The sequence below is a fragment of the Tachyglossus aculeatus genome, chromosome 13, assembly GCF_015852505.1.
Source record: "Tachyglossus aculeatus isolate mTacAcu1 chromosome 13, mTacAcu1.pri, whole genome shotgun sequence".
Classification (NCBI taxonomy): Eukaryota; Metazoa; Chordata; class Mammalia; order Monotremata; family Tachyglossidae; genus Tachyglossus; species Tachyglossus aculeatus.
In genome coordinates, this window is record NC_052078.1 from 2,318,525 (window position 1) to 2,389,740 (window position 71,216).

Consider the following 71,216-nt stretch of genomic DNA (forward strand, 5'->3'; position numbering starts at 1 on the left):
GCTCACAGTCTAGAAGGTCATTCAGTCCATCCCCCTGCTGCAGGATCACACTGCCTCCGGCCCGGCCCATAGAGGGTCACGGTCTGAGAAACGCTCCGCGACCTCCCGGGGTTAACGGGTGGGGTGAGCGTATCCGGGCCTGAGACTGCCCCCCGTCCTCTGTGCGGACCCCCCTAGGTGGACCCGTCCAGGCCCGTCCCGGTGGCGTTCACCATCCAGGAGACCGTGTGCCGCAAATCCGACAACCGTGTCCCCGACCGATGCGCCTTCAAGAAGGACGGGGTGAGGGTACCGGACCCTCTCCGCCCCGGTCCGGGAATCCGGGTCCGGGCCCAGTTCTGGGAAAAGGGTGGGAGTCCGGGCGTCTGGGGCCTGGGGGTTTCTACCCTCACTGTCTTCCTCTCTGTGCATCCCCTCAGCTGGTGAAATTCTGTACGGGATCTGTCTCCGTGGAAACGGGGATTCCCTCAGTTTCAATCACTTGCGATGGGGTAAGACTGCGCCCACATCTCTCGGGGCTTGGGGTCAATGCCCGGGCAGGGTGGCTTGGGAGCGAGCGTCTAGACTCCCAAAATCCACTGGGAGCAACGAGGCAGGATCCTGAGGGGGGGCTCCTTCCCTGGTGTTCCCGGGCCTGGTGCCAGGTGGGAGCGATGGGTATTCGGGGAAGCAGCGTGGCTCAGTGGAAAGAGGACGGGCTTTGGAGTCGGAGGTCAGGGGTTCAAATCCCGGCTCCGCCACTTGTCAGCTGGGTGACTTTGGGCAAGTCACTTCACTTCTCTGAGTCTCAGTAGCCTCATCTGTCAAATGGGGATGAAGGCTGTGAGCCCCCCGTGGGACCACCTGATCACCTTGTAACCTCCCCAGCTCTTAGAACCTCCCCACGCTCTCCCTGTTCTAGACTGTTAGCCCACTACTGGGTAGGGACCGTCTCTATATGTTGCCAAATTGTACTTCCCAAGCGCTTAATACAGTGCTCTGCACACAGTAATCACTCAATAAATACAATTGAATGAATGAATGAGTGCTTTGCGCATAGTAAGCCCTTAATAAATTCATTCAACCATATTTATTGAGCGCTTACTGTGTGCAGAGCACTGTACTAAGTGCTTGGGAAGTCCAAGTTGGCAACATATAGAGATTGTCCCTACCCAACAGTGGGCTCACAGTCTAGAAGTGGGAGACAGACAACAGAATAAAACATATTAACAAAATAAAATAAATAGAATAAATATGTACAAATAAAATAAATAAATAAATAGAGTAATAGATCCGTACAAACATATATACAGGTGCTGTGGGAGGGGAAGGAGGTAAGAGGGGGGATGGGGAGGGGGGGAGAGGGGGAGAGGAAGTAGGGGGCTCAGTCTGGGAAGGCCTTCTGGAGGAGGTGAGCTCTCAGTAGGGCTTTGAAGGGAGCCATCATCATTATTCACACAGCAACAAAAGTCACCAGTGGCAGGAAGGGATGGGGCCTCATAATAATAATAATGATGGCATTTGTTAAGCGCTTACTGTGTGCAAAGCATGGCCCAGGAGGATTCTGGGGTCTCTGTTTTGGGGACAGAAAAGGTCTGAAAATCCCCCAGCCATCCCCCAGAGGACGGGGTCAGTCTCGGGTGGGAGCGAAGGGACGATGGGACACAGGAGAGCTCTCTTCCTCCCTTCAAGGCCCTACTGAGAGCTCACCTCCTCCAGGAGGCCTTCCCAGACTGAGCCCTTTCCTTCCTCTCCCCCTCGTCCCCCTCTCCATCCCCCCCATCTCACCTCATCATCCTCATCAATCGTATTTATTGAGCGCTTACTATGTGCAGAGCACTGTACTAAGCGCTTGGGAAGTACAAATTGGCAACATATAGAGACAGTCCCTACCCAACAGTGGGCTCACAGTCTAAAAATCTCACCTCCTTCCCTTCCCCACAGCACCTGTATATATGTATATATGTTTGTATATATTTATTACTTTATTTATTTATTTATTTGTTTTACTTGTACATATCTATTCTATTTTATTTTGTTAGTATGTTTGGTTTTGTTCTCTGTCTCCCCCTTTTAGACTGTGAGCCCACTGCTGGGTAGGGACTGTCTCTATATGTTGCCAACTTGTACTTCCCAAGCGCTTAGTCCAGTGCTCTGCACACAGTAAGCGCTCAATAAATACGATGGAGGAGGAGGAGGAGGAGGAGAGGGGTGGGAAACGGAGGCCGATCCACCTCTCCCGGCTCCTCACCGGCTGATGGGAAAGGAAACGTGACTGGTTCCTGACTGGAGACCGGCCATATACAGGGAGCCCACGGGGTCAAGGGTCACAGAAACAGGAACCGAGTGGGGGCTGCACGTAGAATGGTCCGGGCTCACACACTGGCTTTCTTCTCTTCTAGGCCGTCCGGACTAAAAGACGATTCAGACGGGGGTGGCAAAGTCAAGGGTGGCGGAGCCGGGGACGACAACAATCAGGGTGGCGAGGAGGAGGATGGAACCGGGGACAGGGTCACGTGGGGTGGAGGGGGCGAGGGTGGCAGAGCTGGGGACGACAACGATCCGGGTGGCGAGGTGGAGGATGGAACCGGGGACAGGGTCATGTGGGGTGGCGGGGGCGAGGGTGGCAGAGCCGAGGGCGACGTCAATTAGGACAGCGAAAGCTAGGGAGGCACAGTCTAGGTTGGCGTAAGCCGGGAAGACCCAGATCAACAAGGCCCAGGTGGAGGAGTCCGTGGTCGCAACGGAAGACATGGAGTCGGCCCAGTCAAGGATGGCGTGGACCGCGGCAGAGGGTACCAGGGCGGCACGGGTCCCGGTGGCCTGGATTACGACAGAGAGTGCCAGGGCGGCGTGGGACGCGGTGGCCTGGATCTGGGCGGAGGGTGCCAGGGCGGCGCGGGTCCCGGTGGCCTGGATCACGTCTGAGGGTGCCAGGGAGGCGTGGGTCTCGGCGGCCTGGATTACGAAGGAGGGTGCCGGGGAGGCGTGGGTCACAGCGGCCTGGATTACGAAGGAGGGTGCCGGGGAGGCGTGGGTCACGGCAGCCTGGATCACGAAGGAGGGTGCCGGGGCGGCGCGGGTCCCGGCGGCCTGGACCTCGACGGAGGGTGCCAGGGCGGCGCGGGTCCCGGCGGCCTGGATCTCGACGGAGGGTGCCAGGGCGGCGCGGGTCCCGGCGGCCTGGATCTCGACGGAGGGTGCCAGGGCGGCGCGGGGCCCGGCGGCCTGGATCTCGACGGAGGGTGCCAGGGCGGCGCGGGTCCCGGCGGCCTGGATCTCGACGGAGGGTGCCGGGGCGGCGCGGGGCCCGGCGGCCTGGATCTCGACGGAGGGTACCAGGGAAGCGTGGACGACGGCCTGGTTCACGACGACGGGGACACAGAAATCGCCGACCGGGACGGCCCGGTTCACGACAGCGAGGACGCAGAGAGCGCGGACCCCGGCGGCCTGGTTCACGGCGACCAGGACAGAGACAGTGCGGACCCCGACGGCCCGGTTCACGAGAGCGAGGAGAAAAATGCGATCGAAGCCCCCAAGAAAGAGTTCCAGGGAAGAGAGGCCCATCCCGGAGAGGCCCAGGCCTGGCAGAGCAAGAACTGAATTGCCCAGGGCCGAAATGCCGTGCGCTAGAAAGGCCAGATGTTGGTGGCCAGGGGCCAGGAGGAGCGGGTCCTGGAGAAGCGAGCCAGAATTGCCCAGGACCGCAATGCCATGGGTTAGATAACCGGAGGCAGGAAACACCAGGAGCTGGCGGATCGGGTAACCCGGAGCAGGGTGGTCCGTGGCAAGGGGGATCATGGCAGGGAGGAGGGCAGACTTGCCCGGGACCGCAATGCCAGGGACTAGGAAAGCCAGGAGCAGGTGGCCCAGGGCCAGGAGAAGCGGGCCAGGGAGGAGTGGGGCAGCATTGCCAAGGACAACTCTGCTTTGGGTTAGGTAACATGGGGCAGGGAGGAGGAGGAGGAGGAGGACAGGGATGGCCGGATCAGGAAGGCCCAGACCAGAAGGAGCAGGGGGGAAATGGGGATCAGGGAGAGAAGGGGGAGAAAGAAGAGAAGGGGGAGCAGGGAGAGAAGGGGGAGCAAGGGGAAAATGAGGAGAAGGGGGAGAAAGAAGAGAAGGGGGAGCAGGGAGAGAAGGGGGAGCAGGGGGAAAATGAGGAGAAGGAGAAAGGAAAGAAGCGGGGGAAGGGAGAGAAAGGAGAGGAAGGGGAGAAAGGGGAAAAGGGAGAAAAGGGAGAGCAAGGGGGACAGGAGGAAAATGGAGAGGAGGGAGAACAGGGAGAAAAAGGAGAGACAGAAGAAGAAGAGAAAGGGGAAAAGGGAGAGGAGGGAGAGAAAGGGGGAAAGGGAGAGGAGGGAGAGAAAGGGGAAAAGGGAGAGGAGGGAGAGAAAGCAGAAAAGGGGGGAAAGGGAGGACAGGGGGAGCAGAGAGAGAAGGGAGAACAGGGAGAAAAGGGAGAGAAGGGAGAAGAGAGAAAACAGGGGGAGCAGGAAGAGAAGGGAGAAAAGGGAACAAAGGGGGAGCAGGGAAAGAAGGGAAAACAGGGGGAGCAGGGAGAGAAGGGAGAAAAGGGAAAACAGGGGGAGCGGGGAGAGAAGGAAGAACAGGGAGAGAAGGGAGAAAAGGAAGAACAGAGAGAGCAGGGGGAAAAGGGAGAGCAGGAGAAGGGAGAGAAGGGGCAGCAAAGGCAGAAGAAAAAGAAGGACAAGAAAGGCAATGGAGAGAAGGGTGAGAATATCGTAGGACAAAAAGAGAAGGATTTCAAGGAGAAGCCCCCACAGGAGACAGATAGGAAGGGCTTGAAGAGGAAGGTCAAGGATGCGGAAAGCCAGGGGTCGATAAAATCAGTGAAAGCATAAAGTTCTCAGTCCCTCCCCGATCCGCCATGCTCTCTGTGCCCTGGAAGGCCAGAGCCGCCCCCTGCCCCAAACCGAGCTGTAACCAAAAAGAGTCCCAGCATCTTCTGCGCCTCAGCTTCTGCCTCAGCCTCCCCAACTTGTTCTGTCGACTTGACACCTGTCCGCATGTTTTGTTTTGTCGTCCGTCTCCCCCTTCTAGACTGTGAGCCCATTGCCGGGATGGGACCGTCTCTAGATGCTGCCGACTTGTACTTCCCAAGCGCTTAGTCCAGTGCTCTGCACACAGTAAGCGCTCAATAAATACGATTGAATGAATGCATGAATGAACCCCTCACCCCGACGTCCCCTGGGCCAATAAATGTCTCGGACAAACTCCGTCGTGGTCGTCTCGCTCCCTCCCGGCCCACTCGGCTCTCCCGGCCCTGGCTTCCCTTTTCCCGGGGTAGGATGCGGGAGGAGCGGGAAGGAGAGACGGAAGGAAGCTGGCCGGCCCCAACCGGAGGCGGAGAGTGTGGATGGGATTCCTGGGCCGTGGGAGACCTCGAGGGAGGGGAAGTGGCGAGGACTTCACCTTCCAGCGTTAGCGGGATCTCCGGACCGGCCCAGGGGGTGAGGGGCTCACCCAAGGAGCGTGGGCATGGAGATGGGACTGGTTTCATCCCTGTAGCGGGGCCGCTGCTTCCAGGAAGCCCCCAGCTGAGGGGCAGGGGTCACCGGGGGTCACTCCTGTTGCTCCTCTCGTCGTCCGCTGCTACAGGAAAAGAACAAAAAGGGAAAGACGGTAGACTGTACATTCCTGGTGGGCTGAGAACGTGTCTACCAACTCTACTGATGATGATGATGGTATTTGTTGAGCGCTTACTATGCAGGGACTGCCTCTATATGTTGCCAGTTTGTACTTCCCAAGCGCTTAGTACAGTGCTCTGCACACAGTAAGTGCTCAATAAATACGATTGATAATGATGATGATGATGATGATAATAACGACGGCATTTGTTAAGCACTTACTAGGTGCAAAGCACTGTTCTAAGCGCTGGGGGGGGTACAAGGTGATCAGGCTGTCCCACGTGGGGCTCACAGTCTTAAGCACTGTTAAGCGCTTTTCATTCATTCATTCATTCAATCGTATTGATTGAGCGCTTAGTGAGTGCAGAGCAGTGGACTAAGCGCTTGGGAAGTCCAAGTTGGCAAGATATAGAGACGGTCCCTACCCAACAGCAGGCTCACAGTCTAGAAGGGGGAGACAGACAACAAAAGAAAACATATTAACAAAATAAAATAAATAGAATAGTAACTGTTCTAAGCACTGGGGTAGATTCATTCATTCATTCAATCGTATTTATTGAGTGCTTACTGTGTGCAGAGGACTGGACTAAGTGCTTGGGAAGTACAAGTTGGCAAGATATAGAGACGGTCCCTACCCAACAGCAGGCTCACAGGCTAGAAGGGGGAGACAGACAACAAAAGAAAACATATTAACAAAATAAAATAAATAGAATAGTAACTGTTCTAAGCACCGGGGTAGATTCATTCATTAAATCGTATTTATTGAGCGCTTACTATGTGCAGAGCAGTCGACTAAGAGCTTGGGAAGTACAAGTTGGCAAGATATAGAGACAGTCCCTACCCAACAGCGGGCTCACAGTCTAGAAGGGGGAGACAGACAACAAAACAAAACATATTAACAAAATAAAATGAATAGAATAGTAACTGTTCTAAGCACCAGGGTAGATTCATTCATTCATTCATTCAATCGTATTTATTGAGCGCTTACTGTGTGCAGAGCACTGTACTAAGCGCTTGGGAAGTCCAAGTTGGCAACATATAGAGACAGTCCCTACCCAACAGCGGGCTCGCAGTCTAGAAGGGGGAGACAGACAACAAAACAAAACATAACCAAAATAAAATAAATAGAATAGTAAGCGCTTAATAAATGCCATCATCATTATTATTGTTATTAAAGAAGTGGCCCCGGACGGTGGTCCGTGTGCTCGCAGGTGTGGCCGGGTGGGGAGGGGGTCTCTGGGGGGGACTCAGGGGCCGGGACCGTTGCAGGGGGTCCCAAGGTCACTGCCGCAAGCAGCCCCCGTGGTGGGGTTTAGAGGGAGTGAAGACTCCCTGCATATATATATATATATATATATATATATATACATATATATATATATACTCACCTGTATATATGTATATATGTTTGTACATATTTATTACTCTATTTATTTATTTATTTATTTTATTTGTACATATCTATTCTATTTATTTTATTTTGTTAGTATGTTTGGTTTTGTTCTCTGTCTCCCCCTTTTAGACTGTGAGCCCACTGTTGGGTAGGGACCGTCTCTCTATGTTGCCAATTTGTACTTCCCAAGCGCTTAGTACAGTGCTCTGCACACAGTAAGCGCTCAATAAATACGATTGATGAGGAGGAGGAGGACACCGTCCGTGAAATGCCGCAGGAAACCCGAGAAATCGTGAACCCCAAGGCGGTGGGGAAATGAGGGGTGCGGTCAATCCACGATGGTCCGGTGGCAACCTCAAATTCATTCATTCATTCAATCGTATTTGTTGAGCGCTTACTGTGTGCAGAGCACTGGACTAAGCGCTTGGGAAGTAGAGAAGCAGCGTGGCTCAGTGGAAAGAGCCCGGGCTTTGGAGTCAGAGGTCATGGGGTCAAATCTCGGCTCCACCACTTGTTCCCTCATCTGGAAAATGGGGATGAAGACTGTGAGCCCCCCGTGGGACAACCTGATCACCTTGTAACCTCCCCAGCGCTTACAACAGTGCTGTGCACATAGTAAGCGCTTTAATAAATGCCACCATTATTATTATAATTCATTCATTCATTCAATCGTATTTATTGAGCGCTTACTGTGTGCAGAGCACTGGACTAGGCGCTTGGGAAGTAGAGAAGCAGCGTGGCTCGGTGGAAAGAGCCCGGGCTTTGGAGTCAGAGGTCATGGGGTCAAATCTCGGCTCCACCACTTGTTCCCTCATCTGGAAAATGGGGATGAAGACTGGGAGCCCCCCCGTGGGACAACCTCATCACCCTGTAACCTCCCCAGCGCTTAGAACAGTGTTTTGCACATAGTAAGCGCTTAACAAATGCCATTATTATTATTATTCATTCATTCATTCAGTCGTATTTATTGAGCGCTTACTGTGTGCAGAGCACTGGACTAAGTCCAAGTTGGCAACATCTAGAGATGGGCCCTACCCAACAGTGGGCTTACAGTCTAGAAGGGGGAGACAGAGAACAAAACAAAGCATATTAACAAAATAAAATAAATACAATAAATATGTACAAATAAAATAGAGTAATAAATACATACAAACATATATACATATATACAGGCGCTCAATAAAATGCCATCATTATTATTATTATTATATGTGCCAGGCACTGTCCTAAGTGCTGGGGTGGATACTATTCTATTTATTTTGTTAATGATGTGCATTTAGCTTTAATTCTATTTATTCTGACGACTTGACACCCGTCCACATGTTTGGTTTTGTTGTCCGTCTCCCCCTTCTAGACCATGAGCCCGTTGTTGGGTAGGGAACGGCTCTAGATGTCGCCGACTTGTACTTCCCAAGCGCTTAGTCCAGTGCTCGGCACACAGTAAGCACTCAATAAATCCTATTGAGAGCTCACCTCCTCCAGGAGGCCTTCCCAGACTGAGTCCCTTCCTTCCTCTCCCCCTCGTCCCCCTCTCCATCCCCTCCTTCTTACCTCCTTCCCTTCCCCACAGCACCTGTATATATGTATATATGTTTGTACATATTTATTACTCTATTTATTTATTTATTTTACTTGTACATATCTATTCTATTTATTTTATTTTGTTAGTATGTTTGGTTTTGTTCTCTGTCTTCCCCTTATAGACTGTGAGCCCACTGTTGGGTAGGGACTGTCTCTATATGTTGCCAATTTGTACTTCCCAAGCGCTTAGTACAGTGCTCTGCACATAGTAAGCGCTCAATAAATACGATTGATGATGATGATGATGATGATGATACAGTCACTTTTAGACTGCAAGCCCACTATTGGGTAGGGACTGTCTCTATATGTTGCCAACTTGTACTTCCCAAGCGCTTAGTACAGTGCTCTGCACACAGTAAGCGCTCAATAAATGCGATTGATGATGATGATGATGAATACGAGCATATAGGTTTGCACCCGATCCCTGTCCCATGAGGGGCTCAGAATCTCAATCCCCATTTTACAGATGGCATTGACGCCCATCTACCTGTTTTGTTTTGTCGTCTGTCTCCCCCTTCAAGACTGCGAGCCCGTTGTCGGACAGGGATTGTCTCTCTCCGTCGCCGAATTGTACTTTCCAAGCGCTTAGTACAGTTCTCTGCACACAGTAAGTGCTCAATAAATACGACTGAATAAATGAATGAAGGAGGTCATTGAGGCACAGAGAAGTGAGGTGACTTCCCAAGGTCACACAGCAGGCGAGTGGGATGGAGAGAGGAAAGGGAGTTAGGGGGTGGGGGCATCATCATCATCATCATCAATCGTATTTATTGAGCGCTTACTATGTGCAGAGCACTGTACTAGGCGCTTGGGAAGTACAAATTGGCAACATATAGAGACAGTCCCTACCCAACAGTGGGCTCACAGTCTAAAAGGGGGAGACAGGGAACAAAACCAAACATACTAACAAAATAAAATAAATAGAACAGATATGCACAAATAAAATAAATAAATAAATAAATAGAGTAAAAAAAAAATATGTACAAAAGGCATCTACCATTGGGGCAAGCAGGTTCTGTGCAGGGGGCCTGCGGCCTAGGGGGTCGTTGCCGCAAGCGGCCGGGGGGAGTGAGGACAGCGACGGTGAGATGTTGGGAGCGAAATCCGGCCGCGGAGAAATGGAGAAACTTTGGGCGGTGGGGAAATGAGGGTTTCGGCCACAGCTGCTGGGGTGACCATGGATTTCTCCCACCTGAACCCACGACTGACCAGTGGCAAACATTTGCTAATATGTTTTGTTTTGTTGTCCGTCTCCCCCTTCTAGACTGTGAGCCCGCTGTTGGGAAGGGACCGGCTCTAGATGTTGCCAACTTGGACTTCCCAAGCGCTTAGTACAGTGCTCTGCACACAGTAAGCGCTCAATAAATACAATTGACGACGATGATGGGAGCGAAATCCAGCCGCGGAGAAATAGAGAAACCCTGGGCGGTGGGGAAATGAGGGTTTCGGCCACAGCTGCTGGGGTGACCATGGATTTCTCCCACCTGAACCCACGACTGACCAGTGGTAAACATTTGCTAATATGGTTTGTTTTGTTGTCCGTCTCCCCCTTCTAGACTGTGAGCCCGCTGTTGGGTAGGGACTGTCTCTAGATGTTGCCAACCTGGACTTCCCAAGTGCTTAGTACAGTGCCCTGCCCACTGTTGGGTAGGGACTGTCTCTAGATGTTGCCAACTTGGACTTCCCAAGCGCTTAGTACAGTGGTCTGCACACTGTTGGGTAGGGACTGTCTCTAGATGTTGCCAACTTGGACTTCCCAAGCGCTTAGTACAGTGCCCTGCCCACTGTTGGGTAGGGACTGTCTCTAGATGTTGCCAACTTGGACTTCCCAAGCGCTTAGTACAGTGCTCTGCCCGCTGTTGGGTAGGGACTGTCTCTATATGTTGCCAACTTGGACTTCCCAAGCGCTTAGTACAGTGCTCTGCCCGCTGTTGGGTAGGGACTGTCTCTAGATGTTGCCAACTTGGACTTTCCAAGCGCTTAGTACAGTGCTCTGCACACAGTAAGTGCTCAATAAATACGATTGATTGATTGATTGATTGATTGATTGAATAAATATGACTGGATGAATGAATGAATGAATCTCCTTCACGAAGGGGAAGGACAAGGGCCTCCCCCCTTTTCCCTCTCCTCCTCCCCATCAATCAATCAATCAATCATATTTACTGAGCGCTTACTGTGTGCCGAGCACTGGACTAAGCACTTGGGAAGTACAAGTTGGCAACACATAGAAACAGTCCCTACCCAACAGTGGGCTCACAGTCTAAAAGGGTAAAGCACTGTTCTAAGCGCTGGAGAGGTTACAAGGTAATCAGGTTGTCCCATGTGGGGCTCACAGTCTTCACCCCCATTTTACAGATGAGAGAACTGAGGCCCAGAGAAGTGAAGTGACTTGCCCAAAGTCACCCAGCTGACAATTGGCGGAGCCGGAATTTGAACCCATGATCTCTGACTCCAAAGCCCGGGCTCTTTCCACTGAGCCACATCCCCCCAGCCCTCCCTCCTTCCCCTCCCCACAGCCCGTCTATATGTTTGTACACATTTATCACTCCATTTATTTTACTTTTACATATTTACTATTCTATTTATTTTGTTAACGATGTGCATCTAGCTTTACTTCTATTTATTCTGACGACTTGACACCTGTCCACAGATGTTTGGTTTTGTTGTCTGTTTCCCCCTTCTAGACTGTGAGCCCGTTGTTGGGTAGGGACTGTCACTAGATGCTGCCGACTTGTACTTCCCAAGCGCTTAGTACAGTGCTCTGCACACAGTAAGCGCTCAATAAATACGATAGGATAAATGAATAAATGGAACGTGGTACCTGATTTTCCCGGTGACATGGATGGAGGCCTGGATAAGTAGAATAGATATGTACAAGTAAAATAAATAAATAAATAAATAAATAAATAGAGTAATAAAGATGTAATATGTATATGTAATATGTGTAAGTAATAAATAGAGCACTGGACCAAGCGCTCGGAAAGTACAATTCGGGCGATGGATAGAGACGGTCCCTACCCAACAGTGGGCTCACAGTCTAAAAGGGGGAGACAGAGAACAAAACCAAACATACTAACAAAATAAAATAAATAGAATAGATATGTACAAGTAAAATAAATAGAGTAATAAATAGGTAATATGTATATGTAATATGTATATGTAATAAATGGAGCACTGGACCAAGCGCTTGGAAAGTACAATTCGGGCGATGGATAGAGACGGTCCCTACCCAACAGTGGGCTCACAGTCTGAAAGGGGGAGACAGAGAACAAAACCAAACATACTAACAAAATAAAATAAATAGAATAGACATGTACAAGTAAAATAAATAAATAGAGTAATAAATATGTAATATGTATATGTATATGTAATATGTATAAGTAATAGAGCACTGGACCAAGCGCTCGGAAAGTACAATTCGGGCGATGGATAGAGACGGTCCCTACCCAACCGTGGGCTCACAGTCTAAAAGGGGGAGACAGAGAACAAAACCAAACATACTAACAAAATAAAATCAATAGAATAGATATGTACAAGTAAAATAAATAGAGTAATAAATATGTAATATGTATATGTATATGTAATATGTATAAGTAATAAATAGAGCACTGGACCAAGCGCTCGGAAAGTACAATTCGGGCGATGGATAGAGACAATCCCTACCCATCAATGGGCTCACAGTCGAGAAGGGGGGAGACAGACAACAAAATAAAACAATCCCCACGTCCCAGGCACTTTAAGTGCTTAATACAGAGCTCTGGAGTATAAAGCCCGGGTTGGGGAACAAGGAAACTGTACCAACATGGGGCCGAAAGCCTGGGCCAAGCTCAGGGGGCAGGGCTGGAGAGATCCCCAGACTGAGCCCCTTCCTTCCTCTCCCCCTCGTCCCCCTCTCCATCCCCCCCATCTTACCTCCTTCCCTTCCCCACAGCACCTGTATATATGTATATATGTTTGTACATATTTATTACTCTATTTATTTATTTATTTTACTTGTACATATCTATTCTATTTATTTTATTTTGTTAGTATGTTTGGTTTTGTTCTCTGTCTCCCCCTTTTAGACTGTGAGCCCACTGTTGGGTAGGGACCGTCTCTATATGTTGCCAATTTGTACTTCCCAAGCGCTTAGTCCAGTGCTCTGCACACAGTAAGCGCTCAATAAATAGGATTGATGATGATGATGATGATTTATTTTACTTGTACATATCTATTCTATTTATTTCATTTTGTTAGTATGTTTGGTTTCGTCTCCCCCTTTTAGACTGTGAGCCCACTGTTGGGTAGGGACTGTCTCTATATGTTGCCAATTTGTACTTCCCAAGTGCTTAGTCCAGTGCTCTGCACATAGTAAGCGCTCAATAAATACGATTGATGATGATGATGATGATTTATTTTACTTGTACATATCTATTCTATTTATTTTATTTTGTTAGTACGTTTGGTTTCGTCTCCCCCTTTTAGACTGTGAGCCCACTGTTGGGTAGGGACCGTCTCTATATGTTGCCAATTTGTACTTCCCAAGCGCTTAGTACAGTGCTCTGCACACAGTAAGCGCTCAATAAATACGATTGATGATGATGATGATGATTTATTTTACTTGTACATATCTATTCTATTTATTTTATTTTGTTAGTATGTTTGGTTTCGTCTCCCCCTTTTAGGCTGCGAGCCCACTGTTGGGTAGGGACTGTCTCTATATGTTGCCAATTTGTACTTCCCAAGCGCTTAGTCCAGTGCTCTGCACACAGTAAGCGCTCAATAAATACGATTGATGATGATGATCCCACTGCCGTGCCCCCCGTTCTGTCCCAGCCCCTTATTGCCCCAGCTTTGCCAGACATTTCAGCAACTTCACCGCCCGCCCAAGGCTGGCTCAATCAGAGGCGCCCACGGGCAATGTTGGTCAGTTTGTCGGAAGTTAAGATGCCCCAGAGCCCCCCTACCCACCCCCACCCTTATTGTATATAAGGGTGGGCCTGGGACGGACCGGTCAGCCGCACTCAGGACTGGGGCAGACGGAAAGATGAGGATGACCACTGGCGTCTGGAGAGTCCTGCTGTTGGTCAGCGTGGCCGCGGCCCTCACCCCGGCGCGGGGCCTGAGCCACCGAGAGGCCGTAAACCTCGCCCTCGACGCCTACAACAGAGGCCCGGACGTCACCCGCGCCTTCCGTGTGTTCGGCTCCGTCCCTCGGCCCAGGGCGGTGAGTATTGGGGCCCATCCCGCCGTGCGGGAGGCCTCTGGTCGAGGACCGAGCCCACTGTTGGGTAGGGACTGTCTCTATATGTTGCCGATTTGTACTTCCCAAGCACTTAGTACGGTGCTCTGCACATAGTAAGCGCTCAATAAATACGATTGATGATGACCGACTCGGTCCTGGGGCCACCGGCGGCCTTTCCTGTGGGACGGGGAGGTCCAGAGGGGGCCGGAGGGAGAGGATTGGGGGTCACTGTCTCGCACCCCGTCTGTCCTCCAGGATCCATCTCCCACCACTATCCCTCTGAACTTCACCGTGAAGGAGACGGTTTGCTTCAAGAGGGAGGGACTCAATCCGGACAAGTGTGCCTTCAAAGACCATGGGGTGAGAGGGGAAACTGAGGGAAAAGGGTGGGCAAGGGGTGGAGGATCTCCCCCCTCAATCAGGACCACACAAGCCGGATGGGCTCCTCCTGCTTCGGCTTCCAAGCCTTCCTGAAGGCCCATCTCCTCCAGGAGGCCTTCCCACACTAAGCCCCCACTTTTCCTCATCTCCCACTCCCTTCCGCGTCGCCTTGACTTATTCCCTTTGCTCTGACCCCCCTCCCTGCCCCACAGCCCTTATGTGTCTGTCAATTTTATTTATATTGTTGCCTACTGTTTCCTTGGACTTCCCAAGCGCTTAGTCCAGTGCTCTGCACACAGTAAGCGCTCAATAAATACGATTGATTGATTGATTGATTGATCCCCTCACCCCACCTCCCCTCAGCTGGTGAGGGACTGTACCGGCTCCGTCTCCACGGCCCAGGAGCCCCCGGCCGTCACCATCTCCTGCGAGGGGGTGAGTGTCCCCCAAACCTGTTCGGGAACGGGCAGGGCCGGGGGGAAGACACGACCCAGGCGGGACGTGGGCCGGGATGAGGGCACGGGCCGGGATTGGGGGCTGGATCCCACCCCCTGGGAATCCAGGCTGGGGCAGCCACCCCGGAGCCGAGGAGATGCTCAGTTTTCACTGTTATTTCTTTTTTTCCCTCCAGCCCATCCGCACCAAGAGATTCCTGTTTTCAATTATTAGGGCCGGTATTAAATTAGGGCGCTCTATTGTGCACTTGATCAAGAGAAATAGGCGTCAGGAGCATTAGCACTGGAAGAAAAGGAGGATAGGCTGGTCCCCCCAATCCAGAGCCCCGGACCGCCAACCTCCCCCAACCTCTCCGCGGGTGACGAGAAGATCGCCAGGCCCAACAGAGCAAGGCCGCTACGTGTCAGTGCTTCACTTTCCTTTTTTCCCCTTGCTTCTCTGCGTAATAAACGTCCTCCACAAAGGCTGCTCCTTGTGTCTATCGTCACAGCGTGCTCCTCCAAGCGCTCAGCACAGTGCTTTGCGCACAGCAGATGCTCAATAAATACGGTTGAATGAACGAATGTCTCCCAGTCTATCTCCAATTTAGGCGCTGTCGCCGGCTCCTTCACTGTACCTCGTTCTCACCGTCGACCCCCGGCCCACGTCCTCCCCCTTGCCCGGAATGCCCTCCCTCTGCACATTCATTCGATCAATCGTATTTATTGAGCGCTTACTGTGTGCAGAGCTCTGTACTAAGTGCCCATCCGCCAAGCTAGCTCTCTTCCTCCCTTCGAAGCCCTACTGAGAGCTCACCTCCTCCAGGAGGCCTTCCCACCTCTCCATCCCACTCATCTTACCTCCTTCCCTTCCCCACTGCACCTGTATATATGCATATATGTTTGTACATATTTATTTATTTTACTTGTACATATCTATTCTATTTATTTTATTTTGTTAGTATGTTTGGCTTTGTTCTCTGTCTCCCCCTTTTAGGCTGTGAGCCCGCTGTTGGGTAGCGACTGTCTCTAGATGTTGCCAACTTGTACTTCCCAAGCGCTTAGTACAGTGCTCTGCACACAGTAAGCGCTCAATAAATACGATTGATGATGATGATTCAATCAATAGTATTTATTGAGCACTTACTGTGTGCAGAGCACTGTACTAAGCGCCCATCCGCCAAGCTAGCTCTCTTCCTCCCTTCAAAGCCCTACTGAGAGCTCACCTCCTCCAGGAGGCCTTCCCACCTGTCCATCCCCCCCATCTTACCTCCTTCCCTTCCCCACTGCACCTGTATATATGCATATATGTTTGTACATATTTATTACACTATTTATTTATTTATTTTACTTGTACATATCTATTCTATTTATTTTATTTTGTTAGTATGTTTGGCTTTGTTCTCTGTCTCCCCCTTTTAGGCTGTGAGCCCGCTGTTGGGTAGCGACTGTCTCTAGATGTTGCCAACTTGTACTTCCCAAGCGCTTAGTACAGTGCTCTGCACACAGTAAGCGCTCAATAAATACGATTGATGATGATGATTCAATCAATAGTATTTATTGAGCACTTACTGTGTGCAGAGCACTGTACTAAGCGCCCATCCGCCAAGCTAGCTCTCTTCCTCCCTTCAAAGCCCTACTGAGAGCTCACCTCCTCCAGGAGGCCTTCCCACCTGTCCATCCCCCCCCATCTTACCTCCTTCCCTTCCCCACTGCACCTGTATATATGCATATATGTTTGTACATATTTATTACACTATTTATTTATTTATTTTACTTGTACATATCTATTCTATTTATTTTATTTTGTTAGTATGTTTGGCTTTGTTCTCTGTCTCCCCCTTTTAGGCTGTGAGCCCGCTGTTGGGTAGCGACTGTCTCTAGATGTTGCCAACTTGTACTTCCCAAGCGCTTAGTACAGTGCTCTGCACACAGTAAGCGCTCAATAAATACGATTGATGATGATGATTCAATCAATAGTATTTATTGAGCACTTACTGTGTGCAGAGCACTGTACTAAGCGCCCATCTGCCAAGCTAGCTCTCTTCCTCCCTTCGAAGCCCTACTGAGAGCTCACCTCCTCCAGGAGGCCTTCCCACCTCTCCATCCCCCCCATCTTACCTCCTTCCCTTCCCCACTGCACCTGTATATATGCATATGTTTGTACATATTTATTACACTATTTATTTATTTATTTTACTTGTACATATCTATTCTATTTATTTTATTTTGTTAGTATGTTTGGCTTTGTTCTCTGTCTCCCCCTTTTAGGCTGTGAGCCCACTGTTGGGTAGGGACTGTCTCTATATGTTGCCGACTTGTACTTCCCAAGCGCTTAGTACAGTGCTCTGCACACAGTAAGCGCTCAATAAATACGATTGATTGATTCTCTGGGCCTCAGTTACCTCATCTGGAAAATGGGGATTCAGACTGTGAGCCCCACGTGGGACAATCTGATCATCTTGTAATCTCTCCAGCGCTTAGAACAGTGCTTTGCACATAGTAAGTGCTTAATAAATGCCATTATTGTTCTGGGTTCTAATCCCGGCTCCGTCATTTGTCAGCTGTGTGGCTTTGGGTAAGACATTTAATTTCTCTTTTCTCTGTGCCTCAGTTCCTTCATCTGTAAAGTGGGGATTCAGACTGTGAGCCCCACATGGGACAATCTGATCCCACGTGGGACAAAGAACAGTGCTTTGCACATAGTAAGCCCTTAATAAATGCCATTATTATTATTATTATTATGGGTTCTAATCCAGGCTCCACCACTTGTCAGCTGTGTGGCTTTGGGTAAATCATTTAATTCCTCTTTTCTCTGTGCCTCAGTTCCTTCATCTGTAAAATGGGGATTCAGACTGTGAGCCCCACGTGGGACAATCTGATCATCTTGTAATCTCTCCAGCGCTTAGAACAGTGCTTGGCACATAGTAAGCGCTTAATAAATGCCATTATTATTATTATTATGGGTTCTAATCCCGGCTCTGCCACTTGTCAACTGTGTGGCTTTGGGTAAGTCATTTAATTTCTCTTTTCTCTGTGCCTCAGTTCCTTCACCTGTAAAATGGGGATTAAGACTATGAGCCCCACGTGGGACAATCTGATCATCTTGTAACCTCTCCAGTGCTTAGAACAGTGCTTGGCACATAGTAAGTGCTTAACAAATGCCATTATTATTATTATTATGAATTCTAATCCCGGCTCCACCACTAGTCAGCTGTGTGGCTTTGGGTAAGTCATTTAATTTCTCTTTTCTCTGTGCCTCAGTTCCTTCATCTGTAAAGTGGGGATTCAGACTGGGAGCCCCAAGTGGGACAATCTGATCACCTTGTAACATCTCCAGGGCTTAGAACAGTGCTTGGCACCTAGTAAGCGCTTAATAAATGCCATTATTATGTGGTCTGGAGGGAGTGGGTGGGAGTCAAAGCCATAAGCAGCCCCAACGTGGGGTCAGGGGGAGTGAGGACGGCGACAGTGAGATGTTGGGAGCGAAACGCCGGGGAAATGGAGAAAACCAGGGCGGAGGGGAAATAAAGGGTGCAGCCACAGCTGCCAGGGGGGACATGGATCTCGTCCACTTGAACCCATGACTGACTAGCAGCAAGCATCTCCTTCCTGAAGGGGAAGGACGAGGGCCTCCTGGAAAACCCTACAGACCCCAAGAATCCAGAGCCTCTCTGTGAGCCCACTGTTGGGTAGGGACTGTCTCTATATGTTGCCAACTTGTACTTCCCAAGCGCTTAGTACAGTGTTCTGCACACAGTAAGCGCTCAATAAATACGATTGATTGATTGATTGCTCCCCTTCCAACTGTCCACCAACCATCCAAGTGGTCCCATCCCAGGCACTTTGGCTGCTCCGTGGGATCCTGGGATGAGAGGGCGTGATGTCCCCAAAACCAACCGTCGTGCTGGCTGGAAAGGGGCCCCCCCTTGTCCATCCTCTCACTCAGGAGCCCCCATTCTGAGGCTTCCCCTCTGCCCCCACTCAAAGGAGGAAGGGGCCCCCGTGCGAATGCACACAGACAGAAGTTCTTCACGCTCGCCAGGATGACCGCAGGTCCATTTAGGGTGGGCCCACTAGCGGGTCCGGCCAAACCCTGGATGTGGGCGAGTTCAGAGCTCTGCCACAAAGTCCCGGGCCAATCCCCACGTCTTGGGTGCTTAGTACAGTGCTCTGGAGTATAAAGCCCAGGTGGGGGAACGAGGAAACCGTCCCAACCTGAGGACAGAGGCCTGAGCCAAGCTCAGGGGGCAGGGCTGGAGGGACCCCATATTGCCCCAGCTTGGCCAGTTGGGCAACATCACTGCCAGCCCAATGCTGGCTCAATCTGAGGTGCCCGCGGCCAGTGGGGTTTGTCGGAAGTAAAGATGCCCCAGAGGCCCCCGCCATGGGCACCGCTGTATATAAGGGAGGCTCCGGGAGGGATTGGGCAGCAGTATTTGGGGCTGGAGCAGAGAGAGCAGGATGATGGCTGGCGTCTGCAGAGTCCTGCTGCTGGTCAGCGTGGCTGTGGCCCTCACCCCAGCGCGGGGCCCGAGCCACAGAGAGGCCGTGAGCCTCGCCCTCGACACCTACAACAGAAGCTCGGACATCAACCGGGCCTTCCGGTCTTCGGCTCTGTCTCTTGGCACAGAGCAGTGAGTAACTGAGCCCTCTCCGTCCACTCCGGGGCCCATCTCGCCGTGCGGGAGGCCTCTGGTCAAGGACTGACTCAGTCCAGGGCCACCAACGGCCTTTCCTGTGGGATGGGGGGGAAGGTCCAAAGGGGACGTAGGGAGCAAGGTGGGGGTCACTGTCTTGCATCCACCCGCATCCCCCTGAACTTCACCGAGAAGACTGTATGCTTCATGAGGGAGAAACTCGATTTGGAGTAGCGCACCTTCGGAGACCATGGGGTGAGAGAGGGAACTGGGGGAAAAGGGTGGACGAGGGGTGGCCTTAACCAGTCTCAGGGGTGAGGGGCAGAGTAACTCCCCCTCGACCCTCTGAGCATCCGTTGTGGAGCCCAGGACCACAGGGGTGGCCACGATCTCCTGCCTTCTCGGGACTCAAGAGCTGTGATTCTCCTCTTCCCGCGGTCTCCCGCAGGGAAACAGGCAGGGCGCGGAAAGTAGGCCGGGGTGGGTGGAGGAAGAGGGAGTGGGGGGAATGGGAACTTGGTGGTTCCCGTCTACCTTGCTGAGAACTGGTCCCCGAAGGACCCCCCAGTCCAGGAGATGCATCACGGCCCAGTCCCTGGTTGTCCCTGATGGGATGGAGTTTCCGTGGCAACAGATCCGGGCGGAAGCAGGAGGGCCCGTCCGGCTGGGCCTCTCCGGGCTTGATCCATGCTTTGCACATAGTAAATGCTTAATAAATGCCATTATAATTATTATTATCCCCTCACCCCGCAGCTGGTGAGAGACTGTACCGGCTCCATCTCCACGGCCCAGGGGCCCCCACCCATCCCCATCTCCCATGAAGGGGTAAGTGTCCCTGCACCCGTTTGGAAACGGGCAGCGCCGGGCAGGGGAGGGCAAGACATGCCCCAGCCAGGGCATGGACGGGGCCCCCCTCCCGCAGAATCCAGAGCCCCCAAAGCCTAGAAGACCCTCAATTTTCTCTGCTATTTTTTCCCCCAGCCCATCCGCACCAAGAGATTACTATTTTCAATTATTAAAGCCGCTTTTACAATAGGAAAAATCATTGCTCCCACTGGGAAAGTGATGGAGGATGAGAGAAAGCGGAATAAACAGAAGAGAAAGAGGGGTAAGGGCCAGGGGCCGCGAGAGCGGCAGACACCCCTGTACCCCTGACCGCCAACCTACCCCCCGGGTGACGAGAAGATCACCAGGCCCAGTAGAGCAAGTCCGCCACATATCAACACTTTGCTTCGCTTTGCTTTTTCCCACTGCTTCGCTGGCCAATAAACGTCTTTCCACACAGGCCGCTCGCTGCGGGCAGGGATCAGGTCTGTTTATCGTTACACTGTGCTCTCCCTACGGCTTAGTACAGCGCTTCACACCCAGTAAGCGCTCCATAAATCAATCAGTCGTATTTATTGAGCGCTTGCTATGTGCAGAGCACTGTACTAAGCACTCGGGAAGTACAAATTGGCAACATCTAGAGACAGTCCCTACCCAACAGTGGGCTCACAGTCTAAAAGGGGGAGACAGAGAACAAAAGCAAACATAGTAACAAAATAAAATAAATAGGATAGATATGTACAAGTAAAATAAATAGAGTAATAAATATGTACAAATATATATACATATATTCAGGTGCTGTGGGGAAGGGAAGGAGGTAAGATGGGGGGATGGAGAGGGAGACGAGGGGGAGAGGAAGGCTGGCGCGGGTACAGTACAGTGACTTGCCCAGGCGGAGGATCCCTTGAAGCTGCCCGTGGTTTATTAGAGGTCTTCAGCGCCCCGAGTTGTTGCCAGAAAGGAAGATTTGAGGGCTCTGGGAGGGGCCAGACTCCCCCTCTTAGACTGTGAGCCCACTGTTGGGTAGGGACTGTCTCTAGATGTTACCAACTTGTACTTCCCAAGCGCTTAGTACAGTGCTCTGCACACAGTAAGCGCTCAATAAATACGATTGATGATGATAAATACGACGGAGTGAACCGACGCTTCTCGCTCACCTTCGCCCGCTCCCTCTGAATGAAGGGGGAGAGGATGTCACCCGAACGGCCCAAGTCGAGGAAAGCTCCCCTTTATTCCACAGGCCCAGGCTGGCTTCAGTGGCGACTCAAGAGCGTCCGTTCCGAGCCGGGGCCCCGGCCCGAGGAGGGTGGGGGCTTCAGGTGGGTCCCCTCCTCGGCCGCGGCCCTTCCTCGCCGGCCCTACGCAAACCCATCTTTTTCCACCTTCAGCTGGCGAGGGGTCACGTCCAAATCCACGATCTTTTTTAACGCCCTGCGTCCCCCTCTGGATTTTAAGGTCCTCGAGGGCAGGGAACGGAACTACCGACCGCTGTCGTCTCCCACCCGCTCAGTACTGCGCTCTGCGCCCAGTAAGGGCTCGATAGATACCAGTGATTGACTGGAGGGAGGGAGGGGTGAACCCCGTAGGGTCCTGTGGGTCTCACTCCCTCACTTCGGGCTACGTAGAAAAAATTCAAAATACATATATACATTTGGGTCCCCCTTCTCGCCCCCGTCCCACACACCCCATAGGTTCCGCCCGGACACGCGTGAGGGGAAACCGGTCTTGTGCTTCCAGAGGGGTCCTCGGGCGGGATGGTGAGGAAGGGCAGGTCGATCCCCGGTTCCCTCCCGGGACGGGACAACGCCGGGAGCTCGGGTGGGCGCCCACGGGGCCGGTTAGTCCGAATCGCTTTCCTCCTGTTTGGCGGAGCCCACGGCGGACGCCAGGTCTTCGTCTTGCCCCCTCAGTCGCTCCCCTGCAAGGACACAGAGAACGAGGGCAGACCAGGCCGCCGACAACGGCGCGACCCTGTTGAGGGCTTGGCACTGTATTCCGGGTTCCTCACCGGACCCCACCCCAAACCCATCCCTCTGGGGTTGCGATCCTGGGGAACGGCAGAGGGGGAACGGGATCCCGGCTCTGCTTGAGCCTGAGATTCCCAGAGGCCCCCGGGGCTTCCAGGGGCGGCCGCACGGCTGAGGGCCGCACCTAATAATAATAATAATAATGATGGCATTTATTAAGCGCTTACTATGTGCAAAGCACTGTTCGCACCTCCCTGGGGCGAACAGTATACCTGTATATATGTATATATGGTTGTACATATTTATTACTCTATTTATTTATTTATTTATTTTACTTGTACATTTCTATCCTATTTATTTTATTTTGTTGGTATGTTTGGTTCTGTTCTCTGTCTCCCCCTTTTAGACTGTGAGCCCACTGGTGGGTAGGGACTGTCTCTATGTGTTGCCAATTTGTACTTCCCAAGCGCTTAGTCCAGTGCTCTGCACATAGTAAGCGCTCAATAAATACGATTGATTGATTGATTGATTGATTGGGGCAGGCCGGGCCATGGGGCCGGCCCGAGGGGAAGGGGCTGCAAATGATCGCGGGGATCCGGAAGGTCGGGGGGCCCTGCCAGGGTGAAGCCCCCAGAGACCCTGGGTTTGGCGCGCGGGCTCAGACGCACACGTGGCAATGACGGGGTGTGTGAGGGCACAGAGAGAAAGAGAGGGGAGGTTGAGGGGAAACTGGGCCTTGGGGACAAAAAGCCTCACTGGTGCCAAAACTCATTCATTCAATCGTATTTATTGAGCGCTTACTGTGTGCACAGCACTGTACTAAGCGCTTGGGAAGTACAAGTTGGCAACATCTAGAGCCGGTCCCTACCCAACAGCGGGCTCACAGTCTAGAAGGGGGAGACGGACAACAGAACAAAACATATTAACCAAATAAAATAAATAGAATAAATATGTACAAGTAAAATAGAGTAATAAATACGTACAACCATATATACATATATATATGTATATATATATGTATATATGGTTGTACGTATTTATTACTCTATTTATTTATTTATTTATTTTACTTGTACATATCTATCCTATTTATTTTATTTTGTTGGTATGTTTGGTTTTGTCTCTGTCTCCCCCTTTTAGACTGTGAGCCCACTGGTGGGTAGGGACTGTCTCTATGTGTTGCCAATTTGTACTTCCCAAGCGCTTAGTACAGTGCTCTGCACATAGTAAGCGCTCAATAAATACGATTGATGATGATGATGATATACATATATATATAGGTGCAGTGAGGAGGGGAAGGAGGTAAGGCAGGGGTGAGAGGGAGGAGGGGGAGAGGAAGGAGGGGGCTCTTTATTTAAAGCTATAGGCTGGAGGCTGACAATGCAATCAAGGAGAATGTAAAACTGGAATTTACATTACTCCAACAGACGATGCTTTTAGCCATGGCCGCTGCCGCTCAGAGACAGGAGCTGCCATTTCCTCGATTCATTCATTCAATCGTATTTATTGAGCGCTTCCTGTGTGCAGAGCACTGCCCTAAGCGCTTGGGAAGTCCAAGTTGGCAACATATAGAGACGGTCCCTACCCAACAGTGGGCTCACAGTCTAGATCCGCAGCAAGACGTCTACTCGGGGCCCCGAGAGCAAGGACCCCCGTCGCGTCTCCCGGGCCCCGTCTGCCTCAGGATCAGCCGGAAACCTCCTCATCCGGACCCCCCGATCCGGCTCCGAGGACCCCCAAGACCGGCTCGTGGTGCGGCCGACTTACGGATCAGCTCGGCTATGGCCCTCTGGGTCCTCTTCTCCAGCTTGTCCAGCTTCTTGGCCACGTCTCTTTTCAGGTCCCTGGAAGAGAGGGAGGGGGATCATCATCATCATCAATCGTATTTATTGAGCGCTTACTATGTTCAGAGCACTGTACTAAGCGCTTGGGAAGTACAAATTGGCAACATCTAGAGACAGTCCCTACCCAACAGTGGGCTCACAGTCTAAAAGGGGGAGACAGAGAACAAAACCAAACATACTAACAAAATAAAATAAATAGAATAGATATGTACAAATAAAATAAATAAATAAATAGAGTAATAAATCCGTACAAACATATATCCATCTATACAGGTGCTGTGGGGAAGGGAAGGAGGTAAGATGGGGGGGATGGAGAGGGGGACGAGAGGGAGAGGAAGGAAGGGGCTCAGTCTGGGAAGGCCTCCTGGAGGAGGATGAGGAAAGGAAGGAGGATGAGAGGGAGGGAGGAGGATGAGTACTTCCCAAGCACTTAGTACAGTGCTCTGCACACAGTAAGCACTCAACAAATAAGATTGATTGATTGAGGATAATAATAATAATAATAATAATAATGATGGCATCTGTTAAGCTCTTACTATGTGCAAATCACTGTCCTAAGCGCTGAGGAGGTTACAAGGTGATCAGGTTGTCCCACGGGGCGGCTCACAGTCTTAATCCTCACTTTCCAGATGAGGTCACTGAGGCCCAGAGAATAATAACAATGGCATTTATTAAGCACTTACTATGTGCAAAGCACTGTTCTAAGTGCTGGGGTAGGTACAAGGTAATCAACTTGTCCCGCGTGGGGCTCACACACTTAATCCCCATTTTCCAGGTGAGGGAACTGAGGCCCAGAGAAGCGAAGTGACTCGCCCAAAGTCACACAGCTGACAAGCGGCGGAGCGGGGATTTGAACCCATGACCTCTGACTCCAGAGCCCGGGCTCTTTTCCACCGAGCCACGCTGCTTCTCTAGTGAAGTGACTCGCCCAGGGTCACCCGGCTGACAACTGGCGGAGCCGGGATTGGAGGAAGGAGGGAGAAGACTGCGAGCCCACTGTTGGGTAGGGACCGTCTCTATATGTTGCCAACTCGTACTTCCCAAGCGCTCAGTACAGTGCTCGGCACACAGTAAGCGCTCAATAAATACGATCGATTGATTGATTGATGGAGAAGGGCAACAACCGCAGCCTTCCTCACGTGCTTCCTGGTGAAACCCCCCAGGGAGGCCCCGGGGCGGGCCCCGAGGCTGGGTTTGGGATCGAGGCAGGGGTCTAGGGAAGGACGTGGGTTGGCACGAGGATTCACAAGCGTCTGAGGTTTCGACCATCTCCTCCCTGGAACTAGGCCCGGCCCGGGGGGTGCTCAGACTGCTATCTACCGCGGAGGAAAAATGAGGTCAGAGAGAAAGCAGAGCGGGACCAACGGAAAGCCGGCAGCGGGCCGAAATGAAAGACAACACTTTCCTCCTCCTCCTCCTCCTCGGTTTTCCGTATCCCTTTCGGCAGCGCCCCTTCCCGGGGCCGGCGTCCGCTGGGGAGACGGGGCGGAAATCTCCGCAGTATAAACGGGGAAAGGACGGGGGGGTGGCACCTACCAGTCCGGCTTTCGGGGGGCGAGGTTGGCGAGATCCTAGAGAGGAGGGTGGAAAGTCGTGAGGTCACCGGGGACGGGAGGCCCGAGACGCCGTCGCGGGGAGCGGCCGGGCCTGGACGTGCGATGCCCCCCGTCCCCGGCCGTCCAAGAGGCCACCCGCCCCCGGGACCGTCTCCGTACGTTGCCGACTTGTACTTCCCAAGCGCTTAGTCCAGTGCTCTGCACACAGTAAGCGCTCAATAAATACAACCGAATGAATGAATGACCCTCGCCCCGGTCGGAGGAAGGGGGCACCTACCACTTCGTCGATGATCGGCTCGGGCTTGGCGGCTTCCAGCTGGTCTTTCACTTTCTCCTCCACTAGAAAGGGCAGGAAGAGACCCCTTTGAGACCGCGAGCCCACTGTTGGGTAGGGACTGTCTCTATCGGTTGCCAACTTGGGCTTCCCAAGCGCTTAGTACAGTGCTCTGCACACAGTAAGGGCTCAATAGATACGATTGATTGATTGAAAAGGCCCCGGGGGAGTGAGCGGGAAGAAGGGAAAAGGCAGGGGCGGAGGGGATAAGGGAGCCAGGGTGGTCCCGGGCGCCGGAGGATGCCCCCAGATTGGCACGGAAGGGGTCACCCCTGCCACGAATGGGTGCCCACGGGGCAGGGGGTCGGCGGCTGGGTGCCAAGGAGCGGCCTGGAGGAAGGTCTGACGAAGGCCGATGCCCTGGTCGGATCGTGCCGCGGGCTGCCCGGCATTCGTCGCCTTGGGATGCCAACGGTGGGACCGCCTTGGCGAACTCACGCCCCGCGCCTCAGTTTCCCCGCCTATCGGCACTGCTGATGGTGATGATGGTATTTGGAGCCCCTCTACCGGCTCCAGGAGCCCCAGCTTTCCTCCCTCCCGGGGGGATTGCTCAGAGGGGCAGAGCCGCCCAGGATTCCGGGAAGCCGAGGCTCAGTTGGCCCAGCATTTCCAGCCTCAGTTTGACCTCCTCCGCGGCTCTCCCGCTCCGCCCCAGGGTCCTGCTTGCCCTCCTCGTGCCCGACCGCAGGGGATGGTGGTCTCCGGAGCCCCGGCTCGGGGACTTGTGTGGAGGCGGGGGGTTCGTGGAGCGGGTCTCCGGTTTCCCCGCCAATAAATCCACCGGTGGCTTTCCCCGGAGCGAGCAGGCCGGAGGAGAGGGCAGCGGTTCACCCCCTCACCCTTGCCTGGCCGGGCTCCAGCTCAGAATCCTCGGCCTGTGGCCCCTGGCCTAATAATAATAATAATAATAATAATAATAATAATAATAATAATGATCATTATTGTTGTTGTTGTTGTTGTTATTATTATTATTATTATTATGGCATTTGTTAAGCGCTAACTATGCGGAAAGCACCGTTCTAAGCGCTGGGGAGGATACAAGGTGATCAGGTTGTCCCTCGTGGGGCTCACAGTCTTCACCCCCATTTTACAGATGAGGTCACTGAGGCGCAGAGGAGTTAACAGACCGTCCCTTCCGGCAGGATTTATCGGGAAGCAAGGATACGTTGGGAAGCAAAGGAGCAAAGGAAGCAGGGCTCTTTCAGCGCCATGGGAAAGGGGACCCCATTTCCATCTCTGGGGACGCTTCTTCCCAAATAATGATAATAATAGTGGCAACGGTGCTCTGCAAACAGTAAGTGCTCAATAAATACGATTGAATGAATTGGGAAGCAGTGTGGCTCAGTGGGAAGAGCCCGGGCTTTGGAGTCAGAGGTCATGGGTTCAAATGCCGGCTCCGCCAATTGTCAGCTGGGTGACTTTGGGCAAGTCACTTCACTTCTCTGGGCCTCAGTTCCCTCATCTGCCAAATGGGGATGAAGACTGTGAGCCCCCCGTGGGACAACCTGATCAGCTTGTAACCTCCCCAGCGCTTAGGACAGTGCTTGGCACATAGTAAGCGCTTTATAAATGCCATCATCATCATCATCATTTGATAAGCGCCAGGCACTGTACTTAGCACTGCGGTGGTTACAAGATAATCAGGTCGGACACAGCCCCTGTCCCTCGTGGGGCTCACAGTCTTCACCCCCATTTTCCAGAGGAGGGAACTGAGGCCCAGAGCAGCCAAGTGACTTGTCCAAGATCCCACAGCGGACAAGTGATGACGATGATGGTATTTGTTAAGCGCTTACTATGTGCAAAACACTGTTCTAAGTGCAGGGGAGGTTACGAGGTGATCAGGTTGTCCCACGGGGGGCTGACAGTCTTAATACCCATTTTGCAGATGAGGCCCAGAGAAGTAAAGTGACTTGCCCAAAGTCACACAGCTGACAGTTGGCGGGGGACCGTCTCTATATGCTGCCAACTTGTCCTTCCCAAGCACTTAGTCCAGTGCTCTGCACACAGTAAGCGCTCAATAATACGATTAAATGAATGAATGAATGAGGCAGGACTAGAACCCAGGTCCTTCTGACTCCCAGGGCCGTGCCGGTTCCGAATTCGGGGTGAGGGCTGGCACAGAGAGGCCTGAGGGAGCCCCCCCTTCCCCAAACCCTACCTGAGGCCGGCCTGGCCTGGGGCACCTTCCTCTTCCTCAGTTCCTCATCTTGGGGGACGTAATTCCGCAGCTTGAGTTCCCTACAGGAGCCAGGGATGGACGGAGAGGGATCGGGGGGCAGGGGTGGGGAAGATGGGGAGACAGGGAGGGAGGAAGGAAGGAGGAAGATCAAACAGTCGTTCATTCCCGCGGAGGAAATCCCCGAGCCGGAAGCAACAGGACCTCAAATGGATTTGTGGGATTCCGAAATTCAAAGCTCTGGGTTTGGAATTCTGCTGCTTTCCCTCCCGCAATTCTCCCCGCTGGACTGTGAGCTTCTTCATAGTAATAATAATAATAATAATAATAGTAATAATAGTAATAATAGTGATATTAGTTAAGTGCTCACTATGGGCCCGGCACCATAATCATCATCATAATAATCAATCAATCAATCGTATTGAGCTCTTACTGTGTGCAGAGCACTGTACTAAGCGCTTGGGAAGTACAAGTTGGCAACATATAGAGACAGTCCCTACCCAACAGTGGGCTCACAGTCTAAAATATATATATATATATATATATATGTATATATATATATATATATTTATACATCCATAATAATAATGATGACATCGTGTAATCATCATCATAATAATGATGATGGCATCTATTAAGCGCTTACTCTGTGCCAAGCACTGTTCTAAGCGCAGGGGAGGTTACAAGGTGATCAGGTTGTCCCCCGTGGGGCTCACAGGCTTCATCCCCATTTTCCAGATGAGGGAATTGAGGCCCAGAGAAGTGAAGTGACTTGTTCAAAGTCACACAGCTGACAGTTGGCGGGGCCAGGATTTGAACCCACGACCTCTGACTCTAAAGCCCGGGCTCTTTCCACTGAGCCACGCTGCTTCTCTCCATTAGGCCAGGCTGTTTCTCCTTGAGGACGGGAGACTGTACCCGGTGAGTCTCCCAAGCGCCCAGTACAGTGCTCTGCACATAGTAAGCACTCATTAAGAGAAACAACGACATAATAATAATAATAATAATAATAATAATAATGGTATTTGTTAAATGCTTACTAACGCTTTCTAGACTGTGAGCCCCCCGTTGGGTAGGGACCGTCTCTATATGTTGCCAACTTGGACTTCCCAAGCGCTTAGTACAGTGCTCTGCACACAGTAAGCGCTCAATAAATACGATTGATGATGATGTTGCCAACTTGTACTTCCCAAGCGCTTAGTACAGTGCTCTGCACAGAGTAAGCGCTCAATAAATACGATTGAATGAATGAATGAAAAAGTGCCAAGCACTGTTCTAAGCGCTGGGGTAGATACAAAGTCATGAGGTTGTCCCACGTGGGGCTCACAGTCTTCATCCCCATTTTACAGATGAGGGAACTGAGGCCCAGAGAAAAAAAAAGTGATGGCATTTGTTAAGCACTTACTATGTGCAAAGCACTGTTCTAAGCACTGGGGGGGATACAAAGTGATCAGGTTGTCCCACGTGGGGCTCACAGTCCTCATCCCCATTTTACAGACTAGGGAACTGAGGCCCAGAGAAAAAAAAATGATGGCATTTGTTAAGCACTTACTATGTGCAAAGCACTGTTCTAAGCGCTGGGGGGGATACAAGGTGATCAGGTTGTCCCGCGTGGGGCTCACAGTCCTCATCCCCATTTTACAGACTAGGGAACTGAGGCCCAGAGAAAAAAAAATGATGGCATTTGTTAAGCACTTACTATGTGCAAAGCACTGTTCTAAGCGCTGGGGGGGATACAAGGTGATCAGGTTGTCCCACGTGGGGCTCACAGTCCTCATCCCCATTTTACAGACGAGGGAACTGAGGCTCCGAGAAGTGAAGTGACTTGCCCAAAGTCACCCAGCCGACACGTGGCGGAGCCGGGATTTGAACCCACGTCCTCTGACCACCAAGCCCGGGCTCTTTCCACTGAGCCACGCTGCTTCTCATGATATAATGGATAGAGCCCAGGCCTGGGAGTTGGAAGGTCCTGGGTTCTAATCCCGGCTCCAGCTCTTGTCTGCTGCGTGACCTTGGGCGCGTCACTTCCCTTCCTAGTGCCTCGGTTTCCTCATCTGTAAAATGGGGATGGAGACTGTGAGCCCCCCGTGGGACAGGGACTGTGTCCACCCCGATTTGCTCGCGTCCACCCCGGCGCTTAGTACAGCGCCTGGCACCCAGTAGGCGCTTAAACAATAGCACGGTCGTCGTCAGCAGCAGCAGAATCCGGTTCTTACCGGTGCCTCTCGGGTTCGCCTTCCTCTTCTTTCCGGTGTTGGCCCTTGGCTTCGCTCTCTTCCTTGGCCTACGGAAGGAAAACGCTCATCATCCGCTGGGAAGCCGCCGGCTGAGCCGGACTCCCGTCACCGGGAATTCCTTCTCGGCGGGGAAGCCAGTCGGTCAATCGTACTTACTGAGCGCTTACTGTGAGCAAGGGGAGTCCAGCACAACAATAAACAGACACATTCCCTGCCCACAGCGAGCTTCCGAACCCACTCTCTCTCTCCCCTCCGGACGGTCGGCTCGCTGTGGGCAGCTTGTTGGACTGCCCTCTCCCAAGCGCTTAGTACAGTGGCAGAGCCGGGGTTTGAACGCGCGCCAGTCGGGAAGTCTCCCGCGTCGCCATTCTGCGACGGCGGGAATCAATCGATCGTATTTATTGAGCGCCTACTGTGTGCAGAGCACTGTACTGAGCGCTTGGGAAGTCCAAGTTGGCGACATATAGAGACGGTCCCTACCCAACAGCGGGCTCACGGTCTAGAAGGGGGAGACAGAGAACAAAACCAAATATATTAACAAAAGGACGGGCCGAGCCCTCAACCTCGGCGTTTCGCAGTGGGATCTCCCTTTTATCAGCGCTTAGTACGGTGCCCGGCACGTAGTATGCGTTCATTCATTCAATCGTATTTATTGAGCGCTTACTGTGTGCAGAGCACTGGACTGAGCGCTTGGGAAGTACAAGTCGGCGACATATACACAAGTAAAATAAAGAGTAATAAATCTGTGCGATCTCCCATACACAGATAGATTCATTCATTCATTCAATGGTATTTATTGAGCGCTTACTGTGTGCAGAGCACTGTACTAAACGCTTGGGAAGTACAAGTCGGCGACATATAGAGGCGGTCCCTACCCAACAACGGGCTCACAGTCTAGAAGGGGGAGATGGGCAACAAAACCAAACATGTGGACGGGTGTCAAGTTTTCAGAATAAATAGAATGAAAGCTAAATGCACAGCATTAACAAAATAAATAGAATAGTAAGTGTGTACAAGTAAAATAAAAAGTAATAAATCTGTGCAATCTCTCATACACAGATAGATTCATTCATTCATTCAATGGTATTTATTGAGCGCTTAGTGTGTGCAGAGCACTGTACTAAGCGCTTGGGAAGTCCAAGTCGGCAACATATAGAGGCGGTCCCTACCCAACAACGGGCTCACGGTCTAGAAGGGGGAGATGGGCAACAAAACAAAACATGTGGACGGGTGTCAAGTTGTCAGAATAAATAGAATGAAAGCTAAATGCACATATTATTTATTTATTTATTTATTTTACTTGTACATAGCTATTCTATTTATTTTATTTTGTTAGTATGTTTGGTTTTGTTCTCTGTCTCCCCTTTTTAGACTGTGAGCCCACTGTTGGGTAGGGGCTGTCTCTATGTGTTGCCAATTTGTACTTCCCAAGTGCTTAGTACAGTGCTCTGCACATAGTAAGCGCTCAATAAATACGATTGATGATGATGATTAACAAAATAAATAGAATGGTAAGTATGTACAAGTAAAATAAAGAGTAATAAATCTGTGCAATCTCTCATACACAGATAGATAGATGATAGAGATAGATAGATTCATTCATTCAATGGTATTTATTGAGCGCTTACTGTGTGCAGAGCACTGTACTAAGCGCTTAGGAAGTACAAGTCGGCGACATATAGAGACGGTCCCTACCCGACAACGGGCTCACGGTCTTGAAGGGGGAGACGGGCAACAAAACAAAACATGTGGACAGGTGTCAAGTTGTCAGAATAAATAGAATGAAAGCTAAATGCATGTCATTAACAAAATAAATAGAATAGTGTGTACAAGTAAAATAAAGAGTAATAAATCTGTGCAATCTCTCATACACAGATAGATTCAGTCATTCATTCAATCGTATTTATTGAGCGCTTACTGTGTGCAGAGCACTGTACTAAGCGCTTAGGAAGTACAAGTCGGCGACATATAGGGACGGTCCCTACCCAACAACGGGCTCACAGTCTAGAAGGGGGAGACAGACAACAAAACAAAACATGTGGACGGGTGTCAAGTCGTCAGAATAGAATGAAAGCTAAATGCACAGCATTAACAAAATAAATAGAATAGTAAGTGTGTACAAGTAAAATAAAGAGTAATAAATCTGTGCAATCTCTCATACACAGATAGATTCAGTCATTCATTCAATCGTATTTATTGAGCGCTTACTGTGTGCAGAGCACTGTACTAAGCGCTTGGGAAGTACAAGTCGGCGACATATAGAGACGGTCCCTACCCAACAACGGGCTCACGGTCTAGAAGGGGGAGACGGGCAACAAAACCAAACATGTGGACGGGTGTCAAGTTTTCAGAATAAATAGAATGAAAGCTAAATGCACAGCATTAACAAAATAAATAGAATAGTAAGTGTGTACAAGTAAAATAAAGAGTAATAAATCTGTGCAATCTCTCATACACAGATAGATGATAGAGATAGATAGATTCATTCATTCATTCAATCGTATTTATTGAGCGCTTACTGTGTGCAGAGCACTGTACTAAGCGCTTGGGAAGTACAAGTCGGCGACATATAGAGGCGGTCCCTACCCAACAGTGGGCTCACGGTCTAGAAGGGGGAGACAGGCAACAAAACAAAACATGTGGACTGGTGTCAAGTCATCAGAATAAATAGAATGAACGCTAAATGCACATCATTAACAAAATAAATAGAATAGTAAGTGTGTACAAGTAAAATAAAGAGTAATAAATCTGTGCAATCTCTCATACACAGATAGATTCATTCATTCATTCAATGGTATTTATTGAGCGCTTACTGTGTGCAGAGCACTGGACTAAGCGTTTGGGAAGTACAAATTGGCAACATATAGAGACGGTCCCTACCCAAAAGTGGGCTCACAGTCTAGAAGGGGGAGACAGGCAACAAAACACGTGGACGGGTGTCAAGTTGTCAGAATAAATAGAATGAAAGCTAAATGCATAGCATTAACAAAATAAATAGAATAGTACGTATGTTCAAGTAAAATAAAGAGTAATAAATCTGTGCAATCTCTCATACACAGATAGATAGATGATAGAGATAGATAGATAGATTCATTCATTCATTCAATCGTATTTATTGAGCGCTTACTGTGTGCAGAGCACTGTACTAAGCGCTTGGGAAGTACAAGTCGGCGACATATAGAGGCGGTCCCTACCCAACAGTGGGCTCACGGTCTAGAAGGGGGAGACAGGCAACAAAACAAAACATGTGGACTGGTGTCAAGTCATCAGAATAAATAGAATGAACGCTAAATGCACATCATTAACAAAATAAATAGAATAGTAAGTGTGTACAAGTAAAATAAAGAGTACTAAATCTGTGCAATCTCTCATACACAGATAGATTCATTCATTCATTCAATGGTATTTATTGAGCGCTTACTGTGTGCAGAGCACTGGACTAAGCGTTTGGGAAGTACAAATTGGCAACATATAGAGACGGTCCCTACCCAAAAGTGGGCTCACAGTCTAGAAGGGGGAGACAGGCAACAAAACACGTGGACGGGTGTCAAGTTGTCAGAATAAATAGAATGAAAGCTAAATGCATAGCATTAACAAAATAAATAGAATAGTACGTATGTTCAAGTAAAATAAAGAGTAATAAATCTGTGCAATCTCTCATACACAGATAGATAGATGATAGAGATAGATAGATTCATTCATTCATTCAATCGTATTTATTGAGCGCTTACTGTGTGCAGAGCACTGTACTAAGCGCTTGGGAAGTACAAGTCGGCGACATATAGAGGCGGTCCCTACCCAACAGTGGGCTCACGGTCTAGAAGGGGGAGACAGGCAACAAAACAAAACATGTGGACTGGTGTCAAGTCATCAGAATAAATAGAATGAAAGCTAAATGCACAGCATTAACAAAATAAATAGAATAGTAAGTGTGTACAAGTAAAATAAAAAGCAATAAATCTGTGCAATCTCTCATACACAGATAGATTCATTCATTCATTCAATGGTATTTATTGAGCGCTTAGTGTGTGCAGAGCACTGTACTAAGCGCTTGGGAAGTCCAAGTCGGCAACATATAGAGACGGTCCCTACCCAACAACGGGCTCACGGTCTAGAAGGGGGAGATGGGCAACAAAACAAAACATGTGGACGGGTGTCAAGTTGTCAGAATAAATAGAATGAAAGCTAAATGCACATATTATTTATTTATTTATTTATTTTACTTGTACATAGCTATTCTATTTATTTTATTTTGTTAGTATGTTTGGTTTTGTTCTCTGTCTCCCCTTTTTAGACTGTGAGCCCACTGTTGGGTAGGGGCTGTCTCTATATGTTGCCAATTTGTACTTCCCAAGCGCTTAGTACAGTGCTCTGCACATAGTAAGCGCTCAATAAATACGATTGATTGATTGATTGATTGATATAAAGAGCCCGGGCTTGGTCGTGGGTTCAAGTCCCGGCTCCGCCAATTGTCAGCTGGGTGACTTTGGGCAAGTCACTTCACTTCTCTGGGCCTCAGTTCCCTCATCTGTCAAATGGGGGTGAAGACTGTGAGCCCCCAGGGGGACAACCTGATCAACCTCCCCGGCGCTTAGAACAGTGCTTGGCTTTCTAGACTTTGAGCCCATTGTCCGGAAGGGACCGTCTCTATATGTTGCCAACTTGCCCTTCCCAAGCGCTTAGTACAGTGCTCTGCACACAGTAAGCGCTCAATAAATACGATTGAATGAATGAATGAATAGAAAGCGCTTAATGCCATTATCATTATTATTATTAAATACCATTTAAAAAAAATCAAGGGTATTTCTTTCACGCTTACTTTATTCAGGGCTGATGATGTGTCACGCACTGTTCTAAGCACTGGGGCAGATACAAGTTAAATCAGGTTGGACACAATCCCTGTCCCACGTGGGGCTCACGATCTTCATTCCCATTTTTTTTTTTTTACAGATGAGGTAACTGAGGCACGGAGAAGCGAAGCGGCTTGCCCAAGGTCACACAGCAGACAGGGGGAGGAGCCGGGATTAGAACTCGGGTCCTTCTGACTCCCAAGCTCATGCCCTATCCACTAAGCTATGCCGCTTTTCATAACGATAATTGTGGTATTTGTTAAGCGCCTACTCTGTGCCAGGCACTGTACTAAGCGCTGGGGAGGAGACGAGAAAATCGGATTGGACATGGACCCCGCCCCACGTGGGGCTCACGGTCTCGATCCCCATTTTACAGAGGACGGAACTGAAGCGCAGAGAAGTAGAGTGACTTGCCCAAGGTCACACAGTAGACAAGTGGCGGAGCCGAGACTAGAACCCATGACCTTTTCATTCCCAGGCCGGTGCTTTATCTACTATCCCGTGATCCTTGAGGTGCTCTCAAGCGCTTAGTACAGTGCTCTGCACACAGTAAGCGCTCAATAAATACGATTGATTGATTGATGGGAGGGAAATAGAGGCAGAGAGAGAGGACAGAGATGGAGGGAAAGAGGAAAATGGAGGAAAGGGGAGGGAGAGGAAGGAAAGAGAGGAAGAGGGAGGGAGATGGAGGGGAAGAGAAGGAAAGGGAGAGAGAGGGGGACAGAGACAGGGAGAGAGAGGAAGAGGGAGAGGAAGGAAAGAGCGGGAGGTGGATGAGAGAGGGAGAAAAAGATGGAATGAGGGAGAGGGAGATGAAAGAAAGAAGGAGCAAGAGATGGTGGGAGAGAGGGAGAGGACGGAGGGAGAGGGATGAAAGAGGGAGAAAGAGATGGAGTGAGGGAGATGAAACAAAAAAAGAGTGAGAGAAGGTGGGAGGGAGTGAGGGAGAGGATGGAAATCAATCAATCGTATTTATTGAGCGCTTACTGTGTGCAGAGCACTGTACTAAGCGCTTGGGAAGTACAAGCTGGAAAGAGATGGATGAGCGAGGGAGAGAAAGATGGAGTGAGGAAGAGGGAGACGGAGATGGGGGGAGAGGGAGATGAAAGAAGCAAGAGATGGTGGAGAGAGACAGGGAGAGAGAGGAAGGAAAGAGAGGGAGATGGAGGGAAAGGGAGGAAGGGAGAGGAAGATGGAGGGAGAGAGTGGAGGAGGGAGAAGGAAGGAAAGAGAGGGAAAGGGAGGAAAGGGGGAGAGACAGGGAAGAGAGGGAAGGAAAGAGATGGAGGGAAAGAGAGGGAAATGGAGGAAGGGAGAGGGAGATGGAGGGAGAGAGAGGAGGAGGGAGAGGAAGGAAAGAGAGGGAGAGAGAGCTGGAGGAGAGAGACAGGGAAGAGAGAAAGAGGGAAGGGAAGAGAGGAAGATGGAGGAAAGGGGGAGAGAGAGCGGGAGGGAGATGGAGGGAAAGAGGGAAATGTAGGAAGGGAGAGGGAGCTGGAGGGAGAGAGAGGAGGAGGGAGAGGAAGGAAAGAGAGGGAGAGGGAGAGAGACAGGGAAAGAAGGGGAAGAGAGGGAAGGAAAGAGAGTGAGACGGAGAGGGAGGTAAAGAGAGGGAAATTAAGGAAGGGAGAGGGAGATGGAGGGAAAGAGAGGAGGACGGAGAGGAAGGAAAGAGAGGGAGGAAGGAAAGAGGGAGAGAGAGCTGGAGGGAGAGAGACAGGGAAGAGAGGAAGAGGGAAGGAGGGAGAGGGAGCTGGAGGGGGAGAAAGGAAGAAGGAGGGGGAAAGAGAGGAAAAAAAAAAAAAGAATGGCCCAATGGGGTTTGGATCCTGCCAGACTTGGGGAGGTAAAACTGGTCAGCGAGGTGGCCCGATTTAGAGAAAGAGGGCGACCTACACAGCGGAGTTTTGCAGTATGAGACCACAAACAATAATGCCCCAGTTCCTCCCTGCCCTTACTTCCTCCTGCTCTCCGCCCTCTTCCTCCTCCTCCTCGGGGCCCTGTTGTCCCGGGGCGTCCCTGTTGTCCCGGGGCGTCCCGCTCCGGGAGGCCGGGATGGCGTGCCCGTCCCGTGCCCACGCCGGCCTCGCCTTAAGCGTTTTCCTTCTCCGTACGACCCCGAGGCTGGCATTTTCCGCGACTGGGCGCCCAGAGCTAACCGAAGCGGGCACGGGTCTTAGACAGGAGGGCGATCGGGCACGCACCCGGGTCGGCCCATCAGTCTAGGGTCACGGGTTCGCATCCCGGCTCTGCTGGGTGACCCTGGGCGAGTCGCTTCGCCTCTCTGGGCCTCGGTTCCCTCATCTGGAAAGCGGGGATGAGGACAGTGAGCCCCACCTGATCAGCGTGTATATCTCAGTGTTTAATACAGTGCCTGGCGCCTAGAACGCGCTTAAAAAATACCACAATTATAACAGAGAAGCAGCGCGGCTCAGCGGAGAGAGCCCGGGCTTGGGAGTCAGAGGTCGTGGGTTCCAATCCCGGCTCCGCCCCTTGTCAGCTGGGTGACTTTGGGCGAGTCGCTTCACTTCTCTGGGCCTCAGTGACCTCATCTGTCAAATGGGGATGAAGACTGAGCCCCACAGGAGACAACCTGATCACCTTGTATCCCCCGCCAGCGCTTAGAACGGTGCTTGGCATATAGTGTGCGCTTAACAAATACCATCATTATTATTATTATTCTCTGTGCCTCAGTGACCTCCTCTGGAAAATGGGGATGAAGACTGTGAGCCTCACGGGGGACAACCTGATCACCTTGTATCCCCCCCCAGCCCCCCGCTGCGCTTAGAATGGTGCTTGGCACATAGTACGCACTTAACAAATACCATCATTATTATTATTATCCTCTGTGCCTCAGTGACCTCATCTGGAAAATGGGGATGAAGACTGTGAGCCTCACGTTGGACAACCTGATCACCTTGTATCCCCCCCAGTGCTTAGAACAGTCCTTGGCACATAATAAGCGCTTAACAAATACCATCATTATTATTATTATTCTCTCTGCCTCAGTGACCTCGTCTGTAACAAATACCATCACTATTATTATTATTCTCTGTGCCTCAGTGACCTCATCTGGAAAATGGGGATGAAGACTGTGAGCCTCATGGGGGACAACCTGATCACCTTGTATCGCCCCCCCTCCAGCGCTTAGAACAGTGCTTGACACATAGTACGCGCTTAACAAATACCATTATTATTATTATTATTCTCTGTGCCTCAGTGACCTCGTCTGGAAAATGGGGATGAAGACTGAGAGCCTCACGTTGGACAACCTGATCACCTTGTATCCCCCCCAGGGCCTAGAACAGTCCTTGGCACATAATAAGCGCTTAACAAATACCATTATTATTATTATTATTCTCTGTGCCTCAGTGACCTCGTCTGGAAAATGGGGATGAAGACTGAGAGCCTCACGTTGGACAACCTGATCACCTTGTATCCCCCCCAGGGCTTAGAACAGTCCTTGGCACATAATAAGCGCTTAACCAATACCATCATTATTATTATTATTCTCTGTGCCTCAGTGACCTCATCTGGAAAATGGGGATGAAGACTGGGAGCCTCACGTTGGACAACCTGATCACCTTGTATCCCCCCCAGTGCTTAGAACAGTCCTTGGCACATAATAAGCGCTTAACAAATACCATCATTATTATTATTATTCTCTCTGCCTCAGTGACTTCATCTGGAAAATGGGGATGAAGACTGGGAGCCTCACGGGGGACAACCTGATGAGCTTGAGAAGCAGCGTGGCTCAGTGGAAAGAGCCCGGGCTTTGGAGTCCGAAGTCATGGGTTCAAATCTCGGCTCCGCCAATTGTCCGCTGTGTGACTTTGGGCAAGTCACTTAATAATAATAATAATAATAATAGTTATTATTATTATTATTCTGGCATTTGTTAAGCGCTATGTGACTTATCTGTGCGGCTCAGTGGAGAAGAGCACGGGCTTTGGAGTCAGAGGTCATGGGTTCAAAACCCGCTCCACCAATTGTCAGCTGTGTGACTTTGGGCAAGTCACTTCACTTCTCTGTGCCTCAGTTACCTCATCTGTAATATGGGGATTGAGACTGTGAGCCCCACGTGGGACACCCTGATCACCTTGTAACATACCCAGTGCTTAGAACAGTGCTTTGCACATAGGAAGCGCTTAGTAAATGCCATCATCATCATTATCTGGGCCTCAGTTCCCTCATCTGGAAAATGGGGATGAAGACCGTGAGCCCCCCGTGGGACAACCTGATCCCCTTGTAACCTCCCCAGCGCTTAGAACGGTGCTTTGCACATAGTAAGCGCTTAATAAACGCCATCATCATCATCATCATCATGAGAAGCAGCGTGGCTCAGTGGAAAGTACATGGGCTTTGGAGTCAGAGGTCATGGGTTCAAATCCCGGCTCCTCCACTTGTCAGCTGGGTGGCTTTGGGCAAGTCACTTCACTTCTCTGGGCCTCAGTGACCTCATCTGTCAAATGGGGCTGAAGACCGGGAGCCCCCCGTGGGACAACCTGATCACCTGGTAACCTCCCCGGCGCTTAGAACGGTGCTTTGCACATAGTAAGCGCTTAATAAACGCCATCATCATCATTATCATCAGCCAGCGGTTAGAACAGTGCTCGGCACATAGTAAGCCCTTAACAAATACCATGTTTGTGCATATTTTTTACTCTATTTATTTATTTATTTATTTTATTTGTACCTATCTAGTCTATTTTATTTTGTTAGTATGTTTGGTTTTGTTCTCTGTCTCCCCCACTTAGACCGTGAGCCCACTGTCGGGTAGGGACTGTCTCTATTTGTTCTTCCCAAGCGCTTAGTCCAGTGCTCTGCACACAGTAAGCGCTCAATAAATACGATTGATGATGATGATGATGATGATGATTATTATTATTATTGAGCGCGGGCCGGACGTCCTTGCTGACGGGGAGGAGTTGGGGGGGACTCGGGCAGCTTGGGTGTGATTTCCTGCCCTGCAAGAACAAACCGCAGATTTTATCTCCTCCCCAGCAACAGCAGTTCCTCTCCCGCTTCCACACTTTAAATGTCACCCCAGGAGGACGGAGGGGGGCGGGGAGGCCCAAACTGGCCTCCCCGGGGTTAAAAACCGGAAAAAAATCCATTCCATCCCATGTATTATTGCCGTTATTAATTATTAATAATAATTTATTAATTATTAATGCCATTATTATTCATGATTCATGCAGTTGTATCCCAAAGGGCACTGGACTGAGCGCTTGGAAAAGCGGGACCGTAAACGGACCCATTCCCTGCCCACACCGGGCTCACGGGCTACAGTAGGAGAAGAGCCCGGGCTTGGGAGTCAGAGGATGTGGATTCTATAATAATAATAATAATAATAGCAATAATAATAATAATAATAATAATAATAATAATAATAATAATAATAATGGCATTTATTAAGCGCTTACTATGTGCCGAGCACCGTTCTAAGTGCTGGAATAGTTACAAGGTGATCAGGTTGTCCCACGTGGGGCTCACAGTCTTCAGCCCCATTTTCCAGATGAGGCAACTGAGGCACAGAGAATGATAATAATAATAATAATAATAATAATGATAATAATAATGGCATGGGGCTCAGTCTTACTCCCCATTTTATAGATGATGGAACTGAGGCACAGAGAATAATAATAATAATAATAATAATAATGATGGCATGGGGCTCACAGTCTTCCTCCCCATTTTACAGATGAGGCAACTGAGGCACAGAGAATAATAATAATAATGGCATTTATTAAGCGCTTACTATGTGCCAAGCACCCTTCTAAGTGCTGGAATAGTTCCAAGGTGATCAGGTTGTCCCACGTGGGGCTCACAGTCTTCCTCCCCATTTTAAAGATGAGGCAACTGAGGCACAGAGAATAATAATAATAATAATAATGGCATGGGGCTCAGTCTTACTCCCCGTTTTACAGATGAGGGAACGGAGGCACAGAGAATAATAATAATAATGGCATTTATTAAGCGCTTACTATGTGCAAAACACTCTTCTAAGTGCTGGAATAGTTACAAGGTGATCAGGTTGTCCCACGGGGGGCTCACAGTCTTCCTCCCTATTTTACAGATGAGGCAACAGAGGCACAGAGAATAATAATAATAATAATAATGGCATGGGGCTCAGTCTTACTCCCCATTTTACAGATGAGGCAACTGAGGCACAGAGAATAATAATGGCATTTATTAAGCGCTTACTATGTGCCAAGCACCCTTCTAAGTGCTGGAATAGTTACAAGGTGATCAGGTTGTCCCAAGTGGGGCTCAGTCTTACTCCCCGTTTTACAGATGAGGGAACTGAGGCACAGAGAATAATAATAATAATGGCATTTATTAAGCGCTTACTATGTGCAAAGCACCTTTCTAAGTGCTGGAATAGTTACAAAGTGATCAGTTTGTCCCACGTGGGGCTCACAGTCTTCCTCCCCATTTTCCAGATGAGGCAACTGAGGCACAGAGAATAATAATAATAATAATAATGGCATGGGGCTCAGTCTTACTCCCCATTTTCCAGATGAGGCAACTGAGGCACAGAGAATAATAATAATAATGGCATTTATTAAGTGCTTACTATGTGCAAAACACCCTTCTAAGTGCTGGAATAGTTACAAGGTGATCAGGTTGTCCCATGTGGGGCTCACAGTCTTCCTCCCCATTTTACAGATGAGGCAACTGAGGCACAGAGAATAATAATAATAATAATAATGGCATGGGGCTCAGTCTTCCTCCCCATTTTACAGATGAGGCAACTGAGGCACGGAGAATAATAATAATAATGATGGCATTTATTAATCGCTTACTATGTGCAAAGCACCCTTCTAAGTGCTGGAATAATTACAAGGTGATCAGGTTGTCCCACGGGGGGCTCACAGTCTGCCTCCCTATTTTACAGATGAGGCAACTGAGGCACAGAGAATAATAATAATAATAATAATAATAATGGCATGGGGCTCAGTCTTACTCCCCATTTTACAGATGAGGCAACTGAGGCACAGAGAATAATAATGGCATTTATTAAGCACTTACTATGTGCCAAGCACCCTTCTAAGTGCTGGAATAGTTACAAGGTGATCAGGTTGTCCCACGTGGGGCTCACAGTCTTCCTCCCCATTTTACAGATGAGGCAACTGAGGCACAGAGAAGAATAATAATAATGGCATGGGGCTCAGTCTTACTCCCCATTTTACAGATGAGGCAACTGAGGCATAGAGAATAATAATAATAATGATGGCATTTATTAAGCGCTTACTATGTGCAAAGCACCCTCCTAAGTGCTGGAATGGTTACAAGGTGATCAGGTTGTCCCATGTGGGGCTCACAGTCTTCATTCCCATTTTACAGATGAGGCAACTGAGGCACAGAGAATAATAATAATAATAATAATGGCATTTATTAAGCGCTTACTATGTGCAAAGCACTGTTCTAAGTGCTGGAATAGTTACAAGGTGATCAGGTTGTCCCACGGGGGGCTCACGGTCTTCCTCCCCATTTTACAGATGAGGCAACTGAGGCACAGAGAATAATAATACTAATAATGATGGCATTTATTAAGCGCTTACTATGTGCCAAGCACCGTTCTAAGTGCTGGAATAGTTACAAGGTGATCAGGTTGTCCCACGAGGGGCTCACATTCATTCATTCATTCATTCATTCAATGGTATTTATTGAGCGCTTACTGCGTGCAGAGCACTGTACTAAGCGCTTGGGAAGTACAGTCTTCCTCCCCATTTTACAGATGAGGCAACTGAGGCACAGAGAAGGGAAGTAACTTGCCCAAGGTCACACAGCTGACATGTGGAGGAGCCAGGATTAGAACCCATGATCTCTCACTCCCAATCCCGGGCTCTTTCCACGGAGCCATGCTGCTTCATAAATACTAATAATAATTGGCATTATTATTATATTATTATTATAATTATACAATAATAATAATCATTATTATTATTATTATCATCATCACTAAGCATTGGGGTAGATACAAGCTAATCCGAGCCCCTGGGCTCAGATGGGGCTCACAGTCTTCACCCCCATTTTACAGATGAGGGAACTGAGGCGTTGTGGTCATTCATTCATTCAAACGTATTTATTGAGCGCTTACTGTGTGCAGAGCACTGTACTAAGCGCTTGGAAAGTGTCGGCATGACGGAGTTTTAATTTACATGACATCCGTGACAAGTGGGTTTGCGGGCAAAGCTGAAAGTTCTCTCTGTCCTCTTTCCACTTTCACAGACACACACACACACACACAAACACACCCATGAGCACAGGTGAAAGTTTTCTCTGTCCTCTTCCCCCTTTCACACACACACACACACGCACACACACACGTGAGCAAAGCTGAAAGTTGTGTGTTCTCTTCCCATTTTCCCCTTTCACAGAGACACACACACGTGAGCAAAGCTGAAAGTTGTGTGTTCTCTTCCCATTTTCCCCTTTCACAGACACACACACGTGAGCAAAGCTGAAAGTTGTGTACTCTCTTCCCATTTTCCCCTTTCACAGACACACACACACACACACACGTGAGCAAAGCTGAAAGTTGTGTACTCTCTTCCCATTTTCCCCTTTCACAGACACACACACACACATGAGCAAAGCTGAAAGTTGTGTGTTCTCTTCCCACTTTCCCCTTTCACAGACACACACACGTGAGCAAAGCTGAAAGTTGTGTGTTCTCTTCCCATTTTCCCCTTTCACAGGCACACACAAACACACACGTGAGCAAAGCAGAAAGTTGTGTTCTCTTCCCATTTTCCCCTTTCACAGACACACACATGAGCAAAGCTGAAAGTTGTGTGTTCTCTTCCCATTTTCCCCTTTCACAGACACACACGAGCAAAGCTGAAAGTTGTGTGCTCTCTTCCCATTTTGCCCTTTCACAGACACACACACACGTGAGCAAAGCTGAAAGTTGTGTGTTCTCTTCCCATTTTCCCCTTTCACAGAGACACACACAGGAGCAAAGCTGAAAGTTGTGTGTTCTCTTCCTATTTTCCCCTTTCACAGACACACACACACACACACACACACACGTGAGCAAAGCTGAAAGTTGTGGGCTCTCTTCCCATTTTCCCCTTTCACAGACACACACACACATGTGAGCAAAGTTGAAAGTTGTGTGTTCTCTTCCCATTTTCCCCTTTCAGAGACACACACACACACACGTGAGCAAAGCTGAAAGTTGTGTACTCTCTTCCCATTTTCCCCTTTCACAGACACACACATGAGCAAAGCTGAAAGTTGTGTGCTCTCTTCCGATTTCTCCCTTTCACAGACACGCACACACACACGTGAGCAAAGCTGAAAGTTGTGTACTCTCTTCCCATTTCCCCCTTTCACAGACACACACACACGTGAGCAAAGCTGAAAGTTGTGTGTTCTCATCCCATCTTCCCCTTTCACAGAGACACATACACGTGAGCAAAGCTGAAAGTTGTGTACTCTCTTCCCATTTTCCCCTTTCACAGACACACACATGAGCAAAGCTGAAAGTTGTGTGCTCTCTTCCCATTTCTCCCTTTCACAGACACGCACACACACACGTGAGCAAAGCTGAAAGTTGTGTACTCTCTTCCCATTTTCCCCTTTCACAGACACACACATGAGCAAAGCTGAAAGTTGTGTGCGTTCTTCCCATTTTCCCCTTTCACAGACACACATACATGAGCAAAGCTGAAAGTTGTGTGTTCTCTTCCCATTTTCCCCTTTCACAGACACACACACGTAAGCAAACCAGAAAGTTGCGTGCTCTTCCCATTTCCCCCTTTCACAGACACACTCGGACACACACATGTGAGCAAAGCTGAAAGTTGTGGGCTCTCTTCCCATATCCCCCTTTCACAGAAACACACACACGTGAGCAAAGCTGAAAGTTGTGTGTTCTCTTCCCATTTCCCCCTTTCACAGACACACACGTGAGCAAAGCTGAAAGTTGTGTACTCTCTTCCCATTTCCCCTTTCACAAACACACACGTAAGCAAAGCTGAAAGTTGTGTACTCTCTTCCCATTTTCCCCTTTCACAGACACACACACACGTGAGCAAAGCTGAAAGTTGTGTGTTCTCTTCCCATTTTCCCCTTTCACAGAGACACACACAGGAGCAAAGCTGAAAGTTGTGTGTTCTCTTCCTATTTTCCCCTTTCACAGACACACACACACACACACACACGTGAGCAAAGCTGAAAGTTGTGTACTCTCTTCCCATTTTCCCCTTTCACAGGCACACACACGTGAGCAAAGCTGAAAGTTGTGTACTCTCTTCCCATTTTCCCCTTTCACAGACACACACACACGTGAACAAAGCTGAAAGTTGTGTTCTCTCTTCCCATTACCCCCTTTCACAGACACACACACACACGTGAGCAAAGCTGAAAGTTGTGTACTCTCTTCCCATTTCCCCCTTTCACAGACACACACACGTGAGCAAAGCTGAAAGTTGTGTACTCTCTTCCTATTTTCCCCTTTCACAGACACACACATAAGCAAAGCTGAAAGTTGTGTGCTCTCTTCCCATTTCCCCCTTTCACAGAAACACACACACACACGTGAGCAAAGCTGAAAGTTGTGTACTCTCTTCCCATTTTCCCCTTTCACAGACACACACATGAGCAAAGCTGAAAGTTGTGTGTGTTCTTCCCATTTTCCCCTTTCACAGACACACACACATGAGCAAAGCTGAAAGTTGTGTGTTCTCTTCCCATTTTCCCCTTTCACAGACACACACATGAGCAAAGCTGAAAGTTGTGTGCTCTCTTCCATTTCTCCCTTTCACAGACACGCACACACACATGTGAGCAAAGCTGAAAGTTGTGTGCTCTCTTCCCATTTTCCCCTTTCACAGAGACACACACACACACACACGTGAGCAAAGCTGAAAGTTGTGTACTCTCTTCCCATTTTCCCCTTTCACAGACACACACAAAGCTGAAAGTTGAGTGATCTCTTCCCATTTCTCCCTTTCACAGACACGCACACACACACGTGAGCAAAGCTGAAAGTTGTGGGCTCTCTTCCCATTTCCCCCTTTCACAGAAACACACACACGTGAGCAAAGCTGAAAGTTGTGTGTTCTCTTCCCATTTCCCCCTTTCACAGACACACACGTGAGCAAAGCTGAAAGTTGTGTACTCTCTTCCCATTTCCCCTTTCACAAACACACACGTAAGCAAAGCTGAAAGTTGTGTACTCTCTTCCCATTTTCCCCTTTCACAGACACACACACACGTGAGCAAAGCTGAAAGTTGTGTGTTCTCTTCCCATTTTCCCCTTTCACAGAGACACACACAGGAGCAAAGCTGAAAGTTGTGTGTTCTCTTCCTATTTTCCCTTTTCACAGGCACACACAGACACACACACGTGAGCAAAGCAGGAAGTTGTGTGCTCTCTTCCCATTTTCCCCTTTCACAGACACACTAGGACACACACATGTGAGCAAAGCTGAAAGTTGTGGGCTCTCTTCCCATTTTCCCCTTTCACAGACACACATACACACACACGTGAGCAAAGCTGAAAGTTGTGTTCTCTTCCCATTTTCCCCTTTCACAGACACACACACACACACGTGAGCAAAGCTGAAAGTTGTGTGCTCTCTTCCCATTTCTCCCTTTCAGACACACACACACACACACGTGAGCAAAGCTGAAAGTTGTGGGCTCTCTTCCCATTTCCCCCTTTCACAGAAAAACACACACACACACACGTGAGCAAAGCTGAAAGTTGTGTACTCTCTTCCCATTTTCCCCTTTCACAGACACACACATGAGCAAAGCTGAAAGTTGTGTGCGTTCTTCCCATTTTCCCCTTTCACAGACACACACACATGAGCAAAGCTGAAAGTTGTGTGTTCTCTTCCCATTTTCCCCTTTCACAGACACTCACACATGTGAGCAAAGCTGAAAGTTGTGTACTCTCTTCCCATTTTCCCCTTTCACACACACATGAGCAAAGCTGAAAGTTGTGTGCTCTCTTCCCATTTCTCCCTTTCACAAACACGCACACACACGTGAGCAAAGCTGAAAGTTGTGTGTTCTCTTCCCATTTTCCCCTTTCACAAACACACATGAGCAAAGCTGCAAGTTGTGTGTTCTCTTCCCATTTTCCCCTTTCACAGACACACACGAGCAAAGCTGAAAGTTGTGCTCTCTTCCCATTTTCCCCTTTCACAGACACACACACACACACACGTGAGCAAAGCTGAAAGTTGTGTGCTCTCTTCCCATTTTCCCCTTTCACAGAGACACACACACGTGAGCAAAGCTGAAAGTTGTGTGCTCTCTTCCCATTTTCCCCTTTCACAGACACACACGAGCAAAGCTGAAAGTTGTGTGCTCTCTTCCCATTTTCCCCTTTCACAGACACACACGTGAGCAAAGCTGAAAGTTGTGTGTTCTCTTCCCATTTTCCCCTTTCACAGAGACACACACAGGAGCAAAGCTGAAAGTTGTGTGTTCTCTTCCTATTTTCCCCTTTCACAGACACACACACACACACACGTGAGCAAAGCTGAAAGTTGTGGGCTCTCTTCCCATTTTCCCCTTTCACAGACACACACACACATGAGCAAAGTTGAAAGTTGTGTGTTCTCTTCCCATTTTCCCCTTTCAGAGACACACACACACACGTGAGCAAAGCTGAAAGTTGTGTACTCTCTTCCCATTTTCCCCTTTCACAGACACACACATGAGCAAAGCTGAAAGTTGTGTGCTCTCTTCCGATTTCTCCCTTTCACAGACACGCACACACACACGTGAGCAAAGCTGAAAGTTGTGTACTCTCTTCCCATTTCCCCCTTTCACAGACACACACACACGTGAGCAAAGCTGAAAGTTGTGTGTTCTCATCCCATCTTCCCCTTTCACAGAGACACATACACGTGAGCAAAGCTGAAAGTTGTGTACTCTCTTCCCATTTTCCCCTTTCACAGACACACACATGAGCAAAGCTGAAAGTTGTGTGCTCTCTTCCCATTTCTCCCTTTCACAGACACGCACACACACACGTGAGCAAAGCTGAAAGTTGTGTACTCTCTTCCCATTTTCCCCTTTCACAGACACACACATGAGCAAAGCTGAAAGTTGTGTGCGTTCTTCCCATTTTCCCCTTTCACAGACACACATACATGAGCAAAGCTGAAAGTTGTGTGCTCTCTTCCCATTTTCCCCTTTCACAGACACACACACGTAAGCAAACCAGAAAGTTGCGTGCTCTTCCCATTTCCCCCTTTCACAGACACACTCGGACACACACATGTGAGCAAAGCTGAAAGTTGTGGGCTCTCTTCCCATATCCCCCTTTCACAGAAACACACACACGTGAGCAAAGCTGAAAGTTGTGTGTTCTCTTCCCATTTCCCCCTTTCACAGACACACACGTGAGTAAAGCTGAAAGTTGTGTACTCTCTTCCCATTTTCCCCTTTCACAGGCACACACACGTGAGCAAAGCTGAAAGTTGTGTACTCTCTTCCCATTTTCCCCTTTCACAGACACACACACACGTGAACAAAGCTGAAAGTTGTGTTCTCTCTTCCCATTACCCCCTTTCACAGACACACACACACACACAAGTGAGCAAAGCTGAAAGTTGTGTACTCTCTTCCCATTTTCCCCTTTCACAGACACACACGTGAGCAAAGCTGAAAGTTGTGTGCTCTCTTCCCATTTCTCCCTTTCACAGACACGCACACACATGTGAGCAAAGCTGAAAGTTGTGTGTTCTCTTCCCATTTTCCCCTTTCACTGACACACACGTGTGAGCAAAGCTGAAAGTTGTGTTCTCTTCCCATTTTCCCCTTTCAGAGACACACACGTGTGAGCAAAGCTGAAAGTTGTGTACTCTCTTCCCATTTTTCCCTTTCACAGACACACAGATACACCCAAACGTGAGCAAAGCTGAAACTTGTGTGCTCTCTTCCCATTTTCCCCTTTCACAGACACACACATGAGCAAAGCTGAAAGTTGTGTGCTCTCTTCCCATTTCTCCCTTTCACACACACACACACACAAGCAAAGCTGAAAGTTGTGTGTTCTCTTCCCATTTTCCCCTTTCACAGACACACACGTGAGCAAAGCTGAAAGTTGTGTACTCTCTTCCCATTTTCCCCTTTCACACACACAGATGCACACACACGTGAGCAAAGCTGAAAGTTGTGTGTTCTCTTCCCATTTTCCCCTTTCACAGACACACACGTGAGCAAAGCTGAAAGTTGTGTGATCTCTTCCCATTTCCCCCTTTCAGACACACACGTGAGCAAAGCTGAAAGTTGTGTGCTCTCTTCCCATTTTCCCCTTTCACAGACACACACGTGTGAGCAAAGCTGAAAGTTGTGTTCTCTTCCCATTTTCCCCCTTCACAGACACACAGATACACCCACACGTGAACAAAGCTGAAAGTTGTGTTCTCTTCCCATTTTCCCCTTTCACAGACACAAACATGAGCAAAGCTGAAAGTTGTGTGCTCTCTTCCCATTTTCCCCTTTCACAGAGACACACACACAAGTGAGCAAAGCTGAAAGTTGTGTACTCTCTTCCCATTTTCCCCTTTCACAGACACACACAGATGTGAGCAAAGCTGAAAGTTGTGTGCTCTCTTCCCATTTTCCCCTTTCACAGACACACACACACGTGAGCAAAGCTGAAAGTTGTATACTCTCTTCCCATTTTCCCCTTTCACAGAGACACACACAAGTGAGCAGAGCTGAAAGTTGTGTACTCTCTTCCCATTTCCCCCTTTCACAGACACACACACACGTGAGCAAAGCTGAAAGTTGTGTGTTCTCTTCCCATTTCCCCCTTTCACAGAGACACACACACAAGTGAGCAAAGCTGAAAGTTGTGTGCTCTCTTCCCATTTTCCCCTTTCACAGACACACACGGACACACACACCCACGTGAGCAAAGCTGAAAGTTCATTCATTTCTTTATTCAATCGTATTTCTTGTGCGCTTACTACGTGCGGAGCACTGTACTAAGCGCTTGGGAAGGACAAGTTGGCAACCTATAGAGACGGTTGTGGGTTCTCTTTCCATTTTCCCCTTTCACACACACACACGTGTGCAAAGTGGAAAGTTTTGTGTTCTCTTCCCATTTTCACAGACACACACACACACACAAGCAAAGCTGAAAGTTTTCTGCCTCTTCCCACTTTCACAGACACACACACACACACACACACACACACACACGTGAGGGAAGCTGAAAGTTTTCTCTGTGCCCTCACCCCATTTTCAGACACACACACACACACACACACACAAGCAAAGCGCTTAACAAATACCAAAATTCTTCTTCTTCATCATCAATCGTATTTATTGAGCGCTTACTGTGTGCAGAGCACTGTACTAAGCGCTTAAATACCACAATTATTATTATTATATTATTACTATTAAAATACCACAATTATTATTATTATTATTCCCATCCTGGGGGCCTCAGTGACCTCATCTGTAAAATGGGGATGGAGACTGAGCCCACGTGGGACGGGAAGCTGAAAGTTTTCTCTGTGTCCTCACCCCATTTTCAGACACACACATACAAGCAAAGCGCTTAACAAATACCACAATTTTTCTTCTTAAAATACCACAATTATTATTATTCTTCCCATCCTGGGGGGCCTCAGTGACCTCATCTGTAAAATGGGGATAGAGACTGAGCCCCACGTGGGACGGGAAGCTGAAAGTTTTCTCTGTGTCCTCACCCCATTTTCAGACACACACACACAGGAGCAAAGCGCTTAACAAATACCACAATTATTCTTCTTAAATTACCACAATTATTATTATTATTCCCATCCTGGGGGCCTCAGTGGCCTCATCTGTAAAATGGGGCTGGAGACTGAGCCCCACGTGGGACGGGGACTGTGTCCAACCCGATTGGCTTGTATTCCCCCAGGCGCTTAGCACAGTGCCTGGCACATAGTAAGCGCTTAACAAACGCCACCGTTATTATCCCCTCCTCCGTGCCTCAGTGACCTCCTCTGTAAAATGGGGCTGAAGGAGGAGCGTGGCTTAGTGAAAAGAGCCCGGGCTTTGGCGTCAGAGGGCGTGGGTTCTAATCCTGACTCTGCCCCTTGTCAACTGGGTGACTTTGGGCGAGTCACTTCACTTCTCTGGGCCTCAGTTCCCTCATCTGGAAAATGGGGGTGAAGACTGGGAGCCCCCCGTGGGACAACCTGATCACCTTGTAACCTCCCCGGCGCTTAGAACGGTGCTTGGCACATAGTAAGCGCTTAATAAATGCCATCATCATCATTATTATTATTATTAACAAATGCCATCATTATGATGATTATGATGATGCAGCGTGGCTCACTGGCAAGAGCCCGGGCTTTGGAGTCAGAGGTCATGGGTTCAAATCCCGGCTCTGCCCATTGTCAGCTGGGTGACTTTGGGCAAGTCACTTCACTTCTCTGGGCCTCAGTTCCCTCATCTGGAAAATGGGGGTGAAGACTGGGAGCCCCCCGGGGGACAACCTGATCACCTTGTAACCTCCCCGGCGCTTAGAACGGTGCTTGGCACATAGTAAGCGCTTAATAAATACTATTATTATTATTAACAAATGCCATCATTATGATGATTATGATGATGCAGCGTGGCTCAGTGGAAAGAGCCCGGGCTTTGATGTCAGAGGTCATGGGTTCAAATCCCGACTCTGCCCATTGTCAGCTGGGTGACTGGGCAAGTCACTTCACTTCTCTGGGCCTCAGTGACCTCATCTGGAAAATGGGGGTGAAGACTGTGAGCCCCCCGGGGGACAACCTGATCACCTTGTAACCTCCCCGGCGCTTAGAACGGTGCTTGGCACATAGTAAGCGCTTAAAAAATAGCATCATTATTATTAGACTTTTAGACTGTGAGCCCACTGTTGGGTAGGGACTGTCTCTATGTGTTGCCAATTTGTACTTCCCAAGCGCTTAGTACAGTGCTCTGCACATAGTAAGCGCTCAATAAATACGATTGATTGATTGATATTATTATTAACAAATGCCATCATTACTATGATTATGATGATGCAGCGTGGCTCGGTGGAAAGAGCCCGGGCTTTGGAGGCAGAGGTCATGGGTTCAAATCCCGACTCTGCCCATTGCCAGCTGGGTGACTTTGGGCAAGTCACTTCACTTCTCTGGGCCTCAGTTCCCTCATCTGGAAAATGGGGATTAATGTGAGCCCACCCATGGGACAACCTGATCACCTTGAAATCTCCCCACCGCTTAGAATGGTGCTTGACCCATAGTAAGCGCTTAATAAATGCCATTATTATTTTTATTATTATTAATAAATGCCATCATTATTATTATGATGATTATGATGACGATGGGGGTGTGAGAGGGCAGGGCGCCGTGGGGGCTGCAGGGGGCGCTGTGGGGCGCGGCGCATGCGCGCCGCGGGCGCGTTCCCGGCTCACCTTGCGGCCGGTCTTCTCCCTGAGCGCGTTGAGCCGCTCCTTGCGCCGCAGCGCCTCCTCCTCCAGCCGCCCCAACCCGCACGCCGCCATCTTGTCGCCTTGCCCGCCCGCGCGCGGCGCGGACCAATCAGCAGCCGAGGAGCGACCGGAAGGGCGGGGCCGCCTGCGCGCGCACCTCCCCTTCCTCCCCCCCTCCCTCCGGGCCCCTCCCTTCCAGACGCGACGCATCGAGCGCCGATCGCGGGGAGTGGGGGGGGCGGGGGGCAGGCCCAGGCAGGAGATCGCCGAGAGCGTCGATCAGCCGAAGGGCCCGGCTTGCCGTGGAGTTAGTATAATATAATATATAATATAATCAATCAATCAACCAATCAATCAATCAATCGTATTTATTGAGTGCTTACTATGTGCAGAGCACTGTACTAAGCGCTTGGGAAGTACAAATTGGCAACACATAGAGACAGTCCCTACCCAACAGTGGGCTCACAGTCTAAAAGGGGGAGAATAATATAATATAAAATATAATATAATATAATATAATATATAATAATATAATACAATATAATATAATATAACATAAAATGATATATAAGATAATATAAGATAGCAGTAGACAATGTATAATAATGATAATAATATTATACATTATTGCGTTTACATTATTTCTGTCAATATTATATTATTTGTTATATCGTTGCATATCATTACATTCTCTATTACATTAGAGAAGCAGCGTGGCTCAGTGGGAAAGAGCCCGGGCTTTGGAGTCCGAGGTCCTGGGTTCAAATCCCGCCCCGGCCACTTGTCTGCTGTGTGACTTTGGGCAAGTCACTTCCCTTCTCTGGGCCTCAGTTCCCTCATCTGGAAAATGGGGATGAAGACTGGGAGCCCCCCGTGGGACAACCTCATCGTTTTGTATCCCCCCCCAGCGCTTAGAACAGTGCTTTGCACGTAGCGCTTAATAAATGCCATCATCATCATTTATATTATTTAGATTCATATTAGATTATTCGTGTTATATATTATTGCGTTTTGTTGTTGATTTTATATAGTATGTTATTGTTATGTAGTATTACATTTATATCGTTTACATTTATATTAGATTGTGTTATATATTATTGTGTTTTTGTTATTGATTTTAATATATGGTGTTATTGTTATATAGTATTACATTTATATCGTTTATATTCATATTATAATGATGGCATTTATTAAGCGCTTACTATGTGCAAAGCACTGTTCTAAGCACTGAGGGAGTTACAAGGCGATCAGATTGTCCCACGGGGGGCTCATAGTCTTCATCCCCATTTTACAGATGAGGGAACTGAGGCCCAGAGAAGTGAAGTGACTGGCCCAAAGTCACCCAGCTGACAAATGGCAGAGCCGGGATTTGAACCCATGACCTCTGACTCCAAACCCCGGGCTCTTTCCATGGCGCCACGCTGCTTCTAGAATATTAAATTAGATTAGAATATTAGATTATTCGTGTTATATATTGCGTTTTTGTTACTGATTTTAATATACTGTGTTAATGTTATATAGTATTACTTTTATATCATTTATATTCATATTAGATTATTGGTGTTATATTATTGCGTTTTTGTTATTGATTTTAATACAGTGTGCTATTGTTAGATAGTATTACACTTATATCATTTATATTCATATTAGATTATTGGTGTTATTATATTATTGCGTTTTTATTATTGATTTTAATATGTTATTGTTATATAGTATTACATGTATATCATTTATATTCATATTAGATTATTCGTGTTATATATCATTGCGTTTTTGTTATTGATTTTAATATATTCTGTAATTGCATAGTATTACATGTATATTTACATGCATATTAGATTATTTGTTATATATTATGGCATTTTTGTTGATTTTAGTATAGTATGTTATTGTTGTTATATAGTTCACACTGATATCATTTATATTCATATTAGATTATTGGTGTTATTGCATTTTTGTTATTGCTTTCAATATGTTATTGCTGTTATATAGTATTACATGTATATCACTTATATTCCTATTAGATTATTCGTGTTATATATCATTGCGTTTTTGTTATTGATTTTAATATAGTATGTTATTGTTGTTAGAACAGTGCTTGGCACCTAGTAACCGCTTAACAAATACCAATATTAAGCGCTCAATAAATACGCTGAACGAATGAATCTGTTGTTCTCTCTCCCAAACGTTCAGTACAGTGCCATGCACGCAGAAAGCACTCAATAAATATGATGAATGAATGAATGAAGATTGTTCCCTCCCAAGCGTTCAGTACAGTGCCATGCATGCAGGAAACGCTCAGTACATATGATGAATGAATGAATGGACTGTTCTCTCCCAAGCGTTCAATACAGTGCCATGCACGCAGGAAGCGCTCAATATGATGAATGAATGAATGAACAGATTGTTCTCTCCCAAGCGTTCAGTACAGTGCCCTGCACGCAGGAAGCGCTCAATAAATGTGACGAATGAATGAATGAATAGATTGCTCTCTCCCAAGCGTTCAGTACAGTGCCCTGCGCGCAGGAAGCGCTCAATAAATATGACGAAAGAATGAATGGAGTGCTCTCTCCCAAGCGTTCAGTACAGTGCCATGCACGCAGGAAATGCTCAATATGACGAATGAATGGATTGTTCTCTCCCAAGCATTCAGTACAGTGCCATGCACGCAGGAAGTGCTCAATAAGTATGATGAATGAATGAATGAATAGATTGTTCTCTCCCAAGCGTTCAGTACAGTGCCCTGCACGCAGGAAGCGCTCAATATGATGAATGAATGAACAGATTGTTCTCTCCCAAGCGTTCAGTACAGTGCCCTGCACGCAGGAAGCGCTCAATAAATGTGACGAATGAATGAATGAATAGATTGCTCTCTCCCAAGCGTTCAGTACAGTGCCATGCACGCAGGAAGCGCTCAATAAATATGACGAATGAATGAATGAATAGATTGTACCCTCCCGAGCGTACAGTACAGTGGCCCCCGCCTCAGCCTGAGGAGAAAGGGGCGGGGCCTCGGTGGGGCCACGCCCACTTGCTTTCCCGCCCTTTCCTGCTGCGCCTGCGCGCGAGGGGAGGCCGCCCTCAGCTTGAGGAGAAAGGGGCGGGGCCCCCCGACCACGCCCACTTGCTTCCACGCCCGATCCTGCTGCGCCTGCGCGGAAGGCGGGGCCGCCCTCTGCCTGAGGAGAAAAGGGGCGGAGTCCCCGGACCACGCCCCAATCAACGGCACCCTACAGGCGGCCACGCCCACTGGCTTCCCGCCCTTTCCTAGTGCGCCTGCGCAGAAGGCGGGGGTGGCCTTCAGCTTGAGGAAAAGGGGGCAGGGCCTCCCCGGCCACGCCCACTTGCTTCCCCGCCCTTTCCTGCTAAGTCTGCGCAGAAGGCGGGGCTACCCTTGGACTGAGGAGAAGGGGGCGGAGCCTCCCGACCACACCCCAATCAACGACGCCCTACACTCGGCCACTCCCACTGGCTTCCCGCCCGTTCCTGGTGCGCCTGCGCGGGAGGCGGGGCCGCCCTCAGCCTGAGGAGAAAGGGGCGGACCCCCGGGGGCCACGCCCACTTGTTTTCCCGCCCGTTCCTGCTGCGCCTGCGCAGGAGGCAGGGCCGCCCTCAGCCTTAGGAGAAAGGGGCGGGGCCTCCGGGCCACGCCCCAGACCACGCCCAGTGGCTTCCCACGTAGCCTGGTGCGCCTGCGCGGAAGGCGGGGCCGCCCTCATTCTGAGGAGAAAAGGGGCGGAGCCTCCGGACCACGCCCCAATCAATGACGCCCTATACTCGTCCACGCCCACGTGTTTTCCCGCCCGTTCCTGCTGCGCCTGCGCAGGAGGTAGGGCCTCCCTCAGCCGAGACCACGCCCAGTGGCTTCCCGCCCGTTCCTGGTGCCCCTGCGCGGGAGGCGGGGCCGCCCTCAGCCTGAGGAGAAAAGGGGCGGAGCCTCCGGGCACGCCCACAGACTTCCCGCCCGTTCCTGGTGCGCCTGCGCGGGAGGCGGGGCCACCCTCAGTCTGAGTAAGGGGCGGGACCTCAGGGACACGACCTCAGGCCACGCCCCCAGGCATCCGGCCGTTCCTGGTGCGCCTGCGCAGGAGGCAGGGCCGCCCTCGGCCTGAGGGAAAGGGGCGGAGCCTCCTGAGCACGCCCCAATCAACGACGCCCTACATTCAACCCCGCCCACTGGCCTCTCGCCCGGTCCTGGTGCGCCTGCGCGGAAGGTGGGGACGCCCCCGCCCTGAGGATATAGGGGCGGAGCCTCCGGGACACGCCCCCAGGCCCCGCCCACAGGCTTCCCGCCCGTTCCTGCTGCGCCTGCGCGGGAGGTGGGGCCTCCCTCAGCCTGAGGAGAAAAGGGGCGGAGCCTCCGGACCACTCCCCAATCAATGACGCCCCAAACTCGGCCACGCCCACTGGCTTCCCGCCCTCAGACTGAGGGGAAAGGGGCGGAGCCTCGGTGGGGCCACGCCCACTTGCTTTCCCGCCCGTTCCTGCTGGGCCTGCGCCGAAGGCAGGGCCTCCCTCAGCCTGAGGGGAAAAGGGGCGGAGCCCCCGGGACACGCCCACGGACTTCCCGTCCGTCCCTGGTGCGCCTGCGCGGGAGGCGGGGCCGCCCTCAGCCTGAGGAGAAAGGGGCGGAGCCTCAGGGCCACGCCCTATTTCCGGTCCCGCCCACCATCTTGCCACCAGTTCCAGGTGCCCCTGCGCGGGAGGCGGGGCCGCCCTCAGCCTGAGGGGAAAAGGGGCGGAGCCTCCGGACCACGCCCCAATCAACGACGCCCGACACTCGGCCACGCCCAGTTGCTTTCCCGCCCGTTCCTGCTGCGCCTGCGCAGGAGGCAGGGCCTCCCTCAGCTTGAGGAGAAAGGGGCGGAGCCCCCTGGACACGCCCACGGGCTTCCCGTCCGTCCCTGGTGCGCCTGCGCGGGAGGCGGGCCCGCCCTCAGCCTGAGGAGAAAGGGGCGGAGCCTCCGGGTCACGCCATATTTCCGGTCCCGCCCACTGGCTTAACACCATTTCCAGGTAAGCCTGCGCAGGAGGCAGGGCCTCCCTCAGCCTGAGGAGAAAATGCCTGTGGGACACACCCACAGACTTCCCACCCGTTCCAGGTGCGCCTGCGCGGGAGGCGGGCCCGCCCTCACCCTGAGGGGAAGGGGGCGGAGCCTCCGGGTCACGCCCTATTTCCGGCCCCGCCCACTGTCTCACCACCAGTTCCAGGTGCGCCTGCGCGGGAGGCGGGGCCCCCTGAACCTGAGGAGAAGCCCCGCCCCCACACCCAGCCCGCTGGCTTCCCGCCCGTCCCTGCTGCGCCTGCGCGGGAGGCGGGGCCGCCCTCAGCCTGAGGGGAACGGGGCAGGTGCCTCCAGGCCCCGCTCCCTCCACCCCCCATTTCCGGCCCCGCCCATTGGCTAACCGCTCATTTCTGGTGCGGCTACGCGAGAGACGGGGCCGCCCGCAGGTTGAGGAGGAAAGGAGCTGAGGCCCCGGGCCGGCCCCAGGCCCCGCCCCCTCCGCCTTCCCCTCCGCCTCTGGCCCCGCCCTCCCAGCCTCAGGCCCCGCCCCTTCCTCTTCGGGCCCCGCCCCCCGGCGCAGGGCCCTCCCCTCCTCCCGAGGCCCCTCCCCTGATCCTCGGGCCTCGCCCCTTTCCTCAGTCCCCGCCCCTCAGGTCCCGCCCCCTTTCCTCAGGCCACGCCCCTTCCAATCAGGCCCCTCCCCCAGGTCCCAACCACTTCCCATCAGGGCCCGCCCATTTTCCTCAGGCCACGCCCCTTCCCGCCAGGCCCCTCCTCTTTCCTCAAGCCCCTCCCACTCAGGCCACGCCCCTTTCCCCAGACCCCTCCCCCAGACCACGCCCTCTTCCTCAGGGCACGCCCACTTCCTCAGGCCCCGCCCCCTTCCGCGGACCCCTCCCCTCCCGCTCAGGCCACGCCTCCTTTAAACAGGCCCCGCCCCCTTCCCACCTGTTCCCGCCCATTTCCTCAGGCCCCTCCCTTCAGGCACCGTCCCTTTCCTCAGCCCCCCTCCCCCGCTCAGTCCACGCCCCCTTTCCTCAGTCCACGCCCCTTCCCATCAGGCCCCGCCCATTTCCTCGGGCCCCTCCTCCCTAGGCCCCGCCCTTCCCGAAGCCACGCCCCCTCCCCTGCCGAAAGTAGCGGCCTCGGGCCCCCCCGGCCCTCGCAGCGCCCCCTGCAGGACGAGGCGGGGGAGGCGGGGGGGAGCACGGCCTCCGCAGCGCCCCCTGCAGGACGAGGCGGCGGAGAAGGGAGCATGGCCCCCGCAGCGCCCCCTGCAGGTCGAGGCGGAGGAGGCGGGGGGAGCCCGGCCTCCGCAGCGCCCCCTGCAGGACGAGGCGGCGGAGAAGGGAGCATGGCCCCCGCAGCGCCCCCTGCAGGCCGAGGCGGAGGATGCGGGGGGAGCCCGGCCCCCGCAGCGCCCCCTGCAGGCCGAGGCGGAGGATGCGGGGGGAGCCCGGCCCCCGCAGCGCCCCCTGCAGGAGGAGGCGGCGGCGGAGGAGGAGGAGGAGGAGGAGGCGGAGGGAAGATGGCCACCGCCGAGCGGCTGTACGAGCTGTGGATGCTCTACTATGCCAAGGTGACGAGCGGGGGGCACCGCCCCCCTCCCCCCCCCTCCCACACCCACCTGCCCCCCGGCCCCCCTGCCCGCCCCCTTCCTTCTCCCCCGTCCCGGCCCCTCCCCGCCCCCATCCCCGGCTTCCCCCTGCCCACCTCCCCGAACCCTCTCCTGGCCCCCTCGCCCGTAATAACAACGATAACAATGGCATTTATTAAGCGCTCGCTATGTGCAAGGCACTGTTCTCAGCGCCCATCTCCCCACACGCCCGCCCGCCCGCCTGCCCCCTCGCCCCCGTGCCCCCCTCGCCCACCTCCCCTCACTCCCCTCTGCCCCGTCCCCGCCCCCCCGCCCACCTCTCTGCCGCCCTCCCGGCCTCCGTGCCCCCCTGCCCAGCTCCCTGAACCCTCACCTGCCCCCCTGCCCACCTGTCCACACCCCTGCCCGCCGCCCTCCCGGCCTCCGCGCCCCCCTGCCCAGCTCCCTGAATCCTCGCCTGCCCACCTCCCCACACCCCCCGTCTGCCCCCTCCCCACCTGTCTGCCCCCCTCCCGGCCTTCATGCCCCTCTGCCCACCTCCGTGCCCCCCTGCCCACCTCTCCATACCCCCGTCTGCCCCCTCCCCTCCTGTGTGCCCCCTCGCCCCTCTGCCCACCTCTCCATACCCCCCCCCCCGCCCCTCTACCCCCACACTCCTGGCTTCCCCCCTGCCCACCTCTCCGTGCCGCCCCGCCCACCTCTCCACACCCCTGCCCGCCCTCCTCCAGGCCTTCGTGCCCCCCTGCCCAGCTCCCTGGACCCTCTCCTGCCCCCCGACCACCTCTCCCCACCCCCGCCTGCCCCCTCCCCGCCCCCCTGCCCGTCTCCCCTCACTCCCCTCTGCCCCGTCCCCGCCCCCCTGCCCACCTCTCTGCCGCCCTCCCGGCCTCCGTGCCCCCCTGCCCAGCTCCCTGAACCCTCACCTGCCCCCCGCCCACCTGTCCACACCCCTGCCCGCCGCCCTCCCGGCCTCCGTGCCCCCCTGCCCAACTCCCTGAACCCTCTCCTGCCCCCCTGCCCACCTCCCCACACCCCCGTCTGCGCCCACCCCTCCTGTCTGCCCCCTCGCCCCCCTGCCCCCGTCCCCGGCTTCCCCCTCCCGGCCTCCGTGCCCCCCTCGCCCATCTCCCCACCCTCCAGTCTTCCCTGTCCCGGCCCCTTCTGCCCCCTTGCCCGCCCCCCTCCCGGCCTCCGTGCCCCTCTGCTCCTCTCCCTGAACCCTCACCCGCTCCCTTGCCCACCCCACTTCTCCACACCCTTGTCTGCCCCCTCCCCACCTGTCTGCCCCCTTGCCCCTATGCCCACATCCCTGGCTTCCCCCTCCCGGCCTCCATGCCCCTCTGCCCACCTCTCCACACCCCTGTCTGCCCCCCTCCCGGCCTTCATGCCCCTCTGCCCACCTCCATGCCTGCCTGCCCACCTCTCCATACTCCTATCTGCCCCCTCCCCGCCTGCCCGCCCCCTCACCCCCCTGCCCCCATCCCTGGCTTCCCCCTCCCGGCCTCCGTGCCCCCCTCGCCCATCTCCCCACACTCCAGTCTGCCCTGTCCCGGCCCCTTCTGCCCCCTTGCCCCCCATGCCCGCCCCCCTCCCGGCCTCCGTGCCCCTCTGCCCGTCTCCCTGAACCCTTGTCCGCTCCCTTGCCCACCTCTCTGCCCCCCTGCCCACCTCTCCACACCCTTGTCTGCTTCCTCCCCACCTGTGTGCCCCCTCGCTCCTGTGCCCACATCCTTGGCTTCCCCGCTTCCGGCCTCTGTGCCCCTCTGCCCATCTCTCCACACCCCTGTCTGCCCCCGTCCTGGTCTTCAGGCCCCTCTGCCCACCTGCCCACCTCTCCATACCCCCATATGCCCCCTCCCCGCCTGCCTGCCCCCTCACCCCTCTGCCCACACTCCTGGCTTCCCCCCTCCCGGCCTCCGTGCCCCTCTGCCCATCTTCCCGCTTCCTTTCCTGCCCACCCCCCTGCCCACCCCCAGGCCTCCTGGTGAGGAGAGGAGATTGGGGCCCGGGGATGATTCTTCAGTTCTGGGGGTCCCGTGGGGTCAGGGAAGGGTCAGGGGTCAGCGGGTTGAGATGGGGCGGGGGGGGATTCTTCAGTTCCAGGGGTCTCGTGGGGTCAAGGAGGGGTCAGAGGTCACCGAGTTGAGATGGGGTGGGGGGGATTCTTCAGTTCCAGGGGTCAAGGAGGGGTCAGGGGTCACTGGGGTGAGATGGGGTGGGGGGGATTCTTCAGTTCCAGGGGTCTCGTGGGGTCGAGGGGTCAGGGGTCAGTGGGGTGAGATGGGGGGGGGGGGGATTCTTCAGTTCCAGGGGTCTCGTGGGGTCAAGGAGGGGTCAGAGGTCACCGGGTGAGATGGGGCGAGGGGGGGTTTCTTCAGTTCCAGGGGTCTCGTGGGGTCAAGGAGGGGTCAGAGGTCACTGGGTTGAGGAGGTGGGGGATTTTTCAGTTCTAGGGGTCTCGTGGGGTCAAGGAGGGGTCAAGGGTCACCGGGTCGAGATGGGGCGAGGGGGGATTTCCTCAGTTCCAGGGGTCCCGTGGGGTCAAGGAGGGGTCAGAGGGCAGGGGGCACCAGGTTAAGATGGGGCGAGGGGGGATTTCCTCAGTTCCAGGGGTCTCGTGGGGTCAAGGAGGGGTCAGAGGGCACCGGGTTGCGGGGGTGGGCATGGCAATCTGGGGCTCCCGGATTGAGCCCGCCGGGTCCTGGCCGAGGACGGGGATTTGGGTGCGAATCTCACCGGAGGAAAGGTCCGGCTTTGAGGGCGGGGTGGGGAGAAGAGGATAAAACTTCCTCTCAGAGAGCGGGCGGGGCCGCTTTATTGTTGTCTCCCGAGCGCTCAGTACAGTGCTCTGCACACGGTAAACTGAGGCCAGCTGCGCGAGAGCAGGAATCAGGCCGACTGAGTCTCCCGCCGTCCCTCCATCCCTAAGCGTTCAGTACAGTGCTCGGCTCATGGTAGACCGTCAGCTCCTTGAGAGCGGGGATGGTGTCTGTAACCTTGTTGTCCTCTCCAGAGCGCTTAGTACAGTGCTCTGCACACGCGGGAAGCGCTCAGTAAATGTGATGAATGAATGAATCTATGGTTCTCTCCCAGGCGTTCAGTACGGTGCTCCGCACACTCAGTAAGCGCTCATTAAATGTGATGAATGAATGACTCCATTGTTCTTTCCCAAGTGCTTAGTACAGTGCTCTGCACATGCAGGAAGCGCTCAATAAATATGAGGAACAAATGGATTGTTCTCTCCCAACCGTTCAGTACAGTGCTCTGCGTGCAGGATGCGCTCAGTAAATATAATGAACGAATGGATCTGTTGTTCTCTCCCAAACGTCCAGTACAGTACTCTGCACGCAGGAAGTGCTCAATAAATATGATGAATGAATGACTAGATTGGTCTCTCCCAAGCGTTCAGTACAGTGCCGTGCATGCAGGAAGCGCTCCATAAAAATGATGAATGAATGAATCCGTTGTTCCCTCCTAAGCGTTCAGTACAGTGCTCCGCATGCAGGAAGCGCTCAATAAATATGATGAATGAATGAATGAATCTGTTCCCTCCCAAGCGTTCAGTACAGTGCTCTGCACGCAGGAGGTGCTCAATAAATATGATGAATGAATGAATAGATTGTTCTCTCCCAAGCGTTCAGTACAGTGCTCTGCACGCAGGAGGTGCTCAATAAATATGATGAATGAATGAATAGATTGTTCTCTCCCAAGCGTTCAGTACAGTGCTCTGCACGCAGGAGGTGCTCAATAAATATGATGAATGAATGAATAGATTGTTTTCTCCCAAGCGTCCAGTACAGTGCTCTGCACGCAGGAGGTGCTCAATAAATATGATGAATGAATGAATAGATTGTTCTCTCCCAAGCATTCAGTACAGTGCTCTGCCCACAGGAAGCGCTCAATAAATATGATGAATGAATGAATCTGTTGTTTCCTCCCAATCGTTCAGTACAGTGTTTTTCACGCAGTAAGGGCTCAATAAATTTGATTGATTGATTGATTGATCTTGTATCCACCCTGGCACTTAATACAGTGCCTGGCACGTAGTAAGCGCTTAACAAACGCCACAGTTATTATTATTACTCCCTCCCTCCCCCTACTCAAGGTAACGAGAAGCAGCGTGGCTCAGTGGAAAGAGCCTGGGCTTGGGAGTCAGAGGTCATGGGTTCGAATCCCGGCTCCGCCAACTGTCAGCTGTGTGACCGTGGGCAAGTCACGTCACTTCTCTGGGCCTCAGTTCCCTCATCTGGAAAATGGGGGTTAAGACCGTGAGCCCCACGCGGGACAACCTGATCCCCAGTGCTTAGAACAGTGCTTGGCACATAGTAAGCGCTTAACAGATGCCATCATCATTATTATTATTATTATTACTCACATCTGTTTCCGGGTCATTCATTCATTCAGGCGTATTTATTGAGCGCCGACTGTGTGCAGAGCACTGTACTAAGCGCTTGCTCTGTAGTAGGTCCCCCAGAGACCAGCACCGCCCCTCCCCTTCCCCGACAAATGTGTGAAAAGTGTCTGCTTTCGCTCATCACAGGGGACTTCTATTGTGGCGGGGAGGCTTGGCGTGAATTTCCTCCTTGGGTGATTTTGGCTGACGCCGTTGGGCTTCCGGAGTTAATAATAATTTTGGTGTTCGTTGAGCGCTTACTATCAATCAATCAATCAATCAATCGTATTTATTGAGCGCTTACTGTGTGCCGAGCACTGTTCTAAGCGCCCGGGGAGATACAGGGTCATCAGGTGGTCCCCGATGGGGCTCACGGTCTTCATCCCCATTTGACAGATGAGGAAACTGAGGCACAGAGAAGTTAATAACAATGATGGTATTTGTTAAGCGCTTACTATGTGCAAAGCACTGTTCTAAGCGCTGGGGAGGTTACAGGGTGATCAGGTTGTCCCACGGGGGGCTCACAGTCTTTGTCCCCATTTGACAGATGAGGGAACCGAGGCCCAAATAATAATAATAATAATGATGGTATTTATTAAGCGCTTACTATGTGCAAAGCACTGTTCTAAGCGCTGGGGAGGTTATAAGGTGATCAGGTTGTCCCACGGGGGGCTCACAGTCTTCATCCCCATGACAAGCGTAGACAGGAGTCAGTAATAATAATAATAATAGTAATAATGGCATTTATTAAGCGCTTACTATGTGCAAAGCACTGTTCTAAATGCCAGGGAGGTGACAAGGTGATGAGGTTGTCCCCCGTGGGGCTCCCGGTCTTCATCCCCATTTTCCAGATGAGGGAACTGAGGCCCAGAGAAGTGAAGTGACTTGCCCAAAGTCACCCAGCTGACCATTGGCAGAGCCGGGATTCGAACCTGTATATATGTATATATGTTTGTGCATATTTATTACTCTATTTATTTATTTATTTATTTTACTTGTACCTATCTATTCTATTTATTTTACTTTGTTAGTATGTTTGGTTTTGTTCTCTGTCTCCCCCTTTTAGACTGTGAGCCCACTGTTGGGTAGGGACTGTCTCTAGATGTTGCCAATTTGTACTTCCCAAGCGCTTAGTACAGTGCTCTGCACATAGTAAGCGCTCAATAAATACGATTGATTGATTGATTGATTGATTGAACCACGACCTCTGACTCCCGAGCCCGGGCTCTTTCCACTGAGCCACGCCGCTTCTCTATTAAGCGCTTACTACGTACCAAGACCCAAGGTGATGAGGTTGTCCCACGGGGGGGGGCTCACAGTCTTCATCTCCATTTTAATAATAATAATGTTGGCCTTTTTATTAAGCGCTTACTATGTGCAAAGCACTGTTCTAAGCGCTGGGGAGGTTACAAGGTGATGAGGTTGTCCCACGGGGGGGGGTTCAAAGTCTTCCCCCCCATTTGACAGATGAGGGAACTGAGGCCCAGAGAAGGGAAGCGACCCGCGCCAGGTCACCCAGCTGACGGTTGGCGGAGCCGGGATTCGAACCCATGACCTCTGACTCCCAGGCTGGGAGAGGAACTGAACGCCCGTCCTCTGGGCCCCAGGCAGACGGGGCGGGGGCCTCGCACTCGGGCCCTGGAAACAAAGCCAGGAAACCGGCCTCCTCCCCTGCCAACCCCCCTCTCCACCCGGGGCTGGCAGGATGGGCTGATGAAACCCACGCTTCCGGTAGGCTCTTAAAGGGGCCGGGGCCCGGCCCCGCCGCCCCCCAAACCCTGCCACCCCGTCTGGATTCGCACCCAGGATCCCGGCCCAGTCTGCCCAGCCCCTTCTAGGCCGTGAGCCCGCTGTTGGAGAGGGACCGTCTCTATATGTTGCCAACATGGACTTCCCAAGCGCTTAGAACAGTGCTCTGCACACAGTAAGCGCTCAATAAATACGACTGAATGAATGAATGAATGGTGCCCGCTGTTGGGTAGGGACCGTCTCTCTATGTTGCCAACTTGGACTTCCCAAGCGCTTAGAACAGTGCTCTGCACACAGTAAGCGCTCAATAAATACGATTGAATGAATGAATGAATGAATGGTGCCCACTGTTGGGTAGGGACCGTCTCTATATGTCGCCAACTGGTACTTCCCAAGCGGTTAGTCCAGTGCTCTGCACACAGTAAGCGCTCAATAAATACGATTGAATGAATGAATGGTGCCCGCTGTCGGGTAGGGACCGTCTCTCTATGTTGCCAACTTGGACTTCCCAAGCGCTTAGTCCAGTGCTCTGCACACAGTAAGCGCTCAATAAATACGATTGAATGAATGAATGAATGGTGCCCGCTGTCGGGTAGGGACCGTCTCTCTATGTTGCCAACTTGGACTTCCCAAGCGCTTAGTCCAGTGCTCTGCACACAGGAAGCGCTCAGTAAATACGATTGAATGAATGGTGGCCGCTGTTGGGTAGGGACCGTCTCTAGATGTTGCCAACTTGGACTTCCCAAACACTTAGTACAGTGCTCTGCACACAGGAAGCGCTCAATAAATATGATTGAATGAATGAATGGTGCCTGCTGTTGGGTAGGGACCGTTTCTATATGTTGCCAACTTGTACTTCCCAAGCGCTTAGTCCAGTGCTCTGCACACAGTAAGCGCTCAATAAATACGATTGATTGAATGAATGGTGCCCACTGTTGGGTACGGACCGTCTCTAGATGTTGCCAACTTGTCCTTCCCAAGCGCTTAGTCCAGTGCTCTGCACACAGTAAGCACTCAATTAATACGATTGAACGAATGAATGAGTGAATGAATGAATGAATGGTGCCTGCTGTTGCGTCGGGACCATCACTATATGTTGCCAACTTGTCCTTCCCAAGCGCTTAGTCCAGTGCTCTGCACACAGTAAGCGCTCAATAAATACGATTGAATGAATAAATGAGTGAATGAATGAATGAATGGTGCCTGCTGTTGGGCCGGGACCATCACTATATGTGGCCAACTTGGACTTCCCAAGCACTTAGAACAGTGCTCTGCACACAGTAAGCGCTCAATAAATACGATTGAATGAATGAATATGTTGCCAATTTGGACATCCCAAGTGCTTAGTAGAGAAGCAGCGTGGCTCAGTGGAAAGAGCCCGGGCTTTGGAGTCAGAGGTCGTGGGTTCAAATCCCGGCTCCGCCACTTGTCAGCTGCGTGACTTTGGGCGAGTCACTTCACTTCTCTGGGACTCAGTGACCTCACCTGGGAAAGGGGGATGAAGACTGTGAGCCCCCCGTGGGACAGCCTGATCACCTTGTAACCTCCCCGGCGCTTAGAACGGTGCTTTGCACATAGTAAGCGCTTAATAAATGCCATCATTATTATTATTAGTAGTAGTAGTAGTAGTAGTCCAGTGCTCTGCACACAGTAAGCACTCAACACCCATCCACGTGTTTGGTTTTGTCGTCCGTCTCCCCCTTCTAGACCGTGAGCCCGTTGTTGGGTAGGGGACCGTCTCTATATGTTGCCGACTTGGACTTCCCAAGCGCTTAGTACAGTGCTCTGCACACAGTAAGCACTCGACACCCGTCTCCATGTTTTGCTTTGTCGTCCGTCTCCCCCTTCTAGGCCGTGAGCCCGCTGTCGGGTAGGGACCGTCTCTAGATGTTGCCGACTTGGACTTCCCAAGCGCTTAGTACAGTGCTCTGCACACAGGAAGCGCTCAATAAATATGATTGATTGATTGACTGATTGATAGTAAGCGCTTAACATTTACCATTATTATCAGGATTATTTAGGTTGGGCCCATTGGGGGATCTGTCCAAATCCTGGGTTACTCTATTATTATTATTATTATTATTACTCTATTTATTACTCTATTTTACTTGTGCCTATCTATTCTATTTATTTTATTTTGTTAATATGTTTTGTTTTGTTCTCCGTCTCCCCCTTCTAGCCTGTGAGCCCACTGTTGGGTAGGGACCGTCTCTGTATGTTGCCGACTTGTACTTCCCAAGCGCTTAGTCCAGTGCTCTGCACACAGTAAGCGCTCAATAAATACGATTGAATGAATGAAGGACACCCGTCTCAGTGTTTTGTTTTGTCGTCCGTCTCCCCCTTCTAGCCTGTGAGCCCACTGTGGGGTAGGGACCGGCTCTAGATGTTGCCAACTTGGACTTCCCAAGCGCTTAGTACAGTGCACACAGTAAGCGCTCAATAAATACGACTGAATGAAGGAGTGAATGACTGGCATACACCCCGAGGGGACGAGGCAGAACAGCGGGAGGGGGCTGTCGGACGGAGGATAATAATAATAATAGTGATGGCATTTATGAAGCGCTTACTATGTGCCAAGCACTGTTCTAAGCGCTGGGGTGGTTACAAGGTGATCAGGTTGTCCCACGGGAGGCTCACAGTCTCCATCCCCATTTGACAGATGAGGGAACTGAGGCCCAGAGGATATTACTAATAACAATAATAATAATGGTATTTGTTAAGCACTTACTATGTGCCAGGCACTGTACTAAGCGCTGGGTAAGATACAAGTTTGTCAGATTGAACCTGGTCCCACGTGGGGCTCACAGTCTTAATCCCCATTTTACAGATGAGGGAACTGAGGCCCAGAGAATATTATTAATAATAATAATGGTATTTGTTAAGCACTTACTATGTGCCAGGCACTGTACTAAGCGCTGGGTAAGATACAAGTTTGTCCGGTTGAGCTCAGTCCCACATGGGGCTCACACTCTTAATCCCCATTTTACGGATGAGGGAACTGAGACCCAGAGAACAATAATAATGATGGTATTTGTTAAGCGCTTACTATGTGCCAGGCACTGTACTAAGCGCTGGGGGAGATACAGGGTGATCAGGCTGTCCCACGGGTGGGCTCCCAATCTTCATCCCCATTTTCCAGGTGAGGGACCTGAGGCCCAGAGAAGCGAAGTGACTCGCCCAAAGTCACCCAGCTGGGATCGGAACCCATGACCTCCGACGCCCATTTATTGAGCGCTTCCTGTGGGCAGAGCACTGGACTAAACGCTTGGGAAGTCCAGGTTGGCACCAGATAGGGAAGGCCCCTACCCAACAGCGGGCTCACGGCCTAGAGAATAATAATAATAATGATGATGGCATTTATTAAGCGCTTACTATGTGCAAAGCACTGTTCTAAGCACTGGGGAGGTTACAAGGTGATCAGGTTGTCCCCCGTGGGGCTCGTAGTCTTCACACCCATTTTCCAGATGAGGGAACTGAGGCCCAGAGAAGTGAAGTTCCCCCTTCCCCCCCAAAAGTCTCTGTGGGGCACCCCCACTCAGCCCTCGTTTAATCAGAGTTGTGGTACTAGTAACCATCATCATCATCATCATCAATCGTATTTATTGAGCGCTTACTATGTGCAGAGCACTGTACTAAGCGCTTGGGAAGTACAAATTGGCAACATCTAGAGACAGTCCCTACCCAACAGCGGGCTCACAGTCTAAAAGGGGGAGACAGAGAACAAAACCAAACATACTAATAAAATAAAATAAATAGAAAAGATATGTACAAGTAAAATAAATAGAGTAATAAATCTGTACAAACATATATCCATATATACAGGTGCTGTGGGGAAGGGAAGGAGGTAAGATGGGGGGGATGGAGAGGGGGACGAGGGGGAAAGGAAGGAAGGGGCTCAGTCTGGGAAGGCCTCCTGGAGGAGGTGAGCTCTCAGTAGGGTCTTGAAGGGAGGAGGAGAGCGAGCTTGGCGGGTGGGCAGAGGGATGGGGGCATTCCGGGCCCGGGGTATGACGTGGGCCGGGGGTCGATGGCGGGACAGGCTAGAGCGAGGTACGGTGAGGAGATTATAATAATTAGTTATTATAATTAGTAATTATTTAGTAATTAGAAATTAGTAATAATAATAATAATAAGACAAGCGCTTAGCACAGCGCTCTGCACCCAGTAAATACGACTGATCGGCTGCTGGGTGGGTGGGGGACGCCCGTCGTGCCTGTGCCCCCCTTCAGCTGGCATTGAGTCACGGGGTTAAGGGGAGGTCAGTCACCCAGGGGTGCCCAGCCCATAGCCAAACCAGTTTCTCCGGGTGGGGCCCGGTATGCGGCGGAGGTGGCCTCCCTCGGCCCTGCCCGCCTCGCCCGCCTCGCCCGGCGCCGGGGCATCCGCGGCTCCCTTCGCCCACCGCCCGCCCAGGCCCTGGCTTGGCATCCCGCTCTGGTGCCCGCTGTGGGGTAGGGACCGGGATCTAGATGTTGCCAACTTGTACTTCCCAAGCGCTTAGTACAGTGCTCTGCACACAGGAAGCGCTCCATAAACACGATTGAATGAATGAATGGTGCCCGCTGTCGGGTAGGGACCGTTTCTATATGTTGCCAACTTGGACTTCCCAAGCGCTTAGTCCAGTGCTCTGCACACAGTAGGCGCTCAATAAAGATGAATGAATGAATGGTGCCCACTGTTGGGTAGGGACCGTCTCTAGATGTTGCCAGGTTGGACTTCCCAAGCGCTTAGTACAGTGCTCTGCACACAGTAGGTGCTCAATAAAGGTGATGGAATGAATGAACGGTGCCCGCTGTTGGGTAGGGACCGTCTCTAGATGTTGCCAGCTTGGACTTCCCAAGCGCTTAGTACAGTGCTCTGCACACAGTAAGCGCTCAGTGAGGATGATTGAATGAATGAATGGTGCCTGCTGTTGGGTAGGGACCGTCTCTATGTGTTGCCAGCTTGGACTTCCCAAGCGCTTAGTACAGTGCTCTGCACACTGTAGGTGCTCAATAAAGGCAATGGAATGAATGAATGAATGAGTGAATGAATGGTGCCTGCTGTTGGGTAGGGACCGTCTCTATATGTTGCCAACTTGGACTTCCCAAGCGCTCAGTACAGTGCTCTGCACACAGTAGGCGCTCAATAAAGGCGATGGAATGAATGAATGAATGAATGGTGCCCGCTGTTGGGTAGGGACCATCTCTATCTGTTGCCAACTTGTACTTCCCAAGCGCTTAGTACAGTGCTCTGCACACAGTAAGTGCTCAATAAAGATGAATGAATGGTGCCCGCTGTTGGGTAGGGACCGTCTCTATGTGTTGCCAGCTTGGACTTGCCAAGCGCTTAGTCCAGTGCTCTGCACACAGTAGGCGCTCAATAAAGATGAATGAATGGTGCCCACTGTTGGGTAGGGACCGTTTCTATATGTTGCCAACTTGGACTTCCCAAGTGCTTAGAACAGTGCTCTGCACACAGTAAGCGCTCAATAAAGATGAATGAATGAATGGTGCCCGCTGTTGGGTAGGGACCGTCTCTAGATGTTGCCAACTTGGACTTCCCAAGCGCTTAGTACAGTACTCTGCACACAGTAAGCGCTCAAGAAATACGATTGAATGAATGAGTGAATGAATGGTGCCCGCTATTGGGTAGGGACCGTCTCTATATTTTGCCAACTTGAACTTCCCAAGCGCTTAGTACAGTGCTCTGCACACAGCAAGCGCTCAATAAATACGATGGAATGAATGAATGGTGCCCACTGGGCAGGGGGCAGACCGAGAGGGGCGGGGGGATTTCTGGGCACCCGACTTCTGGTCGCCCCCTGAGTCTCAAGATAATAATAATAATAATAATAACAATAATAATAATAATAATGATGGCTTTTATTAAGCGCTTACTATGTGCCAAGCACTGTTCTAAGCACTGGGGAGGTTAAAGGGGGATCAGGTTGTCCCACGGGGGGCTCACAGTCTTCATCCCCATTTTACAG

General features: G+C 51.1%; 2 protein-coding genes and 2 pseudogenes across 3 annotated transcripts; 3 read left to right on the top strand and 1 right to left on the bottom strand.

The window, feature by feature from the left end:
- The window catches only part of LOC119936061, a 3,786-nt pseudogene extending 1,381 nt beyond the window's left edge, over positions 1-2,405 (top strand).
- An 11,234-nt stretch (positions 2,406-13,639) lies between these two features.
- LOC119936063 (cathelicidin-2-like) lies at positions 13,640-14,948 on the top strand. Its single transcript, XM_038755447.1, has 4 exons — positions 13,640-13,813; positions 14,087-14,191; positions 14,576-14,647; positions 14,844-14,948. The coding sequence occupies exons 1-4, from the start codon at positions 13,640-13,642 to the stop codon at positions 14,946-14,948; spliced, it is 456 nt and encodes a 151-aa protein (XP_038611375.1).
- A 4,162-nt stretch (positions 14,949-19,110) lies between these two features.
- On the top strand, positions 19,111-21,643 carry LOC119936064 (annotated as a pseudogene).
- Positions 21,324-52,592, bottom strand: CCDC12 (coiled-coil domain containing 12). 2 transcript variants are annotated; one of them, XM_038755846.1, is made up of 7 exons: positions 52,483-52,592; positions 30,205-30,272; positions 27,971-28,050; positions 25,756-25,817; positions 25,459-25,493; positions 23,846-23,922; positions 21,734-22,029 (listed from the first exon to the last, which is right to left on the bottom strand). In XM_038755846.1, exons 1-7 carry the CDS (start codon positions 52,570-52,572, stop codon positions 21,950-21,952), a joined length of 492 nt encoding a protein of 163 aa, XP_038611774.1. In that variant the 5' UTR covers positions 52,573-52,592; the 3' UTR covers positions 21,734-21,949. The 2 variants fall into 2 exon arrangements, with proteins under 2 accessions (XP_038611773.1, XP_038611774.1); XM_038755845.1 differs by lacking the exon at positions 25,459-25,493 and having other exon boundaries at positions 21,324-22,029.
- Positions 52,593-71,216: the final 18,624 nt, after the last annotated feature.

Coding starts and splice junctions, on each gene's coding strand:
- LOC119936063 (XM_038755447.1), top strand. CDS start 13,640: ATGACCACTGGCGTCTGGAGAGTCCTGCTGTTGGTCAGCGTGGCCGCG. Junction 13,814..14,086: donor CCGTCCCTCGGCCCAGGGCG/GTGAGTATTGGG, acceptor TCTGTCCTCCAG/GATCCATCTCCCACCACTAT. Junction 14,648..14,843: donor TCACCATCTCCTGCGAGGGG/GTGAGTGTCCCC, acceptor TTTTCCCTCCAG/CCCATCCGCACCAAGAGATT.
- CCDC12 (XM_038755845.1), bottom strand. CDS start 52,572: ATGGCGGCGTGCGGGTTGGGGCGGCTGGAGGAGGAGGCGCTGCGGCGC. Junction 25,818..27,970: donor CCAGGCCAGGCCGGCCTCAG/GTAGGGTTTGGG, acceptor TGCCCTTTCTAG/TGGAGGAGAAAGTGAAAGAC. Junction 22,030..23,845: donor GGCCATAGCCGAGCTGATCC/GTAAGTCGGCCG, acceptor GTGTCCTTGCAG/GGGAGCGACTGAGGGGGCAA.